At 46.3% G+C, this 70,016-nt stretch overlaps 4 protein-coding genes across 6 annotated transcripts; 3 read left to right on the top strand and 1 right to left on the bottom strand.

Moving 5' to 3' along the window:
- Positions 1–4,921: 4,921 nt before the first annotated feature.
- MIURF (mitochondrial elongation factor 1 upstream open reading frame) lies at positions 4,922–5,135 on the top strand (the record flags this gene model as incomplete). Its single annotated transcript, XM_083858716.1, has 1 exon — positions 4,922–5,135. The coding sequence occupies exon 1, from the start codon at positions 4,923–4,925 to the stop codon at positions 5,133–5,135; it is 213 nt and encodes a 70-aa protein (XP_083714842.1). The 5' UTR covers position 4,922.
- A 67-nt stretch (positions 5,136–5,202) lies between these two features.
- Positions 5,203–15,311, top strand: MIEF1 (mitochondrial elongation factor 1). 2 transcript variants are annotated; one of them, XR_014589769.1, is made up of 6 exons: positions 5,203–5,316; positions 6,583–6,731; positions 6,849–7,029; positions 9,043–9,305; positions 10,391–14,752; positions 14,845–15,311. XR_014589769.1 is itself a non-coding variant. In XM_083858715.1 (5 exons), exons 2-5 carry the CDS (start codon positions 6,588–6,590, stop codon positions 11,195–11,197), a joined length of 1,395 nt encoding a protein of 464 aa, XP_083714841.1. In that variant the 5' UTR covers positions 5,203–5,316; positions 6,583–6,587; the 3' UTR covers positions 11,198–15,311. The 2 variants fall into 2 exon arrangements, 1 of the variants encoding a protein (XP_083714841.1); XM_083858715.1 differs by having other exon boundaries at positions 10,391–15,311.
- Positions 15,312–24,585: 9,274 nt separating this feature from the next.
- Positions 24,586–27,640, top strand: ATF4 (activating transcription factor 4). The gene is made up of 3 exons (XM_083859397.1): positions 24,586–25,075; positions 25,871–26,182; positions 26,703–27,640. Exons 2-3 carry the CDS (start codon positions 25,966–25,968, stop codon positions 27,548–27,550), a joined length of 1,065 nt encoding a protein of 354 aa, XP_083715523.1. The 5' UTR covers positions 24,586–25,075; positions 25,871–25,965; the 3' UTR covers positions 27,551–27,640.
- Positions 27,641–35,517: 7,877 nt separating this feature from the next.
- On the bottom strand, positions 35,518–37,857 carry RPS19BP1 (ribosomal protein S19 binding protein 1; the record flags this gene model as incomplete). 2 transcript variants are annotated; one of them, XM_083860209.1, is made up of 4 exons in its annotated part: positions 35,518–36,175; positions 37,252–37,349; positions 37,572–37,712; positions 37,800–37,848. In XM_083860209.1, the coding sequence occupies 4 exons, from the start codon at positions 37,846–37,848 to the stop codon at positions 36,041–36,043; spliced, it is 423 nt and encodes a 140-aa protein (XP_083716335.1). In that variant the 3' UTR covers positions 35,518–36,040. The 2 variants fall into 2 exon arrangements, with proteins under 2 accessions (XP_083716335.1, XP_083716334.1); XM_083860208.1 differs by having other exon boundaries at positions 37,572–37,857.
- Between the last annotated feature and the right edge of the window lie 32,159 nt (positions 37,858–70,016).

Raw genomic sequence — 70,016 nt, forward strand, 5'->3', positions numbered from 1 at the left:
TGCTGAGTAAAGATCTAAAATGACTTCTCCAGGAACTAAAGTTAAAAATAAAATGTTATCCAAGGAATGCATAAAATAAAAAAAAAACCATAAGCCTGCCTCTCTGCAGCAAACTCTTTCTTGGCATTTTAGCACTGTTCTACAGTCTGGACTTTTTCCAAAGAGAGAGCAACAAATCATTAGTTATAGCTAGCTATCTCTATATTTTTTTCCCCCTCAGACACTTACAAAACCCAGGCATACACACAAAAATAAAAAAATGTAGAAAACATCTACCCACGTCTTTTTGCTTCAGAGTGTTTTTAAAGCATTTGTCTCAAACAGTTACCCAGAAGTCAATGTCAGACCATGGCAAAACCAGATAAATGGGACAGAAATAAATCTAAGGTTCTGTGACTTAATGGGGCAAGGTGTGCAATAGGTACCTTTGCCCTATTGCCGCAGCTATGCCCTTCTCAGGTCGTCTATATGGACGTGAGACCAAACCACACTTGATGCTGGGGTCCAGATAACCCTTACACAAACTGAAGTCCCGTGTTCATGCTGAGAGGGCTACATCCCAGCATATAGCAGGCAAAGGAGCACAAGGAAGCCTGAGGTCAGCATGTGCAGCTCAGCTGAGAAAGGTGGTACCACCAGCTGCAAGCCCTCTGTTCTCTGCTGACGCTTTCCTTGCAGAAAACAGGCTGCTGTAGGGATGCAAGAGTGCAAGGACAACAGCACTCACAAAACCAGAGTCTCTGAATGGCTCTGTAAACCTGCAGCATGCAGCTGGTGCAAGGTGAAAAATGGGATGGAGGAGGCCAGGGAATGGAATCTCACTAGTCAGGGAAAAATGAGAAAAATCCCCAACAAACCCAGCCACAGGGAAACTTGTTTGAAGAAACACGAGTCGTGCTGAGAGTGAAGGTGGGCACAGACCAATTGTAAAAGTACTACAGAAGCAATTTCAATGTGTTAGGTAATAAAACTCAGCCTCATAAGTGACTGCCAGTGCAGCCTCATGGGGACAGCAGCTCTGCTTCACACAGGAGATCACTTGCTGCTGACAGTGTTTTTGCAGCCCCCTGCACTGCAGGGATGGAAGTCTGGAGATCTGAAAAGCCCCGTTTCAGCTGCAGCAAGGCTGGGACCTTTCCCTTCTTCCCCCTGTCAAAAACATACCCTGAGCATGGCTTCCCAGACTGAATATTTACTGTCCCTATTAAAATGTGGGTCTGGGCTCTAAATCAGGAATGCTCCTTGAAAGGTGGCTGTGTACCAATGGTCTCTCCTCCCTCCCCACCTGTCTTCTTCCTACATGCACTCAACATCCAAACTGTTGGGGCTTCAGGGAATGAAGCCACACATGCCACCCTTGGGCCTCCGCCCCTCCTGGTTCGTCACAGCTGGAGAGCAGGAGCTCAAATGCCATTAATCCTTGCGAGTTTTCAAGAAAAGTAAAGAAACAGGGCTGCAATTAAAGACAGAGCTGTTGAATGGGGCTGAGACTGGCAAAAGACCTCCTATGAGGTCCATTTACTAGAACATACAAAGGATATTAAGCTCAAGCTCAGATACCATTGGTGGGTCACTATCCATCTTCGCCCTCGCATTTTAGAACTGGTTTCTGACTCCACTACAAGACCAGCCTTCTGCTTCCAAGCACAGTTTGTTTCCCATCCCTGCAGAGCCCCTCCAAGACACCATTTGCAACTCTGAGACTCACATTCACTTCCCTGCTGCCCAGGGAGGGTTTGCTGACTGGTGACAGGCAGCATAGGGATGTCTCCCTGACTGGCAATGGTCCTGCCCTTACAGAATGGGTGATGGGAAGCCCTGGGCATAGCACTTGGCTCCCAGGAGCAGAGGCTTCAAGCCAGGTTCAGGGGCAGCCATTTGCTGTTTTTAGTGGCCATCAAAGCCTGTGGCAGTGGCTGCATGAGTGGGAGGACTGGCTGCAAGCATGAGAAGACCGGCAGAGGAGTGACAGCTCTGGAGACTAGACTCCCAAGGAGGTGGAGGATGGGGGGATGTCAGTCTTATTCCAGGCAACAGCATGGGTTATTGTGCCCTGTCACACATGGTGCCTTTGATATTTCATGCTCACTTGGTCATTTTGAGAAGCAAAGGTTGTTAGTGTTCTCCAGGAGTGCAGCAAAAGTCTGCTCCCTCCTCTCTGCCTACACCTGGCCCAGTCAGGGCAAGTAAATTCCCTTTTGTATAGGGACACAGGCTGGAATCGCAGGAGGAACCCCATTCCCAGTGAGTCCCTGGGCAAAGAAGCCAGGCAACAGGGTTCTGCAGGCACTGGGGCCCTGGGGCCCTTAGGGCAGTACAAGTCTTTGGGGGTGCTGGGTGGGTCCCACCAGCTGTGTCCAGTGGGTCAGCAGAGTTTGGGAAACCCTGGAGACAGTGGAGATTGTGCTTCACTGTCTCAAGGCAGAGTTCAAATTTACACTCCCCAGCACTCACACGGCAGCTGGAGTGGTGTCATGTGCTGCTCGGCCCTGACACTCGCCCTCCTTTTTGCAAGAGAGAAGGGGGAGGTTGAGGACCATTCCCACACAATGCAGGCATGGGCAGCCCACGAGGGGCAGTGGGCACAGCAACTGAAGTCCCCGCAGGGGCTGGGGCACTTTGGAGACACTGCACAGTGTGGGTGGAGGAGCTCACAACACACACACCCAGCTGCTGGCGAGGGGCCCGGGAGCTGGCAGCGACCCTGGCGGGGAAAGACTAGAAGAGAAACACCAAAACAGACACAACCCAAGGGGGCCAGGCTGGCGAGGGGGCACTTAGAGAGGTGGCAGTCCTTGGCTGCTGTGGCAGGAGGGCAGCAGGGAAGTCCATCACTGCTCGACCTGACCTGGCAGATTCCATTGGTAGTGCACCAAGGGTTTGCCACATGTGGCTGCTCAAGTTTTGTTCCAATCTTGGGAGTTTTGGGAACTGGGCTTATCAGCACACCGGCCCAGGGGTGACAGAACCTGCTTGTGAGAAGGGAAGTATTTCTGAGGATTAACAACTCAAGGGGGTGGCAGGAAGCCAGGAGGAAGGTTCAAAGATCAATTTTCATTCTGGCAGCAGGTTAAAAGTAGGGAATATGAGTGCTGCCTCCGAGGTCTTAGATAGCCCAGTATATGGACTGGTGATCCGGTAACAAAGATGAACAGTATATCAAACCTTTTTAAAAGATGACTCAAAGCTATTGAGGAGATAAAAAAGGACTGAGTAAAATGCAAATATAGCAAATGGGGAACACCACATACTTGCCAAGGATCAACTGGATATGTACAAGGTCAGAAGACAGAAAACGAATTGCACATAAGAATTACAAAGCTCCAGGTGTTCTCTAGCAACCCAAGAAATAATATGGACGTCACGGAAACCCTGGCTCTGAGAGCAGCTGCAGGTTAAGAAAAAGCCACACACATAATATTAGCATGCAGTAGGAAGAAGGAGGGAATAATGTGGAAAATATGATAATGCTGTTATGTAAATCACTAGCACGGCCTCTCTGGGAATACTGTCTGCAGTTCAAGTAAGCCCTTCTCAGAAAGGGCTGATTAGGCGCATAGCAAATTCGCTCACAGAGAGATCAAAATGATTGGGGTTGTTTATCTCAGAAAGGAAATGAACAAGAGGAGATTGGCACAGAGTGAGCCAGTCCAGAGCTTCTGTTTTTCTTCCCGTTCCGTTCTATCACTGTCATAGCTGGTGTCGCTGAGAATTGTGTCAAGTGATGTGGCTCTCCTCTGTCACACACCATTTGCTCCTACTCTCCTCGCCTGGGGAGGTACAGCACATTACGTTTTTATATTAAGGTACGACCTGGGGAGGAGGGGATGGCTAAGGAGAAACGTATATGCCCCAGGGACGCCTCATAGTAGAGAAGGTGAGAATGGAAAAGTGGGATTTGCACCTGGACAGTGGGGCAAAAAGTTCTGGCTTTGGGAGCCTCCTCCCATCAGCTCAGGCAGACCTCTGAGAGGTTGCCAGCTAAGTGCCCTTCTCCGAGACCTTTGGGGCTTGCTGACCAAGCCCTGGACTCTGGGGGTCCTTGGAGATGAAGATAAGGAGCTTAAATTTGATAAGTTAGTTTTAAAAAGCATTCCAGAAGTCAGAAGTACCTTGAGATGCAGCACTGACCCACTGCTCTCTTCCAGGGGAGGGTCAGGTTGGATATTAGGGGGAATTCCTTGCCAGAAAGGGCAATTAGACATTAGGGATGGGCTGCCAGGGAGGTGGTGGAGTCACCGTCCCCGGAGGTGTTTAAGTAAAGACTGGACGTGGCACTCAGTGCCATGATGTGTTTGACAAGGTGTTCAGTCAGAGGCTGGACTCCCTGACCTCAGAAGTCTTCTCCAACTTAAGAGAATCCATGATTCCGTGACCGTGGCGCACGGCAAACACGCTGTCTCCGGGGGCTGGCGGCCCAGCGCTGCAGCACACGGAGCCGCCCGGAGCACACGGAGCCGCCCGGAGCACACGGAGCCCAGCGGGCCCTTCCCGCCGGGAGCATCCCGGGCCGCCGGCTGTGGCGGGCGCGGGCAGCGCTCCTCCCGGCCGCCAGGTGGCGCCGGCGCCGCCGCTGGGGCACGCGCGGCTCCGGGGCTGCCATTGGCGGGCGCGGAGGCGCGGCCCGGAAGCGGAAGCGCGGCTCCACCGGGTGACCCCGGGCGCGCTCCCGGAGCGGCCCCGCGCGCAGCCGGTGAGAGCGGGGCGGTCGCGCTGCTCCCGCGGGGCCGCAGCGGCCTCGCGCCCCGCCCGGCCGGCCGTTACCCCGCGCCGTTGGACGGGCCGCCCCGGCACCGAGCGGGGCCCGCCGCGAAGCGGCAGGCGGCGGCTGGCGGCTCCCTCGGGAGGGGAGAAGCTGACCCGGATCCCGGCCTCGGTCACTCCTCTGCAGGTCGCCCGCCCGCGCCGCGCACTTGTCCCCCATGGCCCCGTGGTCCCGGGAGGCGGTGCTGACTCTGTACCGGGCTCTGCTGCGCCGCGGCCGCGGCCTGCGCTACACCGACCGGGATTTCTACCTCGCCTCTATCCGCCGCGAGTTCCGCCGGAACCAGGGTCTGCAGCGGCTGGAGGACAAGGAAAGGCAGCTGGAGAAGGGGCAGACTTTCCTGCAGAGCAGGCTCGGAGGCCTGGTATAGACATTTCCTGTAGCTCCCACGGGTCCTACTTACCTCCCTCTTCTTTCCAAAATTCCCTCGCCAACCAGAAGAGATGATTAACAGTCACTACCCACCACTTTCTTGAAGAAGTCCTGAAGGTGCTTCCACAGGCACATCAGGAGGACTCTCCTGTTCTCTTCACAAATGCATTAGGTTGCAGGTAGGTCATGTGCAACGATATAGCCATGTTCTTCGTGCTGCTGTTACAATGAGCTTTGCAAAAGTGTGGGGTTTTTTCTTCTTGGGGATGACAAGGGAACGTATCCTTGTTTCATCCGCGCAGGAACGTTCCCCCCGGCTTGACTTCAGAAAAAACAAAGGGTAGTTTTAAACCACCCCAATCAGGCAGGCAGGCAGGCAGGCTCAGAACCTTGGACACTGACTCAGAAAACAGACCTAAAGTCATAGTGCAGGAATTTCTTGGTGTTTTCATGTAGGTTCACTGGGAATTCACCTATAGGTACAGTGATGGTAAAGTGTGGTTTGCAGGATCACAGAATCATTTAGGTTGGAAAAGGCCTCTGAGATTATTAAGTCCTATCTTTGACTAATGACCACCTTGTAACTAGAACTGGCACTGCGTGTCACGTCCAAGTTAAACACCCCTGGGGATGGTGACTCCATGACCTCACTGGGCAGCCCATTCCAATGCCTAATCTCCCAGTCTGTGATGGGGTGATGTCCAGCCTGAGCCTTCCCTGGCACAGCTTGAGGCCATGTTGTCCAAAGATACTCTTTAAATTTAAATGTCAAAGTCAAGTTAAATGGAAGTTTGAGGACGCAGAAGTACACATGTAAGAAAATAATTCATGTCAATGTTTTCACATGATTCATCTGAGAGTCAAACCACCCAGTGTTGAGGGCAGGAATAAACAGGGGTCTGGGATTGAACACCGTTCAGAAATTATTCTGTGAATGGAAGCTCTGAATCTGCTGTCAGTTCTTGAGGAAGATTCTCCTCTGTTCCAGACAGTTGACCAACCCTATATTGCCTTGTCTGTGAACAAAATCACACTTGTTACATTAGAAATTAGAAAATAAATTGGCTCTGCTTTGGTTGAGAAGCATGAATTATAAGAAAAATACCTGAATAGTCATAAAGTTTTGCTTAATATGCAGGATTTTATTACAAAATAATGCAGAAGTAAATTCTACTTTATTTCATTAAATCTATTCAATTATTAGAAACCTCACATCAAATTTGGATGTGTTCCCTCAGGTGTTGAACGTTGCTTGGTCAGTACTGTCCTGGCACTGCTGGGAACAAGCAGCTCTTTGAGGAAACATAATTAGGGAAAGGTGCGGGGTTGTGTGGTCCCTTCTTGTGGCAGAACCCGGGAGTAGCGGGTGTGAGGTGTGGGAGAAGGGAGTGAACCATCAGGGCTGTGCATTTTGGCCCGTGTGCGTAACATTCCCACTCTTGCAGGTAAGATGGCAGGTGCTGGGCCGCGTAAAGGCAAGAAGGATGACAACGGCATTGGCACCGCCATTGACTTTGTGCTGGCCAACGCGCGGCTGGTGCTGGGCGTGGGCGGCGCTGCCATGCTGGGCATCGCCACGCTGGCCGTCAAGCGGGTGAGTGCCATGGCTCCGGGAGCAGGGAAGGGTAGCCAAGACAGCCAGGGTGCTGCCAGTGGCCTGGGTAAAATGCAAGCACTGGGCCCTCGGTGACTTAGACTTTTCTTGGTTTAGATGTACGACCGGGCAATCAGTGCTCCCAGCAGCCCCACTCGCTTGAGCCAGTCAGGAAAGAGAAGCTGGGAAGAGCCAAACTGGCTGGGCTCCTCCTCACGCCTGCTGGCCCAGGACATGAAGACCAGCCTCAGCCGCTCCCTGCAGACCCTCCCCACTGATCCTTCAGCTGCAGACACAGGTAAGAGGCATGGCCATCCTCCTGCATCACAGAGCCATCCAGGCCTATAAACCCTGTGTTTGTTTAAAAGAATGCAAGGAAGGAAGTATCCTTTCTGGCCCGGGATTTTTATGTTTTTCTTTTAAGTAGGTCCACTGGTAACTTTAAGAATCAGAACTGACACTGGAAACTAGTCAGTAATGGTCATCTATTTGCACTCTTCATTCCTCTCATGACTTCATGGTGTTAAGCTTTATTCTCCCCCATTTTTTCTCTTTCGATCTGAATATCTAATCTTTCCTGGTAGAAAGCTATTCCATTCGTTTCAAGCACTCTGTTGCCTTTCTTTGGGTCATTCCAGTTTGCTTGCATCTTTTTAAGGGGGGAGTATTTGAGTTGTGGATGTACTAGCAATTTATAGCAGTATTTCCTGCATTATTGTTTCCATTTTCCGAATAATTTCTGGATTGATGTTTCCCTGGATAGTGCTGCTTATCACTGCGTTTGTCTTCAATAGTCTATAGAAAGTGTCCTGTAGTTTTCTTTCTGGATGGGATAATCAGTAATTTAGAATCCAACCATGTTTTGTTAACATGTGGTTGGTTCTTTGTTCTCAGTGGTTTTATTTTCTATCCTTGGTCACTCATTTACACTTGGAGATTTAAACTAAAAATTAGAATCAAACTATTAACTTGATTTCTAGATTATTTTAAAGGAAGTTATCTTTGGGATGCCATAGGTTTTATGCTGAGGAAACATTAAAAACTAGACAGTTGTGTTAAATAGGGTCTAGATCATTTGATTAGAGTCCTCAAGCACATGGACTGAGTAATAAAAACATTGATGATGGTGTCTTAAATTCTTCAGTTGGAAGTACACTAAAACTCAGTGTGGAAAAAGAATTTTTTCATAAATAGGCAATGACATCTAGTTCCCTATGGTTTTGTGCATTATTTCCTTCACACAAAAAAGCTCAGATCTGTCCAGAAGAATCTAGTGGAACAAAAGACAGCAGCTGCTGAGGCTGGGCTAGATGGGTTTGTGTACAGCTTGGTCAGCCATTCCTCACATGTTGTGTGGCCGAATGCCCATCACCAAACAAATCTGCAACAGCCAATTTCTTTAATGGGGCCACTGACTTGACAATTTCTCCTGCACCCCTTAGGTATCACAGCCCTTCCAAAGTTCTCTTAGATCTGTAATTCCCCTTTAATTCTCATTGTTAACTTCTAAAACTCTTCATCCATGTTAAGAGACATCTGAAACTGATGGGAAGCATTGAATTATTTCTTTGGGAAAGCAGTCAGAAAAAAAGGGGCTCAGAGAATCTGTGCGAGTCAGAATCTGTGCATTGTTTAGTAATGCAGGTGGCAGTGTAAACCTTGTATTGTTGCATTGTGCCTCTGGGTGGGCTCTCTGGTCTTTTTCCAGTGAAAGTTTCAGAGGGGTATCACTGGAGCTATGATGGCCTGAGCTGGGATGGCCCCAAGATCTGTCAGCTCATCATCCCAATAATTCTTCTGATCAGACTCCCAACAACTATTTCATTTCCAGGTGGCACAGTGTTCTCTGATCTCATATGCTAGTCAGCACTGGATTTCACTGTTAATTTGTAATAATCTGTTTCAATGTTAAAACTTGAAGAGATCATGATGGTTGTTCAAAAGTGTTTTATTCACTGGTCTGGCATCACACTGAAAGTTTCTGAACTGGTAACAGCACTAAATTTTTTATGAAATTGAGTTGAGATACTGTCCACATAGCCATTAAAATTACATCTTTGTACGTAATATTAGTCTGGCTAAATTTCAAATCTAGTAACTTGTTTTCATTTGTCTTGATGCTCTAGGTAGTATGTTTTGAAGTTCCTCAGCACCCCGCTTTGGAGTGGTACCTCCGTAAAACCTGCAAAATGTCTGCCAAGGGCATTTTTGAGACCTGGGAGACCGCAGTTCTGTGCTGCAGATTCTGTTCTGTGGAACACTTCACAGCAAAATCAGCTGCAACCTCAACAGTTTTCCTTCTGTCTTGCAGACTATTTTCGACCCACAAAGCTCAAGCCATCTGCCAAGAAGAGTCAGGTGGAGCTGAAGAAGTCCCGCCTTCGCCTGTCCCTGCAGGAGAAGCTGTTTGCATACTACCGACGGCGAGTGGCAATCCCAGCAGATGAGCAGGCTCGAGCCAAGCAGGCAGCTGTGGATATCTGCGCGGAGCTTCGCAGCTTCCTGCGCGCCAAGCTGCCAGACATGCCCCTGCGGGACATGTACCTCAGCGGCAGCCTCTACGATGACCTGCAGGTAATTCCTGGGGGCGCATCACAGCTCCTAACTCAGGAGGCTGACCGTGCAGGGGCGTTTCAGGCTTCCCTGTTGGCACTGCTGGCTCAGCACAGCCCCTGATGATGCCTTTCCCACTGTGGAGCTAGGCGTTGATTTATTTCCACAGTGCTGTTTGAACAGGCATGGCCATGCTGCTCTGTCATTTTCTACAAAGCCTTTGCTTTTTGCTGGTTTATTTCTTCAAAATATCTCAGTCCTTCTTTGCTTCCTCTCTGTCTCTCCTTTTAGCTGTGTTTTTCTTTTTGTTTCTCTGGTAGACATTTGTTTTCTCTCCATCCCTCTATAACCATCCAAATACATTATACTCCTTCAGAACTCCTGTTTATTCATGTAGGTCTTTCCTACCCTTTTTTTTTTTTTTTTTTTTTTAAATGCATGACAGACCTGGATTGGACAGCAGTCCCTGCTGCAATATCTCCCTGATGGCAAGATGCCCATGGCTATAGTGAGTGATTCAGAGGCACACTTCTTTGTTTGAGTCAGAGCTCTGGAATGGAGCACGGAATGTCCAGTGAAACTTAGACCTGGGGTCTTAATCACATTGGTGAAAAGGGATCTTTAATGACCTTTTTCCAAACAATGTGACAGACCAGGTGAGGGCAGTGTACCTAGCTGTAGTGTTGGATTATTAAACCAAGGCAACAGAAGCTTGTCAAGAAACTTAATATTCTGTCTCCTGTTTAAATTGTCATGTGGTGTTGCTGTGCCCGAGGCCAGCTGCATGGCACAACCAAGGAGCAGATGTAGAGCAATATGAGGCAGAATGATTCATCTATATGCAGTCCATGTCAGGTCTCTAAATAGTACGTACCACATAAGCACTAGCTTCAGCTATACCTTGGAATTATTCCACTGATGGTTGGAAATAGTCCTTCAGAATGCCTTTTAATAAAGGGAGGCTGGGAATCGCATGCAGAGAGGAGAGTGAGACAGCTGAATCCTTATTCCAGGTTCCTTTGGACAGAAGGCTATCTAACGGTGGTGAATAAAATGAATGTGGAGAGAGAAAGCTTATTCTTACTGACTTTTCTCTCTTGTGAAAGGTAGTGACAGCTGACCACATCCAGCTTATTGTACCTCTCATGCTGGAGCAGAACCTGTGGTCGTGTATCCCTGGGGAGGACACTATCATGAACATTCCTGGCTTCTACTTGGTGCGTCGAGAAAACCCAGAGTACTTTCCTCGCGGGAGCAGCTACTGGGACCGCTGTGTAGTGGGAGGTTACCTTTCCCCCAAAACTGTAGCGGACACCTTTGAGAAAGTTGTAGCTGGGTCCATCAACTGGCCAGCAATTGGGAGTCTCTTGGACTATGTGATCCGTCCAGCAGCTCCTCCAGCAGATTTGACACTGGAGGTCCAGTATGATGCAGATCGGCATCTTTTTATTGACTTTCTACCATCCCTGACACTGGGGGACATCGTCCTCGTTGCCAAACCTCACCGACTGGCCCAGAATGACAACCTGTGGCGACTGAGCCTGCGACCAGCAGAAACAGCTCGCCTCCGCGCCCTGGACCAGGGCGATTCTGGCTGCCGCTGCTTGTGCCTCAAGATCTTCAAAGCAGTATGCAAGTTAAACCCAACTCTGGGACATCTCACTGCCAGCCAGCTCACCAATGTCATCCTGCACCTCTCCCAGGAAGAGTCCAACTGGTCCCAGGACATGCTGGCTGATCGCTTTTTGCAGGCACTGAAGGGGCTGATCCGCTACTTGGAGGCAGGTGTCCTTCCTAGTGCCCTGAACCCCAAGGTGAACCTGTTTTCAGAGCTCACCCCCGAAGAAGTGGATGAGTTGGGCTATACCCTCTACAGCTCTCTGTCGGAGCCAGAAGTCTTGCTGCAGACGTAATGGGGCCTTACCTAGGGAAGTGTTGATAGGGTTTAGCCAATGCAGACTTTGATTACTGTGAATTATGTCTCCTTCACTTCTCCCTATCTCCTTCTCTGTCTCTCTCTTCATCACTCCCCCCTTTTAGTTCATTAGTAATTCCTGCTGTGGAGTTGGTGCTCCCACTGAATTTTTTGGTGCTACTGGTCCATTTCCACCGTCTTTGCCCCAACAGGTTCCCTTTGGCTAGGGAAGAGAGGCTAAAACTGCATCTCTGAAATCTTCACATAAATTCCACTGAGTTTAAGTGTCTACCAAAAAATAGACCAAACTATGCACTTCTGTAGTACACTTACTGCAGCAAACTCCTTTTGGTCTGAAGAAGGTGGAACTGGGCTGGTAAATCCAGTGATGATTTTAGCAGACTTGCACTGAGGTTGTTTAATTTTCTCCAGCCTGACTTTACCCCATGTTTCTTTTTCTCTGCTGTCCCACACTGTCTCACTTTCCTTTCTTTTATGTCCTTTTGGCCCAGTCATGCAGGGCAGACTGAGTGAGATATTTTCAATAGGGTTTTTTTTGTATTTTTGAGTGGATAATGAACTGCACTGGCAATATTTAGGGCTGTAGAGCTTGAAATTAGTGAATTTCCACAGCTCCTGCTCCCACAGAGCCTTCTCATCCTTTGCAAGCTGAGTTGGGGATTAAGGGCCAAAATTTGTCCAGTCTGCTGCAACACAACCTCCTCTATGGGCAATTCTTGTTGAAGGTGTCACAGGGGATGAAGGAACCTTTGTAGTCTGGCTGTGTGATGCGGCAGAAGGAGCAGAGCTTGCTGTTCCTGCCTAGCCAGATCTGCTGGGAATGGCCTCAGGAGTGGAGAACAAGGCAGCTCTTTAGTTGTCTCCAGCCTAGAGATAGTGAGGGTGATTATAGGGAAGGGATGGGAGACACACAGGGGAATGGGGATTTTTTTTTTTTAATCATCTTTTCCCTAAGAGCTTATGGTTGTTCTGGTTTACTGGAGGTGGTAACAAGACTGCATGCCTCAAAGGGCTTTGGAAAAAGCACACACAAGCCAGATTCTCACCAGCTCTAAAGGCTGTGAAGGTGATAGAATTGAACTGGTGTATCAGCAAGGGTCTATCCCATACACTGGTATTAGGGTACATATACAAAGCTGGCATTTAGGGATCTATTACCTTTGCCATCTGCTCTGTGTGCTTTAGTCTCCTCCCCAGAACTGAGGCTGTCCATCAACTTCCTCATTCCCATGTGCTGACTTTCCAGTTCTCCCATTTTACAAATACTCTTAGAAAGCTGGTTGAGGGCACACCTTCCCATTCCCTCTGTTTGGACCTGTTGGCAGAGCAGTTCTGCCCACTCCTGTCTATGGCTGCTCTCAGGCTGTAGACTCTGCATTAAGCCACCTGCTGTCTTCAAAAAGTGGGAGAGAAGGTGTCCCCCCAAGTCTGGAGCTCTGTGTGTTTCTCAAAAGATCAGCATAACTATTGTTTCAGAAACATATTTGCCTTTTCCTTGCTTTAGCAGCGTTTTTTGCCCTTGCTGTTCAGCCTGCTTAGCCAATGGAGAGGAGTACTGCAGCAGCAGAGTTTGGAGGGAGCAGGAATCCTTTTCTCCTTTTCTCATCCCTTCCTCTCAGGACTTCCCCCATCTTTGACAGAGAAGTTTCAAGGTGAATTTCAGGAGTGGAACCATGGAGGGAAGTCTTTCACCCTGGGTTCTCTTCAGAGGCAGTGCTGGTGAGGTGAGGGAGAAGCATCTTTCTTGGACAATCCGTCCATTTTAGCCAATGTGTCAGCATTCTGTATACAGTGATAACGCAACATTGCATTTTAAATTATTTAATCCTTAGGGTACTGGTATTTTCTAGACTGCCAGATGTGTACTTTGAAGTCTGTGTGTGTATATAAAGTCTATAGTTTATCAAAGGTTAACGGGAATTTGTATGACTTTGTGTTTTGTAAGTTTTGCAGCAGTCAGTGTTGGTCAGCTGTTGATTGCTCTTCACTCTGGTTCCCAGATTTTTCCCCTCTTCCTTCCCTTGCCCCACACTGCCTTTCTGATGTCAGCCTTCCTACCCTAAAAGCAGACAGATGAGACTTGGAGCCTATAGGCTATTGGGGGAAATTCCCCTTGTTTTTAATTACTTGAAGGTCAACAAAAATATTAAAATATCTGGGTTGTCAGAAGTTCCCCCAAAGCTCATTTCTTCAGTGTGATGTCACCCCTCTCTTGGTGCTGACTCCAGTACTGTGGTCTTCACATTTTAATAGCAATGTGGTTGGCAATGATTAAAACTCTAGATAAAAAAAAAAAAAAAAAAAAAAAAAAAAAAAAAAAAAAAAAAAAAAAAAAAAAAGTGAGATATGACTTGAGAACAGTTGTCACATACCTATCTATATATATAATTTTTTACATGTATGCTTTTACTTCTTCCTGGCAACCTAATGAATTAATATTTTATGGCCATTTTTGCTGCTATTGAGCTCAATTTGTGTATCAAATGAAGACTGAAGCTGCCTTTTTGCCTTTTCTGTAGACTCTGCTCCACCTCACTTTTATCAATCATCTCCATCATTTCTTCCCTTCAGTTTTGCCCTCCTCTGAGCTAGCCATGAGCATGTTCTCACGAGGCAAATGATCACTTCCTACAGGCAGCCACCACAGTAGGCAGTATCTGCCCTGGCAGTGGCAGTCTTCACAAAGACCAAAGATGTGATGGGTCACAGGGACACTGCAGCTAGGAATATTTTAAGAGCAGGGTCAGGTATAAGGGGCAATAGAAGCAGGGAAGAAGGTGTAGAGTATGTATGCAAGAAACTTCCAGTAATGCTGCACCCAGCCTGTGGGTCAAACAGAATGTGGTAGTCTTTCTAACTTGCACCTTTCAGTATTAAATGCAGTACATGTGCTGATGTACAGCCTGGAGGGCCATCTTACCTACAGATAGGTTACTTCCTGGTCAAATCTGTAGCACAGAGCAGGAGAACCTAAAGCTGAATGTGAAAAGGGCAGCTCCTGGCCACCTTCCTGGCAGAGCAGCTCAGAGACAGATTGATTGTAAGAGGCCCAGGACATGCACTGGGGTGGTGGCTGCCTCAGCTCCAAGAATGTCCCCATGTGTTCTGCTGTAGCTTAGCTCACACAAGCTTCCCGTGAGATTGTTGTCTTATTCCCTGTAACCACAGGGTGAGGACCAACTTGCTCAGCTGTGGGTTTCACTGCTGCTGAGCTCCACTGCTAATCTTTCAAGTGAGATGAATTTCTTTTCCTGTGTTTAAAAGCAATTATGGAAACAAGAGGCTGCTTTCTGCCCCCCCTGGCAAGCTGCCATCAGGGCCCTCATTCTTAGCATGTGGGCACGAAGTGAGAAGTGAAAAGATGATGCCTCATCTCTCCCAGGCCTGGAGGCTGTGGATTTGCAAAGGGGAAAGTCCAAGTGCATGATCTGTGACGAGTGTGTGGAATTCTGAAATAAAATTACTTCCCACAGTAACCTGGTTGTCTCTGGCATGTTTATAAACAAAGGAACATCTCTCTGCTTTCATCTCTGTGAGTCACCTTAATGCTGATACAGTTCTGCACCACATCAGTACTTGGGGACTGACTTTCCCCTTGGTGATTCACTTGCTTTCCCTTTGCAGCTCTAGGCACTCAGCACTTTGCAGCTTGTCTCAAGGGAGCAATCAGCTCTGCGCAGCAGCATCCTGGCTCCTGGCAGCTTTCACACCAGTCACAAGGTGATGCGTAATTGTGGTGCTGAGCCTCTCATCCTCTCTCCCATAGTCCGCATGCCTGGACAGGCACCTGCTTTTCATGTGGCTTCCCAGACTTCAGAGGCTTCTGTGCCTCTGGAATATTAAAGTTTCCTGTGTGGGCTCCCCCACCCTTGTTCAGTTACACCTTGTTTTTATGTGCCAGGCCTCTCCCCAAATGCAGTCCTCTCTTATCCAGGCATCAGCCTTGAGGCAGCAAGGAAGCTGCTTTGCCAGGAGCCCATGTCTGGTGTGTTGAAGTTCTTTACAGTAAGACCAAGTTTTATGTGCCTGCTTGGGAAAGTGGAGTGGAAATGTTGGATGTCAAATAAAGTGTGAAGCTGTGCTGCTTTTCATGGGTCTCAGGCTTAATTCTTGGAAGACATGCTATGGTGGCAACATTGTCCTGTAAGACTTGTCTTAATGAGGACTCTGTAATTAACTATTTTGGAGGGTATTTTATGATACAAAGGGAGTCTACATCTCTTATTTTTTTTCTTTTTTTCTAACATCCCTTGCCTGCATTGCTTTGGTTTTTTTCCTTTAATCTGTCCTATGGTAGAAACAGATCAGATGAGATCAAGCACATTTCATGCCATACAGAGTGTTACAGGAGCTGCTAAAATAAGCTGCTTTGTGAAATCTGTGACAGGTTTTACCCCCTCAAGTTAAAGCCCCTGGAATGCCTAGAGCCTGTAATACATGGTTGATATATGCAGCAGTTTGCACGTTTGTCCTGGCTTGAAGAGGGAGGAAAGATCAAAAGATAAGTGTCTGTTTAATGTAAAGAAGAAATAATTGAGGGGAGTGATGATAATTATTGCAAGTATGGAAAAGGTGCCACAAAGAAGAGCAGAAGTAGTTCTCCAGGCTGCAAAGACTTAGAATCTCTTTGTTCTTAGCATAAGGAACAAACAGCTTAGGAGGAAAGTGAATTTTGGAAAAAGCAAAATATTTTGCCCACTTTGTTCTATAATCACAGTCCTGTCCTAGATACTAATGTAGATGAGTTTACATTTTACTTATTTATTTTTGCATCTCTTAATTTTAAAAATAAATACATAAATTGTAGCCTATTTTGTATCTAATCTTAAACTAGGGAAGAAAAGATGACTGAACCCCAAATTTGAGATTATCATGCAAAACTGCTGAACTGCATTAATGTTTCTTTTTTTTTTGTTCCCAAATACCTAGTTGCATCCATGGTTTTAAGATTTATTTTAATATTCTTAACTTTAGAAAAGCTGCAGACAGCTGCTGCTTTTAAAATTTAGTCTCATAGGGGAAAAAATAAAACTTAAAAAAAAAAAAAAGCCTCTTCTAAATTTTAGTTTCACAGAGAAAAAGAGGAGCCTGTTCCAAAGGAAGAATTTCTCTTCCAGAAGTGCTCATACCTGCACTATTCAAAGGCTCCAGCATGGCTCACTGAATCTGGGACTGTATCTTGAGATGTGGGGCTTTGCCCACAGATGCAGCAAGCAAGAAATGGGAGATGCTACCTCCTACCAGTGAAACCCAGTATTGGCTTCCAGCCCTGGGAGAACTGCTGTGGTCCAGACAATCAGGGCACTGTTTGAGATATCTGCATTTTATCTTCTTTATCCTTGTCCAGGCTGAGTTACTACCTGCGTTTACGATCTGAGGGATTCAAGAAATATCCTCCCCCTCCCTTTTACGCTTTTCTTTTCTCTCTCCTTTTTTTTTTTTCCTTTTTTTTTTTTTTTTTTTAAGATTCAACACCTTATTCAAATAGCTTTCATTTAACAAATGTGTTCCTTACACAATCAAGGATGAAATTTTTACTAGCATACTTTGGAAGGACAGCATTACTCACAAGTCAAGGACCCAGAAATATGCGGGTGAGCAGGCTATTATTCCTTTCTTTATAGTATGTGATCCTGTGGAATAATCTTGCAAACAATAAGCCAAAAGAGGGTGGTAAGACCAATGGGTAAGGCAAGGATAATCAGAAATCATTCTGTAGATAGGAAACGTTCTTGTCATTTTACAAAAAGCAAAGAGAGTGGGACACTGAGTTTGGTTCAAGGAACTCAAACTTCTCATGATCTTAAGCTTTCATAAGTACTCATGCAGAAGTCAGTTCTGAACAAAATCACATTAAACACACTAAAAGTTGGATTGATTTTTATTTTGCTGCCCTGGTTCAATTTCCCTGGCTCCTGTGGCTAAGTAGCTCTTTGATCTGTCTATTAACACTCAGTGCTAAGGTTCTCAGGGGAAGTATATATATATAAATACTAACCACATTCTTCATGAGAAACCTTCTCAATACAAATAATGGGCAAAAGTTGCTCACTTGTGTTACTTGTTTTGTTTAGGATTTTCTTTTGTCAGGCAACAATTCCCTGGCTTCAGTGCAATTCCACCCTTCCCCTTCCTCTCTCTGTGGTGGAATTGTCACTGTTCAGAAGCACAGGGGTGAGGCTGTCCCATAAGACATCGCACTACAATGATCCTGGTCCTGTACAACCCTCTTGTCTCAGTCTGCACAGCATTGCAAATGACAGGCCCCAGAAACAACAGATACGAGGGCACAGATGGCAAATGATGGACTGTGTTGGCTCTTTACCTCTCCCACAATGGGCATTACTTCAAAACTCATAGGGCCCTGGTGGGCTCCTTACCTCCCTTGAAGGGCAAGAAATAATTGTTTCTGGAAGCTGTATGGCAGAATGACATTTTTGCCTTCAGATTCTTGAATTTATTTAGAACAGGGGACCTTGCAGACAGTAAGTACCACCTCTTATATGGATAATAAGATGTGAATCATATGTAGCTGCTGCTTGTTCGCAGCAGCAGCAAAGCGCTGTCAGAGGCCTTGAGGTGCACTGGAGCCAAGGTAGTACAAGGCACAGCAGTCCTAGAGGCTGCAGAGTTGCTGCTCCCACTGTGCTTGTCAGAGAGCATGCTGGCAGGGGCCCAGCTCCCTGGCACTCATAGGGAGGCTGGTTTCTGCTGAGGCAATGATGTGACCAAGGCACAAACTTTCTCTTTTCCAAATCACTGCCTGTGATTGTGAAACAGTAGAAAGCATCTAGTCTGGTGCCTTGTCTTCAACAAGGAGCAAAGAGCTTATGTTTTGGTGTTTTGGGCTAGAAACCTTTCTCCTCTCCCCACCTCTTTTTTTTTTTTTTTTTTTTTTTTTTCCTATGTAAAACAAAATTATAAATGAAGAATAATGCTTCTTGAGTCCATCACTTTTGCACTGCCAAGGAGGATTTTTGATGTCACCAGGCAGACTAGTGACTCCCAAGCTTTGTGCCCTGGGACAGACTTGCCCTTTTTTGTGACCTTGCCCTGGAGACCTGTATTTCTGATAAGTGTTCAGCATCCAAATGTGTCTTACTAAGACTGCATGGCTGAGGTGAATGGCTCAAATGTTACCCTCCTGAATAGCACCAGCATCACCTCAAACCCAGAGATGTCTCCTTTTGAAGCCAGGACACAGCCTCAACAGTCTCACCCTCTGAGTGGCAGAAGAGCAGGCCAGCTGTACCCCCTGCAAAGAGCTGGGCTGCTGTGGCTGGCTCCTGACAGACCTGGGTTTAGTCTTAAACCAGTTCTCTCAGCAGTCAAGCACAGAAACCTCCTCCCATTAAGAGAACTGCAAACCTCTCTCACCAGGCACCACAGCAATGACAGTAAGAGGGCAGGTGGGTTGAGAAGCCACAGCATCTACTCAATATGGTACTTTGGCTGCAAAATCTTCTTTGGGGAGTAATTATCCAGCCTGTCTATGGCCAGTCCACCTGTAACACATGTGAGGAGGCTCTACTGAAGCCACCTATCAGTCCATGTACAAGTGCAGGGAGCAGAACAGGCAAAGTCTTCTGAAAGAATCTTTCTGACATAATTTGCCAAATCCCCTAACACAGAGACCTTAGGAGGGAAAATGACATTCTTTCAGGAAAAAAACTATAAACTCAATGGTGTCACAATTGTGTCAACATCTGCCAGGATTTTTTCTCTCCTCCTTTGTAAACAAGTATATATTAAAACAGTACAAAGTCTGCTGGTAAATCACTGAGCAGCTGCTGCCTATGGAGAGTGGAAAATTATTACTGAATAATGGCTGCAGCGTTCCTCTCCAGGGATCTGGGCAGTTGCAGCCTCAAGAGCAACTTGTCCTCAAATGAGTTTCAGAGCTTCATCTGAACTACTTGTTGTGTCAGTGTTCTTGCTGAAGCTGCCTGCATCAGAGTCAGAGATCTCACAACACACCCAAAAGATCTGTAGAACTCTGATTTATTTCACTCATAGAGTACACCTGTGCAGAGTCTCTCTTTCTGGCCTCATCAAAACACTGACATGACACAAAGTGAAAAACAAATCCCCCAAAGGAGCACACAGAGCACAGCCTGGTATTATCCTTTCACTGTGTGCTCCCCCCTCACTGAACAGACAGGCTGAAATAAACTAAAATAACCTTTCCACCTGCTTCAGCCAAAGCTGCTGGTTTGGGTGCCAGGTTCAGGAGTGCAGTATAACTGCTGCTGGGCTGGTACAGCAAGGGGCCCTCACGCTGACCAGTCTAAGGGGCACTGAGACACTGGAATAGAGCTCCACTGAAGTTAACTCACTCACTGGCATCTGGGCTGAGATGCTGCAGTCTCATAATCCATACCTACTTGTCAGGCCTCAGCTCTTGCTAACTTCATATTGCAAGAAAATAAGCAATGTACATTGTTACTCTCCTCTTCACCCTTTTGCACAGAAGGGCACAAGACACCTGGCACATGTGACTCCAGCAGATGCTAGTAACCTACAGGTACATATATTTTGATACACACTGAGCACAGTGTCTACAGGGGAGTCACATCAACTATAGGCCCATGAAGAACAATAGTTGACAGGGAAAGTGTTCCCTGTTCTTTTATTGCTTGGATAATTGGAAGGTTTTTGTTGTGTGCTAAAGTGAGCCCACATTTGTTAATGTACATGAAGGATTATTCCTGACCCCCAAATCCTTTAATCATAATAAAACAAGGCTGGACAATGAGACAACTAAAAATATCCCCCAATGGTCTGAACAAAAGTCAGCACCCTGTCCTCTCTCTCCTTCATGCATATTTTTTGCTAAACATAATTTTCAGCCAGTTGTAGCTTTGCTTAGGAAACTCATGCTTGGGCAAGTTACAACTCACCTCCCTCTTACCAGATTTGGACAATGTTTTTACTTGTGGCAGCTGGCCACAGCCTTGCTGATTCTGAGTAACTAAGCCTCTGGAGAAAGGTATTTTGTGAGCTATCAGCATGTGCTGAGCATGCCCAAGTTTGTTCAGTAAAGAAAAATGCAGGTGGACAACCAGGGTTGTTTCCATAACTGTGTGAAATAATTGAACTGTAAGTTGCAAATGCAAATTGCAGATTTAATCCTCTTTTTTATTAGTCTCATTTCTAATGTCAGGGATATTTACATAGCAGGATGGAAACAGGAGACAGTGAGGGGATGAGTAAGTAGTGAATGATCTATTAGAGATTCCATTCAGTGTACTAGTCGAAAACAAATGAGGCAGAGCATATGGATAACTTATTTTGTATGTAATAAAAGATGGATGTTAATACCTTCCAGTCTCATCCTTAATTATGTAGTTTTACTTTTTGATCTAGTTTTAAAATGGAACATCTATAAAGCAATCCCTAAAGAGCTTACAATCAGAATCTGGCAGAAAAGATCTTTCAGATATCTGTTTGTACCACGTGAGGGAAGAAGCAAGCAAGCACTGTGAATTAGTCTGTGACATAGAGGTTTTAGGTAATTCTCCCTCAAAATGTGTCTCTGCTTTGCCTCATTCCTCCCTTGTGTTTTTCTCAGCACCTTGTCCCAGGAGAAATTCCTGCTAGTCTCTGGAAATGCTTTGTTCATTGAAGGGTGAGGTAAGGCTTCCTGAAGGACTCAAGTTATCCCTCACAAGAATCCTCTTGAGGCTTGCGCTCACACTCACCCTTCTCCAAAGCAGAGGGTGCCCCCTCCTCCCCAGCCACCCCAGCAAAGCCCAGGGCCAGCAGAAAGCCTATCTGCTCCTTCTCTGGGGCACTGAGGCTTGTGAGGGCCCAAAGCTGCCTATCCAGTGCCACCATGGCCATCATGCACTTTCCCGATGCAGTGTCAGCCCACCTTCCCTGTGGCTCTGGCTTTCCCAGCACTCTGGAGAAGAGCAGACATCTCAGTCTCTGTTACTTTTGCTGGTTCCTCTCCTGGGCCCAGCGATACCCACTCCTCCCATCACCCTTGCTCCCCTGCTACAGAAGCCAACGAGCTTCCCTGCCACTGACAGTCCCTGAGTGCATCCTATGAAGCCGGTCTAGACTGTGTGAGCGGATGTTACTATGGAAACATTTACGTCCTCTAGTCTTTGGTGTGCTTACTAACAGCATTCAGCATGTTTGTCTCCTGTATTCTTGCTGGTGGAAGAAGAAAATCTCTTTTTCTTTGCAATGTTTTCTTTGAAAAGAAAAAAAGAGGAGAGGAGAGGAGAGGAGAGGAGAGGAGAGGAGAGGAGAGGAGAGGAGAGGAGAGGAGAGGAGAGGAGAGGAGAGGAGAGGAGAGGGAGAAAAAGAAAAGAAAAAAGAAAACCAAAGAGATTATTAGAGCCCATATATTGACCTTTCATCTTAAGGAAGGAGGAAGGTGAATGGAGGAGTATCAGTTTTCTACCTCCTGGTGATTCTGTTTGGCTGGAGCTGGCTCTCTGCAGTGCTGGATTTATCAAGGCACTTCATTGCTTCCCAGCCAGGCCCTTGGCCTCTCTCCTGCAGCAAGCTCTGGAAGAAGAGCTCCTTTCTCCTGCAGCTGGCTCCTCGTTTCTGTGTCAGGATGGATCTTACTTATCCACTCCCTTTGCTGGAGTGCCCAGGATAGGAAAATAACATCCACGGTGATAAAGCTGTTAACATGACATCAGGACCTCACTCACCATGCACACAAATTGGTGTTCCCTCAGAAGCCACATTTTTGTGCTGGAAATTGTGTTTTCTTCAGAGTGGCTCAGTCTCTAAGCCACAAATGTATTACATAATATGGGAAAGAAATTATTTTTTAAACACTTTTGAGATAGTAAAGAGTAGCTAGTAGTCCTGTGGTTAGAAAATACTTATAATTTCTCTTGTACAGAAATTCCCAAAAAATGTTATTTTTGCTTTAAAAGTGTCTTCTACCTTGGTTAAAAAATCTAGCCAGAGTAAAGATATCTCTGACATAATAACTGCAAAAGAAGAAAGATAATTTATGAAGGAATTGGGGTTGGAGGTCATGAAATTATTCAACAACAGTTATTCTGCAGTCCTGCAGCAAACAGGGAAAAATATGCTTTTCTCTAAATGGCTGGCTTCTAGTTACTTGATTTCACTTTCTAGGTTGAAGATTGTTACAGAAAATATGTCTGGAATTCATAATACAGACAAATTTCCACCTCAGTTCACACACAAAAGGGAAAGCAGGCAGCTAGGAAACAGGCAGATCTGGGTTAAGTTCCTCATTGCATACTTTATTTTTGCTTACGTGATTCTTGTGCACGCATTCCCAAAGTCCTTTCAGAGAAATCTATAATTATCTTTTCACTATGAAGGATTGGGTGTATATATATTGCGTGCATTTCTGTTTGTTTAGCTGCTATTATGGTCATACAATCACCTTTTTCACTTAAAGGAGGGAAAGGCAGGAACAGCAGTGGATGTGAGAGCTCTCCCTTAGCCAGTGAGGACTTGGAAGTGCTGTCCACCCATCCACACAGCCAATCACCCACTCAGTTTCTTTAAAAGCTGCCACAGCCTCTCACTTTTCCTTTGAAGCAAGATTTGCCTCTTGCGTAGTGTATTTATCAGAACAGTAATCTCAGACTGCTCAACTGCTACAGTGGTGGTTTTGGGCATTGGAGGACATTTTTCTCTGGCTCCTCTATTTCAACGAGTCATTTCAAATTTTGTGCTTGCAAAGAAAGAAAGAAAGAACCAAAACAGACCAACCAAAATAAAATGGCAACAAACCAACATGTAGGGAAAATTGCCCTTTTAAATTCAGCAGCCAGTGTGCACATTACAGATGTGGAGTGACCATACTGTGCTTTGTAGCTACAGTGCTAAGACCAGACTGCTAAAAGTAGAAACTGGATCACACTCCATCCTTGCAAATCATCAGCCAAGTTGTTTAAGACATTCTAGGCAGTTAGACATGAGCAAACAAGGTGAAGGCTATGGCTTTACACAAATACTACTGAGGCCTTAACTGGAAAATAGAAGGGCCTTTTGCAGAAGTAGCTGAGAGCAAATTGAGCTGCAGGATGATGATGTTTGGACAAGCAAGGTCCCACCACAGCTCTCAGAGCTGATGGTGTTATGAAGCTGGCAAAGTGGAAAATCAACCTTTTGAAGCTGGGTAACTCTGACGCAGGAATGACACAGTATTGAAACTCCCCGCTCATCGGAGCTGTCCAGTGCTTGTGTGACCCGACTGAAAGGATGATGAAGGAACTGAAGCCAGTGGAAAACTGTTGACCCCTGTGAGTTTCCTGCTGTGAGCTGTCTCAGTGGGGCCAGGCCAGCTGGTGGAACTGTTTAGCAGGAACAGGGTGGGGAAAGATGTCTGACTTCTTTCCTAGAAGCAAGTTGATTTGGATCAGATAAAAAGCGAAACCGCACTTTGAAAGCTATTCAAAGTGCCACTGCCCTTTGTAGCCGAGAGGCTCTATAGGTGATCCATTAATGCTCACACCAGTCGAGTGCTGTCTGCATAGAGAACAGAGAAGCAACTGCATCAGCATGAAACTGCATGGCAGGAGAGGACATTCTCATTCCTCAGCTGTGGAATGACCGAGTTCATTTTCAGCCCTTGCACGGGTTGAAGGCACTAGTTAGACCGATACTCTCGGCTGCCCGGCGGAGCAGCTCTGCAGCCGGGCTCCTCAGCAGCCCCTCAGCGTCGGTGCGGCCCCAGGCCCCATAGCCGCTGTGAGGCCGGCAGACTCCAGGCAGACGCCCTCCGACACGCACACAAACACACAGTCCTGGAGAGCCCGTAATCAACGCACTCCATGTGTGGGGGAGGCCGGGAGGGAAGGCAGCGCGTTATCTAAGGAAGCAGGAAACCATGGCGGGCTGCCGCCGCCTCAGGGGCGCCATGCCAGCGCCTCAGCCTGGGCCGCCGCCTATTCCCGCCCGACCTCAGTGGGGCTTTCTGTAGGGAACAAAAGGGGCTGCTGGAAATCAAAGTGGGGAGCACACACTGCTTCGAAAAGGGCATGTCAGCGGAAACGCAGGGCTGCCGTGGGCGAGCACTATTTCTCTAACCGGGTCACAGCATCATGCTTATTTCACCCACCCCATCTGGACGCCATTTCCCTTCCCTTCCCGTCCCTTCCCGTCCCTTCCCCGCCCCACTGTTCTTTCTCCTTCTTTCTCCTTCCTTCTCCTTCCCCTCCCCTTTGGTCTCCTCCGGGCCCTGGCCAATAACAGCTCAGGGGGCACGTGAACGACTCTTCGGTAGCCAATGAGCGCCGCCCTTCCCACGTGGCGAGATGCGTGACGTCTTCCACGAGAGCTTGGCGTCTTTGTTGCGGGTAAAATTTCTCCCCTGAAAGCGCTCCGCGGGGGGAACGTCCTTAGTCCCTCCGGTCACGTGGGACAGTCGCGCCCGAGGCGGGGGCATGAGGCGCGCATGTATACACCATATAGTCCCTCCACGACTGCCCCGTCACGTAGCTGAGGTGTCTTGTCGGCGGCTCCTGTGTTTAACCCGTAGCAGAACGGCAGGAGAGAAGCCCAGAAAGACAGGCTACAGGCCGCTAGGTCCTGGTGACAGGCAGGTGACGCTTGGCGGAAGGATACCTGAGGAGTGCGCCTCCTTTGGTGAAACGGCTCTTATATAACAGCGGAACGCCGGTGCTGCCACCTCATTGTTTCCCGTCCCTGAGAGCCGGAGTTGTGTTCGTGGTCGTATCAGTGTGGCGCGGCACCTCCCACGCGGCGCAGAGACAAGCAGCCCCCTTCCCCTGGCCGCCATGGCTCTTTAAGGCGGCAGGGCCAGCGGCGGCATCGGCCAGTGCAGCAGGCGCAGCACCAGCGGCGGCGGCCTCAGCACATCCCCGGCATCTGCAACCATGGCGTGAGTATCATGTGTGGGGGACAACTGCTCCCTCTCTTGTGTTTTAGTAGGCGCCCTTTTACTCTCTTAAAGTGGGCTTTCGGGGTGGGTTTATGACGCGTGTGGTGTTAGTTGGTATCTCACGGGGGGAGGTACCTAGGTATACCAAAATAATACATAAATTACCTAATTACATCGAAGTGGGTGCGAGGTGGGGAGATCTTAGTATAGCTCAGTATTCCCGGCTGCGGCGAGCATCAGAAATAGCAGGAAATGCCATTTCGAAAGAATTTACTAGGAGCGTTTTGTTTCCTGTCCTTCAAGAAACTTAGCTCTCGAAAAATATGGGATTTGATTATTTAATTTTTTTCTGGATTTTCATCAGGGAGGGTTTCTTTGCTTTCGCAAAGGAAAGTGCTCTTGTACGTAGGGAAAAAGGAGGTATTTTAGGGGTTCGAGGATAAGGACAACGTGGTATAATCGCAGACAGATGAACAGGGGTTGTTACTTATCTGGCACCAGTACTACTAATAAATCGTGTAGGAGTGCAGCGTTAAGTCCGCCCTGGCCTTAAGGCGCCCAGCCCCGTGCGGTGCTGGAGGCGCGCTGGAAACGTGGCAGGACACAAAATGGCGGTGGGGCCGCGAAATGGCGGCGGGTGGGTGGGGCTGGCCCCTGAGGGAGGCGGGGGACGCACAGCGGCACAGAAATTAAGATGTGAGATAATCTGTAAAGTTCTGCCGTAGTTCTTGAGGCGCCACTGCTAGAAAAGGTTACTATGGACCAAATACTAATGAGTGTAAGTTCTGTTCGCAGGTTTTTCATGGCACCGCACAGCAGCATTGCTGTAGTCGACGAAAAAACCTACTTCTCTACATCCTTTGACGTCAAAGCATTAAAAGCTGAGGAAAATGAGCTTCTTGAACAACGAGATGCTGTTGGGGGATTCAATATCCCCCTTCAGCCAGCCGTGTTCGGTGGCTGAGGAAAGTCTGGGACTCATAGATGACTACCTGGAGGTGGCCGAGCCCCTCAGTTCGCATGGGTTCTCCAGCGACAAGGCTAAGGCAGTCTCCTCCAATTGGCTTGCTGTGGACAGTTTAGGCAACACCATAGATAGCAGCCAGGGTAAGGTATTACTTATTTTCATAAAGGACATCAATTACATAATACCACAACATTCCAGTTTAAAATAATTTGCTAAGTTTTCATAAATCTGAAGGCAATCTCACATGCATTTACCTGGGCTTGTAAAGAGTACGTGCTATGCTGCTTACCCTACACACAATTGCTGGCTATAGTAAAGGGCCACTTGTGTTTGCCTTGAAATAATACAGCAGCTGTCAAAGGTAGTCTTTCTTGGCAGAGGTTGAAGAAGAAAGCATGGTTGTATGTTGCAAATGTCTCTGAATTCTTCTGGCCTTTAAATAAGAGGGTTGGAATGTCACAAGAGCTGCCTACATTTTACCCTGCAGTTTTTAGGAGCTCAATGAAAAAGTTTTCTTTTTCTGATGGTTTACTCTTTGTGCTAATACACGAGAGAGGAAAGATACTAAGATGATAAACTTCGTAGATTGTTTTTCAATAAGCTTGATTTGCACTGTGTGATGGTTTACCGAAGTGGTGATTTACATTTTGTATTTTGCAGAGGATGCCTTCTCTGGCATGGAGTGGATGGTGGAGAAGATGGATCTGAAGGAATTTGATTTTGATGCCCTGTTAGGTATGGAACATCTGGAAGCCACCGTCTCACCAGACGAGCTGATGGCCGCGTTGGAAGACTCGTGTGATCTATTTAATGCTACCATCCAGGAATTTCACAACAAAGAACTTCCACTGATAAATAATGTAATCACCCATCTCCCTGAATCCCCAGTTGGAGCAGATCCAATGGCCCCATTGGCATCCCTTTGGTCTTTTCCCCTCTCCCCTGGGTCTCTGATTTCCACTCCAGACCACTCATTTAGTTTAGAACTAGGTAGTGAAGTGGATGTTCTGGAAGGAGAAAGAAAGCAGGAGGGCCCCACTGTTGTGGTGGTGATCACAAAGTCTGAGAAGGAGGAGGAAAACCACTCTGATGATAGTGGAATATGCATGAGCCCAGATTCCTACCTGGGAACCCCCCAGCACAGCCCCACCAATTCCCTTGGATCCCCCAATGGCAGCCAGTTCCCTGCAGATGCCCCATGTGGCTCTCTGCGATCCAAACCATACAATCATCCTGCAGAGAAGGTAGTGTCAGCAAAGGTGAAAGGAGAAAAGAAAATAGATAAGAAGCTGAAAAAGATGGAGCAGAATAAGACTGCTGCCACACGTTACCGGCAGAAGAAGAGGGCAGAACAGGAGGCACTGTCTGGGGAGTGCAGAGAGTTGGAGCAGAAGAACCAGGCCCTGAAAGAGAAAGCAGATTCCCTTAGTAAGGAAATTCAGTACTTAAAAGATCTGATAGAAGAGGTCCGCAAGGCCAAGGGCAAAAGAACTAGAGTCCCTGAATAGCATAGTCAGCAGTGTTGTGTGCATGTATATAAGCTTCCTGCTAGAGCTGTGTATTGCTGTCTAATAAATAATTTTGTAGTAAATGTACAATGATGGTGTGTGATGAGTGGTACCTGTACAACCAGCCTGACAAACCACACTTGGGTGTAAGTACAAGCACAACAAGCTATTGTGTGTGTAGAGTGCAGTGTGTCACTTGTGCTTGTTCTGGGTGGTGGATGCAGTGTAAGTCCAGAGTGCTTTGAACTGGAGTGTGTGTAAAGTCTCAGTTGACTGTCCCCCTCTATAATTTACATGTATTTTACAGTGAGAGTGGATCACACTGAGGTGTCTCAGGGTTTTCAGTGAATTTGTAAGCTCATGGAAGCAATTAAAATTAGAGAATTGATGGAAGACACAAGTCAGTAATACCATGTGGTGGGAGGTGTTTATTTTCAGACTTAGATGTTTTCTCTGAATGGAGGCAAAGGGTCCCAGGACAAAATAACAAAAAGTTCTGAACAGTGGTTTAAGAAAAAGCTTGCTAGTAGCCAAGTCCAGAGCAAGCACCAGTGTTAACTGCACTTGGGTTCCTCATGTGTCTGTGGGTCTCCCAGTGCCCAAACCATGAGCAAGAGTTGTTGCCTGGTCCTGTCAAATGTGTGAACTGGGCCAGATGGATGGGGTTACTGCAGTGCTCTTACTAATGGCTCACATTCCTGAACCAATGTGAAAGTCTTTGCTTCTAAGCCAGTCACTGATGAGTCAAATTTTAAACTGTGAACATAAATTTGACTATTCTACAAAGGCTATAGCTGAGTTGGTCTATAAAACTAGTTCAGCTCTAGTCCTGCCTCAACTGTGCAGGGAAGGTACTGGTGTGCTGGAGCAGCAGCACCTCTGTGTGTGGGAGGGTGTTGGGGTTGCTTAAGGATTTGGGATTTGCCATTTTAAAGTACTTTGTGTGTGCTCAATTCCCCCCCGCCCCCATAGCCCCATTTAACAGTGCTTAATCCCACTGGCATGTGGACATACTCATACTTTCCGAGGAGTTGCTCCTTCTTACTTGCCACTAGTGTAGCTCCTTGAGCTGTTGGGCTCAGGTGCCTGGACATCCCAGCCTGGCTGGCACACACATTCAGTGCAGTGGCATCAGGGCTCCAGTCCATGCTGGAACAGGGAGGGAAAAGGTCCTAAAAGGAACCTTGGAGAATGGTTTCTCCAGTTGCAGCCTGCTGGGGATCCTTGTCTCTGGCATTTGAGCTCCTTAGCCCTCAAGTTGGGGCTGCAGTCCTTCATCCCTGCTCCTTGCTCAAGGCATTACCTGACGTGGGATAACAGCTGTGTGCTGGGGGACCTGGTGTGTGAAAGCTACTTCAGCTGATGGATAGTGCAGGTGGCTGCTGGCAGCGGGAGCTGATTGCTGCCATGGAGGGCTGAGTGGGCCAGGCCCACAGTGGCACCTCTCTGTGCTTACAGCGGTGACTGGGTGGCTGAGTGCTATTTAAGTTACAGGAAGAAGGCTCCCTGTCAGGGCTCATACCACACGGAGGGGGGCGGGGTGGATAACTAAGCCCCTCCCCTTGGTATCATAAGACAATTTGAGTAGTCTCAGACCTCCTGGGTAAGGACACGGGTGACTGTTTACTGTATGAATGGGATACACTGCAAACTGGAGACTGCAAGCGGGGACAAGGGGCTTGGTTGTGGTTTAGGCGATAGAGCAATGTAATAGGTTTCCTTAGAATCAGCTGCATCAGCCATGTTGGGGATGGGTCAAATTTGCAGCTGAAATGACAGGCATTGCACTTGGTCTCAGTTGAGCCACAGAAAACAGTCTATGAGCTGGTGGCTTCCCTGTGTGGGGCAAAACCCTCCTCCTCATACTGATCCCCCTTACCCACCACAGTGCAACCATCTCCTCTTAGAGCAACTTCTGCTTACACCTGGCAGCAGCCAGAGCTGAGGGAGCACCTCCTGTGTTCTGCTGCCCTTACTCAGTTCTTCTGAAGCCTGGAAAAATTGTCAACACATTTATCCCCTCCCCACCCCATGGCAGGGCTGTTGGTGAGCCACTCGTGACTAAAACCAATTTTTCTTGGTGCTCATGCTCTGCAGGTGGACAAGGCAGTGTCTGAGCTGGCCAGTAAGTACATGATTCTGGCATCTACAGCCCTGCAGAGGGTATGCAGGTCCAATTTACCAAATTACACTCCAGGGGAGGAAGATCAGAACTGGAACAGGTTAGAAGGAATGCATGACGCATCCATGCTGCTTTGCTCTCTGCAGCCATGTATGTGCTTTATAGAGCTCCTTTCAGGAGAGTCAGAAACCTGCCCTTAAAGAGCAGCCAGCAGTGTCAGTGCTTGCCAAGGTTCTGAGCTTGTGGCTTTGCAGAGGCAGCCCATATGGCAATCTCATGCAATGCCTGCTGAAATGACGCTGTGTTTCCAAACTTAGCAACTTAGTTAAGATTTCAGAAGGGCTGGAGATCAGGGCTGACTCTTCTCTGCATTTTTATCTAGACTTTTCCTCCAGACTGCATCATGACGCTTGGCTCTGCAGCCCAGTAGCTTGTCCAGCTTGCAGCAGGAGTCAAGGAACACCTGTCACAAATTCCAGTCCACAAGGGTAAAAAAGTCTGACAGCCTCCTGCTTAATAACTGATTTTATATTTTGCAAACCGCATGAGCTCTCTCCCTTTTCTCACAGCCTCACAGAACAAATTTGCTTCAATTGATTCCTTGCAGCTTGCATAGAGCATGATACCATGTCCAGAATTAGATTGTAGTGCATGAAATGCAGGCTTTACCTACCCCTGGAGGAGCTTAGTTCTTCTACATTCTTGGAAACAGCAGAATTTCGCCAATCTGCGTTATATAAAAGCTGATTGAATCTGAAGTTGGCACAGCTGATGGGATTTCTGTCTCAGTTATTTTTCCTCTGAATTAAGGCCAGTGAAGTAGACTTCACATGCACAGCATGCATGACCCTCAGGCTCTGATCCCTCAGCCAATTTTGTGCTTCATGGTAAACAGGAGTCCAATATTCCTCCTCATAACCAAACAACCTCTTACAGTTCACTGCTCGCAAAGCCCCTTCTCACAAGCTTTTTTCTGCTGTTATCACAATATTTATAACTACCTTCCTCTTCACCCTGCCTTTAGAGAGACCCAGGTGCATGCCCTTCTCTTTCAAAAGGAAAAGGGGAAACCATCACTGCTGACAACTTCTTCACATGCCTGTGTGGAGAATCAGATGCACCTTTGCAGTATGCTTACAAAAATACACAGCTGCAGTGTTGGGGAATGAAGAAAGAATGATGATAATCTTTCAAATAGCTTTTGCCCTGGCAGAAAGCCCAGAAATAGCTGCAAGGACAGGCTGTCCTTTGGGAGATGAATGCTCCAGTGCTCTCAAGCTGGACTACATAGAAAGAAAATGTGGCTTATTTTGATGCAAAGTTTCACACGTTCATAACCTTTTTTGGGGGGTGGGAAATCTATACATTTTTGGCCAGAAGAATACCAGTTTTATCTTCCCATAGGCTTAGGCCTTAAAAAAATCCCCAAAACAAACCCATAAAAAACAAACAGGATCTCTATTGTCCTTCCTTTAGGCATAATTTCCATCTTGTCTGTATTAATTTTTTCTCAGTATGGTCCAAGTAGCTGCTAGGGATATCCTACCTGTCCTGCTGTATTCACCGCCTTGCCACTCTTGTTACCCTTCATTTCCAGTGCAAGACCATCTTAGGGTCTTACCATGAGCATCCCTTGCTGGGCCAGAAGTGCTCACCTTTGCTGACTTTCCAGTTGAAATGCTTCAGGCCCTGTGAATTAACAGAAGAATTCAGTCTCCTGACCTAGGCAATACTATTTTGGCTGCTTGGATATCCCAGGTATGCTGCCTTTGCATTATTTTCAGTGCACGCATGCAATGTCATAAGTGAATGAAGTCACCAAATGAAGGAAGTTGGCCGCACCCAGGAGCTCCAGTTTCCCTGTTACAGAGGTGCATGCTCTACAGGTGATGGCCAGCACCCTCTTATTTCTCCTTCAGGTGTTCTCTTCCTCTTTTGCACACACACACCCTTTTAAGGAATGCCAGGAGCAAGTTCCAGGCACAGCAGATGCATCAGTTTAATTTATATAGGGCAGAGAATCTCCTAGTCCTGAAACTCCTCTGCATCTCCATTGCAGTGTGCGGGCAGGTGGAGAAAGAGCCCTGGTCTTTGCCTCCCATTAAAAGAGATAAAACATCTTGCTGGTATGCAAAGGTGCAGCTCAGGACAGACCAGCTTGGCTATGTTACTGCTTAGCCCTGCCAACATCTTACTCCTTCAGAAAAAGTTGTGTGTAACCCTTAGACAGCTGCAAACTTCATGCTTTTTGTGTCCCCTGCCCCCACCAGTTAGTGGTTGTCTCTGTTAATCCTCTTTAACATAACTACAGGTATACATGCAAACCTTTAATCCCTTTCCAATCTACCACATTTTGAGCTGTAAGCAGACAGTAGGCAGTCTGCCTTCTTTCACACTCCTCATTTCAACTTGAATTGATAGGTCTTTGTGTCTCAAAATGAGAAACTTCCTTTTGCTGTAACTTCTCTGAGTTATTCAGGGCCCTGCTGCTGTGCACCCTTTTTACAATAACCAGTCCCCTTCCTGAGGCGTTCAGGAGCCTGTAAGTTCTGTAGATGCTGATGCTATGTTGATCATCAGCAAGACTGAAATGTAAGGCAATCATGGAAAAAAACCCCAGAGGGTAAGATTGGCTAAGGTTTTTAGGACCCTCCCCTAGACCTTGATTTTCCCCTACAGCTTTTTCAGTGTTTTCAATATAATTTGCATGAGCAAGTTCATTGCAGCCAGGCTTATTACTGCTAAGTCATTTCACAGGCAAGAAGGTGGTGTCCTGAACAAACATGTTTTCTTGGTTTACTTTTGCAGTCCTCCCCTCTCTGACACACACATAGTGCCGGTAGTAGCTGTTGTTGCTTTCTGGGGTAAGAAAGTGGAGACTTGCTGATACAGCAGAGGCTGTATAGGCTTACATTAGTTTGTACCCATTGGAACAAATTTCCTTTTTTTGCTTTCCATTCACATAACAAGAAGGGAGCAATAGGCCACTAAGAAGCTTGATGAATCTCATTCACACTAAGCTAGCTCAAGGCTGAGCATCTGGGAACTATTCTAAACAGTTTCCCTGGAAAAGTTTTACCATTCTAATAACACTCCAGAGGTTTTATTTGCATTCATATTAAAGCTGCTGCTACTGCCGCCCATTCTGACTCCCTGCTGCATGTGGGTGGAGATGCCCTGTAAGATGGCACCCTCACCATTCCTTAGCTCAGCTGCCTCTATTTTCTGCTGCAGGATGCTCAGCTGGTGTCGCAGAGCTGGGAAGAGAGCCAGCAGCCTGATGAGCTCAGCGAGCACGCGGTGTTGGCCCAGCAGCATTGGGACACATCCCTGTGCTGCCACTTGCAGATGCGCAGGAAAGAAATGCTGTCCAGCAGGTCTAAAGGTTGTTGTGGCCTGCAGCCTGTCAACTTCTAGCATGGGAAACAGGTTGGAGGCCAACTAGGAAAAGCAGCTACAGCAGCTGCTGCTTCCCTAACCCCTTCTTGTCTCTTCCATTGGGCAGAGAAGTCTGGCTGCAAAGAACAGAGACCACAGAATCATAGAATGTTTTGGGTTGGAAGAGACCTTAGAGATCATCTCATTCCAACCCTCCTGCCAGAGACACCTTCCTCTAGAGCAGGTTGCTCAAAGCCCCATCCTGCCTGTCCTCAGACACTTACAGGGATGGGGCAGCTTGCTCTAAGGTAGCCACCTGCTGGGGTCCCAGCTGGCATCCTCTGGGCATGGCTAGAAAGACAGCTGGGAGTATGAGAAGGGAGTATGAGAAGGTGCTTGGCTTTAGCTTAACACCAGACACATGCAATGGCTGGTACCTGTTCTTCCCTCTCCTTGAAGACATTGCCCTCACAGGGCACCATCTGTCCTTATCTGCCCAGTATTCAGGTGGCATTGCTCTTCTTTCCTAGGAGCTCATACCCTGACAGAGGGGGAAAGTCAAGGCTACATGTTAGATCTTTGCCCTTGCAGATGGCATATCTAGAGCCACCATTCACTTCTGCTTCTTCTTCATCCCTCCCACAAAATAGAGTTTAATTTATTTAAGGTTACTGTTGATTATACAATCAAGTTTGGTTTCAAATGGCAAAATTCAGTTTGTCAGGTAGCTTTCTCCTCCTTGACAACATAATGCCTCAAGAAGTATGTTGATAACTTGTGTTTGCCTAAATAGTCTTTCCAGACAGTAATGAGAGCTGCCACCCAATTTTGAAACTCCACTAATCTGGGTGTTATTATCCATGTGGAGAACTGCTCTGGGCCTCACTTTAAAGTTCCTCATTAACTTTGAAAGAAGAGCTTTCCTGTTGCTTACATTTGCAAACAAATAGGCTGGGTTTTGTACAAAGAGAGTGAACCACATTACCCTCCTGCCCTTTCTGGAACAAGGAAGGATGCTTTTGCTTCCCTTAGCCTGTGGGAGAAGGGCCCAGGAACTGAACAACCACAGAAATAAGGGTGCGTAGGAGGAATGGGTCGAGGAGGAGCAGGAGAGGACATGAAGGACTTCTGCAGGGTCATGGGAAATGCCAGATACTGAAGATGAAGGCTTAAAATAAAGTAACACCCCAGAAATCTACCTCTTTCAGTCCAGTTGTGGCAGAGCCAGCTTTTTCACACAGTTAATTATTCTCATGACAGCTCCACACAGCTTGTCTTAGGTCAGCTCACATGCACTGCAGCAGAGGCACACAGTTCATAAGTTTTAGGGAGACATGTACTAAATACACATTTTGCTCACCTATTTTTTCAAACAATAGTGCTTGCATTCTTTTAATACGCTTTTTAAACAATTTTTTACTTTTTGAAAGCAAGAACAAACAAAAAAAAGGGAACTGTTCTTTGAACTGTTCTATATTTACCACTTTTGGCTGCAGATAGTTGAACCTGATCCTATTACAAGAAATCCCCTCTCACGTGCTATTACCCAATTTCCACTATGCACACTTCAGTATGTTCACTATTTATTTCCCCTCTCTGGATCTCATATATCCAAGTGACCTTTCCTCCTATGCAGACAAGAGGAAAAGAACTCAACAGAGGAGGCACAGATTTAAGAGGACAGCACCAGGAGCTATTATCAGAGGGCAGGGAAAGGGTAAGTGAATTCCTGCCTGTGCTGGCATCAAGCAGCTGCTGCTCAGGTCAGACAGGCCCCTTATAATCAACTCCTGAGCTTAACCAAAGTTTGGCATTAGTCCTTCTCCTTACCTTTTTTTTTTTTTTTTTTTTTTTTTCCAAGGGAACACATTTTCTATTTTCTTAAGTAAGGGGCAGGAAAAAGCAGTGGCAGACCTCCACTAAAGAACATTTAGAGTGGTTTAGTGAGGAAGTTTCTGGAACAACACTCCCACCTGCTGGGCCTTCTGTTTGTTGCAGCTGGGAACTTAGCGGTAGTCTGTCTAAGAGAAAACAACTTCCCTTCAACCCAGCACCACAAGCTCAGGTTCCGATTTTAATTTGATGCCAAGACTAACATTTGTGTCACAAGCCCTCCTGGCTACAGGACCTGGCAACACTCAGCAGTGGTGCCCTGCTGGCATGGCTAAATATTGGTGGGACATTCTGCTATAAACATTCAAAGGACAATTTTCTCCATGTGAGAGCTCTTCCTTGGAAAGAACAAAGATTGTGAGTAGCCAAAACAGAGGAGTCACCTCCATTCCAACCTGCACTCTTTGAAGTCCTAAGCATGTAAGAGAGATGATTTAATATATGCATTAACATGAATTGGAGAGGCCCTACACACAACTGAGTCATCCTAAAGAGAGGAATGCTTGGATCATGGCAGTGACACAGTTCGTCTTCATCACCTGTCATAGTAATCACTACTACAAAGGCATAGAGATAGGATCTGCAATAATTATTTAATAAAATGACAAATAAAAAGATTTTGCAATGACTGACAGACCTGACAGGGGCTGTAATAAGAACCCAAACTGCAGGGTTACTCAAGTTTAACAGTCTTTCAAAGCATCCTTCCCTTCTTAATGCTGGTCCAAAACATTTCTCCATTCAGATACAGTACTTTTGATGCTCCCTGCCAAATAACACTGGTAGCAGGAGCCTTATATTCTGAGGAAGGGGAAAAAGATTTTTATTTGGCTTGGTCCACCCTTCTACATCAAGAATGCAAGACATGCTGGCTGCAGGAAGATAATTATAAGGAAAACACACCTCAGAGCCAAGAGCACCTCTGTGGCTTTAGCTGGCCAGTAACAAGATCTGCCCAGATGCAGAGCTGCTCAGCAAGTCCAACACAGAGGCACTTGCTGGCAGAGGCACATTCCCCATGTGCCATCTCAAACATGCCAAGGAAATGCCCAGGCCTGTGAGCCAGACTGGAGCTGCAAAAATTCCTGTCACAAAGTTTATGGGATCCCAAAATATTCCCTCTCAAATTTACGGAAATCTTCCTCAGTAAACACAGTGCCTGTGGGCTTCTTCTTTTCTGTCTTCTCTGGAGGCTGATCTTTAGACTTCCTGCCTCTGTTCTGAGCAAGAACCTTCAGACAATACAGAAATGGAAAAAAACAACAGTCATTATTATCCAGACCAAGCAACAAAACAGTGATTTTCAAGCTCACCTGCAGCATCCCTGCTGTTCTACAAGAACCCTGCTATCTTCCAGAGTGTTTCCAAAGAAAAGTGAGAGGCAAACCACTGATGTTAACCAAAGCAGGTCACTGGGACAGCAGCAGACACCAACTTGTTATTTGGAGTCAAATGTTTGTCACAGAGATAAGAACATTGATTTCATTGCAGAACTTTCTGAAACTATGACTTTCTTTTTTATCCCCTCTCTCCATGACACAAACCCAAAAACCAACACGCTAGTGGAATCTCCTCTGCATTTTCTAATACACTGTCACCTCCTGTCACAATCTCCAGCCTGAGAAACACTGGCCTACACCAGTTTGTTTATGTAAGTTAACAGCCTGTATCTCATAAAAACATCCCAAGATTCTAGCAGTGCCAGCTAGTCTTTTCTTCAAATCCTGGCATAAGACTACCTTTTGGGGAAGACTATTCAAGAAATTCTCAAGTTATGAGAAACACCATTTAAGAGGCTGAGTAATTCCTATTACATGAGCCAGCAGCACATCTGGTTCCTTGTTCATCAGCCTCCAGCTACAGAGAAGGCCAGTTTGATCGACAGTAAAAAGGTCTGAACCAGGGCATCTCTGCCAGCTGAAACTATGAAATATCTTTGGTAATTAAGAAAAGCCAACAGTTGTCAGGATATTTTGAGGAACCCGATGTAGTGAATGGCATTCCTGCCTATGGCAGGATAGTTGGAACTGAATGATCTTTTAAGGTCCCTTCCCACCCAAACCATTCTATGATTCTATGATTTTGACTAGTATCAGAGAGCATCATAGGGAGCAACATATCAACAACAGTTTAAAGCTTAGTAAGTAATTTTGCCAGGGCACAGAGAAATTCCTCAAGGCCATCTGTAGGCAGAAACTTAACTTGACTCTCTTGTGCAAGGTACAAATCTGGAAGATCAGGGATGATTCCCATTCACCTGTGTTCCTCAGTGGAAACAGACATCCCCAAACAGAAATTACAGTCTTACTTTTTCTGTGATGGCTTTGTCTGCAACAAGTCGTCCCTTTAACATGTACTGCAGGTTTTCTCTCAAGTGATTCACAGGCTTTTTCTTATGGTACTCCTCTGGGGCAAAGCAGAAAGGAACAAAACGCATCAGGTGCTCATCCAGGCAGCTCACAAGGAGAGTCATAGGAGGATCAGCAAAACCCCGGGAGAAGGACAGCGCTACAGCTCAGGGATAGGGGTGCGCGCGCAAATGACGGGATGGATACAGCGACCAGCAGCGTGGCTGCGGGCCGCCACAGGGATCCCCGGTGCGAGGGCTGTGGAGGGGTCGGGACTCACCTATTGCGGACTTCACGACTCTGCCCTTGACCGTGGCCTTGTTCCTGCCAGGCTCCGGTGCCCTCTTTCTCCGCCTCGCCGCGCCCGCCGCCCTGGGGCCGGCCCGGCCTCGCTGGAGTCCCGGCGGCACCTTCGCCCGGCCTGCAAAGGGAAGAGGGACGGAGTCAGTGCAGCCGTGCCGGGAAGCCCCATTGTGCCCGCCCGGACACCCCGGTCCCGCGGGCTCACTCGGCGGCTCCAGCAGCTCCAGGCCGCGGCGCAGCAGCGCTGCCGACATGGCGGCGTGGCGCTCCCGCCCGCCCGGCCCGGCCCCACAGCGCCCCCCGCGGCCCGGCGGGCACCCGTCAGGACACCGTGCCTCTGCCGCGGTCGCCGGCCGCCGACACACGGCAGGGGCCGTGAGCTAAAACAGAGGAATTGTCACCTCAAAACGAGGCAGAACTTCGCCGCGTTTAAGGTGCCAAAGCGCTGGAACAGGCTGCCCAGGCAGGTCCTGGAGTCTCCGTCTCTGGAGATATTCAAAATCATGTGGACGTGTTCCTGTGTCATCTGCTCCAGGTGACCCTGATTTGGCAGAGACAGGGGCTAGATGATGTGAATATCAAGATTATCTCAGATCGGGATGTTCTTTGACGCAAGATCTTTGAATATTTTGTAGTGGGTTGAGCACTGGCCAAACACCAATGCCTCTACTAAAATTATTTACTCAACAAACAAAGTGCCCACAAGCATAAAGAATGAATAATATGAAACAATAAAACCTCTCGTTCTGGAGTGAGATGGCAAATTGAGAAAGTCCCTGCCGTGGGTGCAGCTCAGCTCCCTCAGTCCCTTACCAATCCCTCCGTAGGTCCAGGCCCCGGAGGGCTACAGGTGCCAGCTCTCAGTGCTCCTCTGGGCTTTTTCAGTCCCAAGGAAAAAAAAATTAAAAAACAGTCCAGGAAACTTCTCTGCCTAGCTAGCTAACTAAAACAAAAAAAAGATTTCTGTCCCGCTGCTGTCCGTGTGTCAGATGAACACCCAGCCGGAGAGGGAATGCAGAGGAGTGAGCGCTGTTTTCTCTCAATGCTAATCAGCAAGAAAAAAGACTTAATCGGTGGAACAGGCAGCAGCCAGCATCCTTTGGTCAAGGACATCCAGGAACTAACAAACTTTAAGGAGGTAGTAAGCCGAGATGTTCTGTGTCAATAGAATGGATAGCAGTTAGTATTCCTTACTCAGTGATATCCTGGAAGTAACAACATTTAAGCATGTAGTAAATCAAGATGTTGATGTATATCTGTGTGTACATTGCTAACTTGGCAAAATACTCAAGTTCCATGTATGTTCTCTATAATGCTAAAAGTCACGCCTAAAGGTCAAAAAGACCCCTGCTGAGGTGAAGGCACTTCCCCTGAGCCTGCACAGAAATTAACTGGGGTTATGTAATTACTCCTACTAACTCATCACAACACAGGGGCTGTAATTGGAAAGTTACAAACCCTGAACTTCTACCTATAGACAATGGTGTGGAAAGTCCCGTGGGTGTGCTTGGTTTGGGGAGTGTCCCTGAGCACCCGGGCTCACACAACTCTGAAATAAATAATCAAGTCTCTCCTAAGTGTGTAATTATTGGCTTGTGGCACACCAGGTAATGAATCTGATTTTGTGGAAAACACAATGGGTCCTGCCATCACAGGGGTCATCACAAGCCAAGAGGAAAGGGGATGTTGTGATGTTTTCTCTCAGCAAGGCCCCAAAGTCCAGATTTAACTCTGCTAGACTCATCAGGCAGAGAGGTTGAATCTGCCATAAATTGCATCTATTATTCTGGGTTACTTTAGTCTATTTGTTTAAAACTTTCTTCTCCAGTTTTCATCCCTCTAGAGACTTCATGCTAATGTCTGCTAAATTTAGCTATCATTTGAATAAAGCTTATTCAATTATAACCTTGTGCTGCCAGTAACAAGCTGACACTGGAGGAGGAAAGACATTTATTCGCACTCAGACACGTCCTGCAGGAAGAAAGGGATACAAATGGCTCTCATTGTTTCTCGTAGTAATGATCTTTAACAGAGACCAATACCAGTTTCACTTCTGTGTATTAAAACAGTCATTCCTTGGAAATTGTTTTCCAGCCCCTGCAGATGTCACCTCAATGCCTGTCTTTTATTGTTCCTTCTTTTCTGAATCCCTCCCTGGATGGGTACCAGCATCCTGTGTCAGTTTCCGCTAATGCTGCTCATACATTTTTCTGGACAGACTTATGAGGTGCCTATTCCTGGCTTCAGAGCTGGGGAACATTAACCATTTACGTCCAGTTCAGCATGTCACTTCTCACTCTTAGTTTTCCCTTTAATGAGCTATTTTAAAAAATTGATTTGGAGGGACGGTCACTGGATATGTAACACAGAACACTTCTCTATTTTCTTGTTTTCTGTTAGTAGCTGGTGGAAAATTGAACCTGCTCAGCTCTTATTCCCTGCCAGATTTGTCCTTCCAGTTGTGTAAAGGCTCACAAAGTTACAAAGAGGTTATTGTAGTTTTGTGAAGAAGCTGAATAAGCCATGAGTTAACGGCCTATTGCTGAAATTGAAGAAAGCAATAAAGAATATTATAGTCAGCAGAAAAGTTGTGACTGCTTGTATACTCATATTATCTTCATCTTGGTCAGAGTATATAAATGACAGCTGCCAATGCTATGAGGAGGGTATTTTCAAAAACACTTAATCAGTCAAACACTTATTTTCAGCTCCTAAAATACAATTTACTGGTTGTGTGTAAGCTGCTCATAATTTCATATTGCACAGTGTATTCAAGTCAGCTTATTCTCCCAATTAAATACTATATTTGTATCATTTATTAGGAACACCCAATACATTGTTACACATGCTTTTTGTCAGAACAGCGCAACCTCATAAATGCCTTATGCAGGCATCCGATGCAAAAACATCTTCTGTTACCAATGCTGCAAAACACGTTTAACAAATTAGTGTGATAGAAGCTGCACTGATTTGTATGTCCAAGGGACACATATCCCCTTTTCTGCCTTAAAAGTAAACCACTACCATCTCATTTCAAATTGTGTTGTGCCAATTAATAATGCTCTTAGTTATGTAGGTGTCTCAGAAAATCTGACTCCCTGCTTATTAAATACCTTCAGTAGCAAGGACACATAATACAGGCAACTCCTCCTTTGACCAACAAGGCTGCGTGCAGACCTGCTGTGATTTTAGTCAGCAATTACCTGCAGAATAAAATTTAATGAGCACACAAGGGTCACTTTGCTGAAGAGGGAAGGCAAGGCACTTTCTTTAACTGCATGCACAGTCTCCTGCCTCAGAGTCTGGCTCTTGAAACTGGTTAGTTCACCAAGAAGTTAAATGAATGTACACTTCACGGTTTGACGTGTTCCCCAGGTTTGGATCTGTTGCCGAAGATCATGGTCTAACCTAGGCTGTGGGTTTTTTAACACTGTGAAATCATGTACCTATTATTAATACATTATATTTCTTTGTCTCCTTTCAACAGGATCTGGCAGCTTTTCTCAGGTCATGATCATTGCTGTTTATCCTGACTGCATTCTGGTGGCAGCTCTGCTTGGTCTTACCAGACATGATGATTACAGCATTTGTTCTGTTTCTGCTGGGTTGCTGTAGTGCAACCAACACCTGCCACACTCCTGCAGACAGACATGCAGAGTCTTCCTTCTCTCTGACCTTAATAGAGAATTATGATCACATATTTTCCCTGCACTGCTAAATAAGATAAATTTGTTGGCTTATATTAGGAATGTAAAATCATCTCTTAATATGAACTGGATTTTGCCTGTGTAGTATATGTTACTTCTACTATAGCTGTAGAATGTAGGCATTTGGATTACATAATGTCTTCTCCATGTTGTAAAGTGTAAAATATCCTCTGCTGACCTTAGATTAAGTCAACTACCTGCTTCTGATAAATCTGTTTTCTGCTGAGCACAGCATATGAAATGCTGTATTTCTCTTTACAGCAGCTTTCATGGCTTTATCAGTCTCTCAGTGGTGATATGCTCCTTGTGTCATCATGATATATACATTTAACTATGCCTTTTTTTTTACTCAGTCACTGTTGAAAGCAGCTGAGCAGACCCTACAAATAGCTTTGTCCAGGCTAGTATGTACTATTAAAAACTTTAATGTTATGAGACTTTGTCTATGTCAGTAAAAACAAACAAATGAACAGACAAACAACCCCCAAACCAAAACAAAAAAAAACCAAACCAACCCTCCCCAGTATTTTATTGTACTGTTTAAAAACTTCTATTCAAATTAAAATTTCATCCAAGATGAATAAAATTAAAATTTCATCACTTTGCAATCCTTCAAAAAGTAGTTCAGTTAGCTCTTTGAAGCATTTTGGCAACAGAATGAATGCCAAATGGTCTTCATTTAAATGTATAACATCCAAATAAATCACTGTCTCAGAGCCAGAATAATCTAGATGGCAAAAACCACAGGTGCTGCATTTCCAATTGAGAAAGCCTTTCTTTTTGAGGTTTAAGCTGCCTTTGCTTTTCCTAGTGCACTGCACTAGTCTGTGGCTGGACAGATAAGTTTGGCCATATCAGATCTCCAAACTCAACCAGGCCTAAAAATAAAACAAGTCCCTAAGTAAACAATAATGGGATGAATTTTGACACAGACACCTCAACCAATCCCTACCAACCCTAAATGCAGATATATCATTGGCCAGGGAGGTGAGTGGGGTTAAAGCTCAGACCAATCTGCTGTCTAGATCCAGGAGTTTTGAACTCCCTATGTAAGAAAGATCCAAACAATAAAATGTGCTGTTTGTTGAAAACTCTTAGCGAGTTCATGTCATATCTGTCTCCAACCAACGACTCCTAATGTAATACTTCCTGATGCTAATGTTCACATTTTACAGCTTTCTTTAAACTTCTTGCCTCAGTGGGTAGCTGGCTTTTCAATTACTAAATAACCCAGCCTATAGATGAGTTGGAGTTTTAAGTAACTTCCAAATGTGACTATTACCAGTTCATTTTCTGCTTGCTTTCTTATGGCATTGAAAAATGGTCATTTTTCCTGCTTGAATATGCAGATAAAATTCCTGGTTCATCTTGGAACAACTATTATTTCCCTATTATTCTGGGCTTTGGAAGGCATCTGGCTTAGCTTGTTCCACCTTATTATTCTGTATTACATGCTAACAAAGAGATGCCTGATATTCATGTCTAATCATACTGCTGTCTGTGGCAATTCATAGTAGCTGTCTCTTTGCTCTTACTTTATATTCTACCTTATGTAGGACTCTCAGTCTGAAGGAATATTGTGAAGGATGTGAGAAAACAGAAGTTAAGGGCAGCATTAGAAGTAAAATATAACAGTCACAAACATTTGTTTAGTTTAGGGCATTTTAAAAAACCCCAAGTCATGATTTTGGGAAATGGGATCCTGATGTCTGAACTCTTGGTATGGTCCATACACATGTCTGTATTGTCTCTTCCAAAATGAATCAGATTGATTTTCAAGCTGATTTATAGCAGATTTTTCCCTCAGCATGTTTCTTCACATGTGGATTGTGGAATGTGCTTTGCTTTAAACAGCTGTCCAATTTTGCCACTTTCCATATTCTCTATTTTCTCTTGAACAGCAATACCCAATGCCGCTGTTATTAATATTTAGCTCTGTTTGCCAACCTGAAGCAGTTTGTGCTATGGTCACCATGCCTACAAAGATCCAGGGGTCACCGCCTGCCCTGTACCTCTAGTGCCTAGGAACCTTTGTCCTTTAACAGTGTGACATGTCTTTGAAAAGAAATTTAACTTTCCAGCCTACTGAACTGGAACAAGGGCTGGGCTTTTATTCGTACATTTCCATGCATAAGTATCTACTTAATTTAGGCTGACCGAAAGTATTTTATTCTGTTTTTGTTTGTTTGTTAGTTTTTTGGTTTTAGTTTTTTTAATCCAGCACAGACATCTACCTCTTCCATTCACTTTTCAGTGACCTGTTCCAATTCACCAAGAATCTGGCTCTGCCTTTCACAGGTTCTGTGGATAATGTTGGAGCAGGTTAAGATTAAATCAGCTTCCCGCTGTACAAAATGCTGTAGCAAGAAATGAATTGTGCCCCTAAACAAGACTTCCTATACAGAGGAGATAAGGAAGCACAAAGATTAAGCAACTCTCAACATCCTTGTCCTCTACCTGTTGGGGTTTTTTTTAACTCCAAATGGGAAGAGAACAAGCATCAGTAGCTCTGCTGGTACTGTAAGAGCACACTTTATAGATAGAGGAAATATTTTTAGGTACAAAAAATATTGTATTTGGAAAAAAAAACCCAAACAAGCCCCTCTTCAGGGCTTAGAATACCAGAAGAAAGCACTTTGCTGGTAATAATTTGCATATAATAATTTGCATATAATAATTTGCATATAATACAGAGTTGGTGTCACAAGGTTTTTGTGGCCAGAAAAATGGGTTTTAGCATCCAGACTCACAAAAATGCCTGAAAGTCCAGTGCCCTCATACTTTCTATTTTTCCCTGAAGGGAAAATTCTCTTCAGAAAGGCATCTGCTGGTCTTGCACACCTCCTAGAGTGGAGCAGGCAAAACAGTTCTGCAGCTGGAGGGGAACGATTTCTCTCTCTGTTTCCCACTGCTATCCTTAACTGTCAGAAGGTTGAAGGAGTAGAAGGATCCCAGGCCTCAGAGTGATTGACTTTTCCCTGTTTTTTCTGTGGGTCATGGACATGGTTTCTGGATCTTCCTCCTACCTTCCCCTTCTATTTCATTCCTGCAGCACTGGCTCTGGGAGAAAGTGGCAGACCTCACTGTCACTATTTCCCTCAATGTGAAAGACCAAAACCTATCCTGTTGTAGTTGCTTTTCTTTTTCTCTGAGAACCTAGAAGAAGATGATAAAGATCCTTTGCAGCAGAGATGGGCCTGAGTGAACAAAATATAGGGGAGCTGTTGACCAGGAACTGCTAAATGCTGGAGAAGAGGTGTAACAGATGGCAGACACAGGCAGGAGCAAAGGCAGGGCTTGGAGAGAGTACAAGTTTGCTTTGTAGATTTTCAGGCTGAATGCAGAGCATTGTAGAAAGGTGAGTAAATTGTGGGAAACACTTATTGCACATGTACACTTTGGGAACTACTGAAAACTTGAGAGATTTAGGCCCCTATTTTGTTTATTGGGGATCTGACTTGCTAATTTTTGTGGTTTTGTGTCACTGGCACTGCTGGATCAGAAGTTTAGAGCTGTTTCATGGAAGTCTTTACGGACTCTTCCAGGGCATCTTCCTGTGTTATTTTGGAACTTACAGTTAGTGTGGGCTTGATGAGACTTACATTAGCATATGAGCCTCCAAGTTTACCAGGACCTTTGTTTTCCTTTTAAATCAGCTTCAAGCCACTGGACTGTTACTTGCTGACTTTAGTTTTTTTGTTTTCTTGCCTCTATTTTTTTCCTTTTGTGCTTCTAGAATTGATCTTTCCTTTTTAAATTGCAGACTGACCTCCCTGGTTGACACTTGGCCTTCTTTTGTTTCACTTTTGGCTTTCCATTTACTCTTTATTTCTTCCTTACATTGTTTTTTCCCCTGTTTTGTGGCTTTCTTTTGTGTTTTAGTCAGAAATATAGGTCTTCCATGCCAGAATCTGAGAAATTCGGCCCCCAAAATTTCCCCACTGAATACAGAGGAAATGGACAGAAACTGAAATGAGGAATTTGGGGCAAAGTTCAGTATATAGCATTCTTTAACTAGAGGGATTTGTAAAAAGGCAGTAGTGATTCTCTATTCTGTCTTTGATGAAAAATAAAGCCTTGTTTCTTCCAAGAGGGATGTATTTCATCCCACTTACAGTGGAATTAATGATTTCTCATGTAAAGAGCTTGGAAATACACAGAGAAGAGGTTGCATTAGAGCTGAGAGCTTATGTGTCGTCATACTGCATGGATGTGAAATTGGGAAATGTCAGTGGTTGCTGAACATGACTGCTTTCAAAGCAGTGACAACGAGGCGGAAGGCTCTGTGTTTTCTTCCCAACCTCTCTGCTCCTTAAAATGTTTACAAGCCCCAGAGCTGGCTCAGAATGCAGCAAAGTTTAGCTAGTTATGCTTGTCATCAATTATTAAGTGTTTCGAGACAGACAGGAGGTGGGCCGGGGCAATGACGGATTTTGCTGCCTTAGGCAGGCCTTGTTAGAGGATGTCTGTGCTGCTTGGTGCAGAGCAGAGCCAGGGGAGCTGGGGCAGCATTGCCTGCTGCTGCTGCAGCTCCTGCCTGCTCTGTCTGTCCTCTGCTGGCACTGCCCAATCTTCCCGTGCCTGCAGCTGCATCGTGCATGTCCCTGCTTCAGTTGCTAAAGGTGGAACATCTCTCCTCCTGTTACCCAGTACCTTCAGATTTGAAGGGCTGGATGTTTATAGCCGCAACACATGCTGTGGTTTTGTAATTTCTGGGATTTTTTTTTTTTTTTTTTTTTTTTTTTTTCAGAATTGCTCAGAACTGCACAGAATAACTTGTGAGGCTTCTCAGATCAAGGGAAGATGTTCTGTCCAATGGCTGTCATGCTTCATTTGTCAGTGTAGTGTCAGGTCTCTCTCTCTGCACTCTGCTTTTGTATTTTTTTCTCTCTCCTTTTTTTCCCCTTTTCTTCCCTTGCTCTCTCTCTCTCTCTAATAGCTGTATTTTGTCTTTCCTTGTCTTATTCCCTGCTTCTTTGACTGCAGTCTCTTTTACTGCTTTTTCTTATCTAAACAGGATCCACAATTTCTGAGGCTGTTGGAGGGTTGACAGTTCAACCTGACTTTTTACTATTTATTCTTGACTCCCAGCAGTTGAGTCTCTCCTCTCCTCTCCTCTCCTCTCCTCTCCTCTCCTCTCCTCTCCTCTCCTCTCCTCTCCTCTCCTCTCCTCTCCTCTCCTCTCCTCTCCTCTCCTCTCCTCTCCTCTCCTCTCCTCTCCTCTCCTCTCCTCTCCTCTCCTCTCCTCTCCTCTCCTCTCCTCTCCTCTCCTCTCCTCTCCTCTCCTCTCCTCTCCTCTCCTCTCCTCTCCTCTCCTCTCCTCTCCTCTCCTCTCCTCTCCTCTCCTCTCCTCTCCTAGTGCCTGATGCCACTAGGGCTCTTCTCACTAGATGTCACTGTGAGGCTGAGTTTCGCCTGCCACGAGCACCGCAGCCAGGAGAGACGGGTGTTGACTTGGGTGATGAGTTTTAGGAAGACCCTGCCAGAAGCAGGGGTAGGGTATGGAAGAGGTTTTCAGGACAAATGTCGAGTTGCTCTAGGTTTTACCCATCCCTGAGAAGTTTTGGAAACAGAACCAGCAAGATGCACAGGGGATTTGGGGTGCAAATCCATACCGCTGCCTTTCAGCACCCATCCTGTCTGACAGTCATCACAGCATTAGGGTGACTTTGGTCTGAGTTGTGCTCATCTCCTGTTGGTCACCATACCGGTTTGGCAGCAAGTCTCTTGCTAATTAGTGCTCAGCCTTGGATAGTTATTTACTATCCCATCTGCCATTACCCATTATGTAGCCCTGGCCCCAGCACACCTTTGTACTCTAAGTGGCCATGGTGCTGCCTCTCTGACAGGGCTGCTGTGGAGAGGACCCCTGGGAGGCACCGTGGTAGCCACCAAAGAGGGTGGGGGTGAGAGGTGGAGGGAGGCTTGCCAGGGGCTGGTCTCATCACTTGCTAAGGAAGCCAAGTGACAGGAGGCAAGCCAGTCATGGGCCCCTGTTGCTGAAGATGTGGGACATGAGTGCAAGGCGGGCCTTTTATCTCTTGATCTTGACTACCAGCACTGAATTCCTCTAAATCAAAAGACGATCTCTTTCCTTTCTTATATTCCTTACTCTGCTCTTTGTTCCTAAAACTTTGTAAATTGGGACCTAGGATCATGTCTCCAACCTTTGAGAAGTCCCTACTGTGCAGAACCTGTAAACTGTGTCCTTAGGGAGAGTAGCTAACTAATAAATGTCTCACAAACCGCTGTATCAGTGGCACAGGTAGTATTTAGGAGAGTTAGATTGTTTTACTTTTAAGTTAATCAGCTGCAATTCAAACCAAAAGAACAAGGGTTATATGGAAAGCCATCAGCTCTGGGGAAGCATTTTGGTCTGGCTTGTTGTGTGTAGCTGTACAGCCTCATCTCTCTGGGTACACCATGATTTATGTTGGGATGAGAGCACACCCCATATACGAGTTAGCATTCATGTGAGTTTCTACCTGGGTGTACTGACACAAATGGAGACAGTGCCATGGCAGGTACAGTGTGTGAGCTCTTCAGCTGGTTTTGTATAGCCAGCTCACTGCATACTGTTCCAATGGCTGTAGGTGTGTGTTTGTGTGCAGTCTGGCTACGTGCATCAGTGCTAGAGAGGATGTGAAAACAACTGGTTCCAAACCACCAAGACGTGCAGCCTTTGTGGCTGGCCAAATTGGTGGGGAGCCCCAGAGACTACTCCACTGGGCTCAACTTGCCCTGCTCTTCCAGCTGTGTGCTGCACCGGAGGCTGAATCTAGCTTCACTTGTTCACGTGCCAAGGCACATTAACAGTCACTTTATCACAGTGCAGCCCAATTAATATTTGATTCTGGAAAAGGAAGGAGGCCAGAAAGATTAAATGGGGTTGCTAGCTGGGATGGTAGGAGTGATGACAGGCAGACATGCTCTTTTTTGTACAGCCTAGAGGAGTAGGACTAAAAGACTTTCTTGGAGGAGGAATCAGGATTTCACCAGACTACTGTGTGGGATGATGGAGGGGGAGCAGTGAGTTGCTTGAACCCTCTGGGCCCTAATCATACAGATCTAATAGAGGGAACATGACTGGTTAGCCAGTGTTGATAGAAGGTGCAGGACTTGAAATAGACCCCTTGGAAAGCTCTCTGCAGGAAAAAAGTGACAGATCCAGGCCACAGAGTTCTGAGGAGCAACTTCTGTGTTATTTACTTGATACATTGGCAGATAGCAACTCAGTGTCAGTGGTGCACTGTCAGTGCTGCTCAGCAGGACACGTGGCTTTGCTTTCGCAGCGCAGGCAGGTGAGATGAGGCAGACGGACTCTCCCTCAAGGCAGAGGTGACTCCTTGTGCCATCCCCTTGTTCACAGAGCTGCCTGAAGTCCCCTGAAGGCTGGGTGGCCCAGCAGGATTCAGCCAGGCCAGAAGAGGGTGGTCCAGGATGCTGCTACTTTAAGACTCTCCCAGGTGCGACTGTCCCTACCCATTTCACTTCCCAATTGAAAAGCCAAAAGAAATTTCCAGGCAGTTTGCAGGTTTTTTGATTCACTTGTTTGCATTTCTTCTGTTCTCTCCTTTTCTTTTTTCATTTTTTTTTTCTTCTTCTTTCTCTCTTCTGTCTGTATTCACTCCTGCCAGCTGCTTGCTTGGAATTTAGTTTGTTTCAAGGGCAAGAGAAATTAATTTTCTGATTTCATATTTGGTGCAGAATAGCTTCTCCCCCTCCACCATTCCCTTTCTCTGCCTTTTGCTGAAATAAAAAAAGATGTCTTGGCAACATTTCCTTTTTAAAATCTCCTTCAGCCCTCTTGTAGCTATTTGGCCTCTTGGCTGACAGTGTGGGATAGGTGCTAACAAAGTGCTCCTTTCCTGATCCAAGAGCTGGAGAATACACTCTTGGGCATATTGCAGAAAACCAAGTGAAAGCACACCTCACGACCAATTTAGCTAAAAACAAAAGGAAAATAAATATTAGGACAGTTGGAAAGGGAGAGATTTTTCATCATCCCTGGGATATCTCAGGGACTGAGACATCTCAGGGATATCTCAGAGACTACTGAGCCCCTTGGAGCTGTCAGCATACAGAGAGTATCTCAGGGTCCAGTGTTGGGACAGCAGATACGGGCTGACCCTTCCTGGACATGGGAAAACAGTATGGGAGGACAGAAGCTAGGAGATGATAGAGTCAGTTTGCAGCAAACATCTGGTAACTCTAATATTTTATTCTGGAATTTATCTGGAATTTACCCAATTTATCTGTGGGGTTTTGTGGTGGATTTAAAACTTCCCAGCTAGGCATGAAGGAACTGAAAGCAACTTCCCAGCTCCCACAGCCCAGTGATATATAGGCTCTGTGTGTATGTATGTGCAATACTTGTTGGTAGAGCATATTTGTCAGATGTGGTATTTGTGAGATGTGTTTATGTTGCCTTTATCGAGGAAGAATAGTTTATTTCAGCATTCTAATTATGTTCCATTAAAATGCAAATTTGGGTTTACGCATTGAAATTGTCAGTACATTGCCATGGCAACAGGAGCTTCAGGGAGGGGAATAGGTGGGACTGTGCATCTCACTCAAAATCCCTCTCAAATATCTCCACGTAATTGAAATACTGCACCCTTCCCCAGAAACCATGGCACTTTCCCCCTAGATAATTTGAGGCATCACTGAAGTTCTTCACGGAGTTGTTCTAACAGGGCAAATGTGTGTGGGTGACCAGGTAACTTCCACCAAAGTGGAAGAGCTATTTCACAGCTCTATCAGAAGGAAGTGAATCCTTCTCATTTGACCCCCCCCCTTCCCCGCCATGTGATGTTTCTTTTGAGGCATCTCACAGAAGAGAAGGAAGAGGAGATCCCTAATGACTTCACAATTGTCCACCTGGAAGCCCTTAGATGCTGCCACAGTTATTGGAAGGTTTAAATGCTGTCTATGTTTTTAAACCGACTTACCTCCAGTTAAGCACCCATTCAAGCTGTCCTTCAGCACTGAGTTCCCCACAGCAATCATCCTTGGATGAGTAGAGTCTTCTCCATGATGCTGTCTTGGGGCCCTGCTCCTTTCTCTGTTTGTTTTTATGTCAAGATGGTGTGAATCCATATCTTCCTTCTCCCTTTACCAAGTACAGATGGAACTCCTGAATCTTGTCTCCCTCTTGTTTAAGAATCAAGTGAAGGCTTTAAGGACACTGTGTGGAAGTAAATGCTGAGAGAGATTGAGACGTGCATTTTACAGAGGAAAAATGTGCCTCTCTGTTTTGGCTGTTGACTGAAACTTTTGATGATAAATAAAGCATGGTGAGTTAATTCCTAAACCACAATGACAGCTGGGCAGAAAAGACAAGACTAGGTCTGTTTTCTGGCTCCCCATCCCTGATAAGAGTTTTACAAAATCATGTGATATCTCATCCTGGTTTTGTCAGGGGAGTTTTTTTCCTGTGCACTGGGAATCTGATTTGCTGATAGTAAAATCTAGATACAGTCTTACGAACCTGGTGATCCAAACAGTTTCTATTGAATGTAATTGACTTGGATAGGCTGAGGCTGGTTATCATCCATTTATCAGTAAAATAAGGAGGAAACATTCAGAGCAGGGTTTAGTTCAGCCTAGGGAGATCCCAAGCAAGGAGAGGTAGACTCAGGTACTGACTCTCCACTACAAGACAGAAAGTGGCAAACTGGAGTGGGTTCAGTCGAGGGCCAGGAAGATGATGAAAGAGTTGTAGCACATAATGTGTAAGGAAATGCTGAGAGTACTGGCTTTGTTTAGCCTGGAGGAAAGCAATTTAGGGGGATGTCTGACTGATGAGACAATGGGGGATGTGTGTAGAGGAGACTGAACTCTTCCCAGAGATGTGCATCAAGGGCAATAGGCAGCAGAGACAAGTTGCAGCTTGCAAAATTTCAACTCTGTATGAAGGAAAACTGTAAACATGAGGGTAAATCTGATGTGAGATGGTGACTGAGAGGTGTTTTAGAGTCTCCTTTCTTTGAGATACTCAAAACTCAAGCAGACAAGGTGCTGAGCTACCTGCTGTGGCCTTGAAGTTAGCCCTGCTTTGAACAGGGATTTGGACTGGAGGTTTCCTGAGATACCTTTCGACACCAGTTGTTCTGTGGGCTCCCACTGGAGGCAGGTTCTGTGATGCACAGTGAAATGGGGAGCCCACACTGTTTTATCTTCTAGGATGAATCACAAGCAGAAAGAATCTGTTGGCTTTTTTTACTGGAAAAAGCATAACCCTACTATGGACCATCAGCTTCTGCACTGGGGGAGTTGTCTGTGCAGTGAGCACAAAAGTGATGGGGATGGGGTCTGGGCAAAGGTCTGGGTGTCAGGAGGACAAGGAATATATCACTTGCTGCTTCCACACTAGGCAAGCCATTAGCTTGAGGAGATTGGCTTTCCCAAGAAAAGGGAATGAGGGATAGGAATAAAATAGTCCATTTTACATCTCAGGCTCTCTCAAGGAGCAGATTAAAAACATATGATAGAGAATGTCCTTCCCTTCCAAGTGGAGAAGATGGTAGAAGGGAATAAAAAAAAGTGATATTTGAGTTTCTGCATCTGAAGTGACAAGGAAAGGCATGAAAGTGGCTGGTACCTGAAAGCAGAGCAATGAATAATTGGTTTTGATGTGAAAGAAACCATTTCACCATGTTCAATAATATCATCATTATGCTGATCAGCTTCACAAGCAAGGAAGATACTGAGAATGAGAGAGAAAATATTGTGAGGGATGTAGAGGAACACACATTCAAAATAAGTGTGTTTTGGAGAAGCTTTGCCAACAAGTGATTACAGAGGGAAAGACAGAAGGTGAGACAGAGATCAGAAGAAAAAGTGGAGAAGAGAAATGACAGGGCAGAGGAGAGTGGGAGAAAATTTCTATAATTTCTGTAAATTTCTGCATCTTGTTTCTTCACACACACAAGTATCCTCCCCCTCCTCAGCTGCACTGAGTACTTCCCCTGACACCATACTGGTGGAATTCTGTTTCCTCTGATGATGAGCTGAGGGCCTTCAGCCCAGAACCTCTGCTCCATATCCCTGCTTGCTATTCCTGTCTCCCACCCTCCTCTCCACCTCCCCAGCCAAGCACTCTGCTTTAGAACGGAGTGTTGGTGCCACATCTCCTTTTGACAGGCACACCAAGGTGCAACAGAAGCTTCCTCTCTTACTGGGCTGAGGTTTTACTGACTAGGAAGATTTAACTCTGTGTCAGCTGATGTGAAGTAGCTTTCCAAGATAAGGAGTAAATGCCTACTTTGCTAATATTAGCAAGAGGTGGTTTTTGCCTCACTGATTTGGGGAAGAGCAGACATACTCACTGGCCCCATGTAGTTCCTTGTCGCCCCACACTTCTGTAGTGATTCATGTGACACTCTCTGAAAACACCCAGTGAGCCTTGTTCTTGCTGTACAGATTGGCACTGCAAAATATCATATATAAATATCATATTTAACCTTGCCTGTCCCCAAATGAGGTCTTCTAGTGGCAACCAGGGCAGAGATGCTGAGATCTCTAGCAGAGGTGCCAGAGCCATGTGATGCTTTCCCTCACCATGTGCTCTGCCCCTTCACCTGCAAACCCAGGTTGCTTGTGCACCCGCACCCATCCAGACTGATGGGGATGGCAACACTGCACCCTCACACAGCCATTCCCTTGTCCTCCCTTCCCTCAGCCTGCCAGAAACAGATCGCCATGGGCTGCTTTCCTCTCACACCCCTGGCTTTTCTAACATATCCTCAGGGAAAGTGTAAGACTGGCTGCAGCAATGAGATTGTGATCTTTCTCTTTCCTTTTTTATTTTTTAAAAAATTGTCAGTGGAGTTTCCCTTGCCATTTTCAGCAGATCTAAAAAAAACCCCTTCATCGAATATTCAGCATCTTCCTGGAGCTCGGCGGTAGCCAGCGGGGGCTGTGGGTATGCAGGGGATGACTCACAAGTCCTGTCTTGTTCTTGGGCCCCAAGACTCCTCTGCTTCCCTCCCTTTCTCTCAGGCAGCAGTTTGTGCTGATTGGCCTGTGACTGCCAACTCTGACAGGACTCTAGTCACAGCAGTGCTGGAAACAGTTGGGAGGAGGGAGGAAAGAGGCACTGCTTGCAGGCTGTGGGGATGGGATGCCAAGGGAAGTTTTTACTGGAGTATGGGGATTATTGAAGGAGGGTGCCTGGAGGCTTTACACATAATGCTGGGAGTGGGATAAGGAAGAAATCTCGTTGGCAGATGTGTAATTCAAGACACCCTGTTTCTTGAAAAAACTTCCTGTACAGATCCCCCTTAGCTACCCCAGGCAACTCCTCCATCCTCTCCCACCACTCTTGGATCAAGCTCATTCCTAATAGAACCTGTGCCAACGCTGGCTCATTTTCACACCCTGTCGCTTGGTCATTGACTAAATTAAATTTTAATTACTTTTTTCTTATTAAAAAACTGGTGAAAACAGCAGCTTTTAATTGGAAGCAGCTACTTGGCCTGTTACAGCAGTGAAAGCTGTGCAGGTGGTTTGATGAGGAGGAGGCAGGGGGAAGTGCTGAGTCATAGGTGAAACCTTTATGTGGACATGTGAGAGGGCATAGGAGTGGCTGGGTGTCTCACCAGGAGATGTAGCATGACCTGCTCTGCTTCTTCCCAAGAAAGGAGGCTAAAAATAGCGTCTGGTGGCTCCTCACTTTGGGGTTGTCCACCAGCTGCCAGCCCTGGGAAGGGGAGCCATGCTGTAGGGTGAAACTGGTCTTCTTCAAGAGATCCTCTATTGGTCCCTTATAGGTGAACACGAACAGCTGTTTTTGATACCCTTGTCCTGAGGGACTGCTGAGAGTGTGGCTTGCTTGTCAAGAGATCTGGCACAGCCTGATCTTACCTCTCTGGGAATATGTCTTTTATGGCCCCTCAGCAAGCTGGCAAGCTGAGGAAAGTCAGTGAATGTCTTCACTTGTGCACCTGCTGGGACTGGGGAAAGAAGTGTGCCTGTCTGAAGGCACACATTGCTTAACTGCTCCCCTGCCCCTCAGATAAGCAGAACAGGAGCCATGCAGGAAGCAAAGCTGTCCTGGATCCTCTGGAGACTCCAGGAGTCATGACAGGTGTATTGGTTTGGATCTCTGGTTTCTGCTGTTGCTCAGTTTTTTTCTTTTCCCTCTAAGCTCCTCACTGCTCATCTCTGAGAAATGTGACCTCAGACTTCATAACTGTGTCATCTGTGTGGGTCAGGAGCACCTGGGGCCCCTTTTCTGTTGGCGACATCTCCTGGGTACACATTGACAGGTAATCAGGATTCATTGTCTCTCAAAGAAACCAGGAAAATAGGCTTGTGTTTGAATCTCAGGTGCAGAGAGGGTCTGCCTGTCACAGCCAATTCAGCTGCGGCTCTGCCTGTCAGTATTGTTCTATTTCATGGGCTCCTGCTCATGTTGTTCTCTTTTTGTTTTGCTTGCTTTCCCTCTCACTCCTCTCTTTATCTCTCCCTCACCTGCCTAAGCTGCCTCCCAGCAGAGACTGGCTATTAAACCAACTGCACTGAGGTTGCGAGATGCTTACAGGCATTAGAAACAAATGACAGTGAGCACTCACCTCTGGTGCAGCACCAGAAATCTCCAGGAGCATCATCTGCCAGGGAGCATATGTGTTCTGGGAAAGTTGATGAGCTGCCCCTTGCATCCCACAAGCCAAGGTTTGAGTCTGTACTGCTTGAGCTGGCAACATATGGGCATGCAAATTTCTGCCATGGTCCATGGGACCAACAGCTGCTGTGTGTCAGGGCATGTTATATACAGACTGGTGGCAATGGAGGAGTTGCTTGGCTCCCTCATGCATCTGTACAAGAACCAGGGTAAACATTGTGTGAGCAGCTCTGGGTTTCCCTCACCAGTGACCAAAATGTAAATGAAGATGCACTTGTGGTATCTGCTGGCATTATGGGAGCACTGATTGGAAGGGCAGTGGTATAGAGGAAGCATTACAGGTATGTCTGTGTCTGTCAAAGTGACAAAACCATGAAGGAGGGAAGGTTTGGAAACATTGGAATTCGGATAGCTTACAGTAGCCCTCTTTGAAGGATGAGAGTGAGGTTTTGTGTAGTCACTTTTTCCCTTTGAGAAGTTTATTTTCCTTTCATGATGGCAATTTCTCAGGTGTCTAGACTGTGAAGGGTGTGTGGTGGAATCCTTCAGTGCAATGATGACGGTGGGGACAATATGGGTGAGAAGGGTGAAAGTCTGGGCACTGAGCAAATAAGGACATTATCCTGGAGGAAGAGGATGGAGGAAAGAAGCAGATCACCAGACAAACAGACTCAAATAGATTTTGTGAGTTATTTTTATCTAGGAAATTAAATGCCTTTCCCAGATAGGCACCAATGATTTGGCCATGGCTGTGTTTAGAAACTGTGTTGAGGTGGCCATGGTTGCCATGGCTTCTCAGCACAGCAGTGCAGGGTGCTGATACTGAGAGAGCTAGGGAGAACGACATGGCTATAATGCACAGCCATCCATGCTGGTGGCAGGCAAGGTGCCCACAGGCCTTTGCAGGGGACAGAATCAGCTGAGGTGGGATCATTCTTCGTGCACCAAAGGGTCAGTGCCTGCTGGGAGTCTGTCTCACTTTAAGACTGTTTCCATCACAGTGGTTCCCCCTCATTGTAACTTGTTTGACTTCCAGGGATTTGCCCAGGAGTGGGTTAAACTTATTCATTAATAACCAGACTGATAAAAATCACTGGAAAAGGTAAATGAAATGCTGCTCTGACACATCTGATGCAGAGGGGGAGGCAAATTCTACAGACTAGACAGTCATTGTCTCCCAGGGGTTTTCAGATATCACATCCTCGATGGAAGCAAATAGGACATGCCAAGCTTCTTGAGAGCATATGGTAATGTAGCATGGAGGGAAGATACAGCGGACAGATTGGGACCAACACTGCTTTTTGATTTTATTTTGGGAGAGAATTTCACAGGACGGAGGCAGCTACTGTTTTAATCCTTGAGCTGAAGAATAAAGTGCAAGGGGCAGAGACAAGATCAGCTACAGGGCTTCTGGGGGGACACTCTGTGGGTGATGAGCTGTGCAAGAGAAGAATGAATCAGCCCTGCAGGATGGAGTGATAGACCCAGGCTTGGAAAGATCAGCACTGCCCAGTATCTGAACACTCAAACTTTTCCTTAGCATGAGCAGCACCTCCAGAGACTTATTTCCCTGTGGCACAGCCTACAGTATTAAACAAATTAAAAAATGGTTAGGGAAGTATTTCAGCTACCTCTTGCTGTTGTCAAGGCAGCTTTGTTGCAGGTAGTGGTAAGGACAGGCAGCAGAGTCTGACTGGCTGCTGCTGGTCAGAAAATCCCAGTGGGAGATCACACAGAAGGGAGGGGTGAGCCAGGGTTTGGAGCAGAGGGTCCTGCTATAAGCTCCTGAATCTTCATTCTAATGCTCACCTTTGTCAGTGGCAACCAGGCAAACTGCAGCAGATCCCTCCTTTTCTCCTGTGCACCTACTCTGTGCAGAAATGTAAAAGATGTCAAAGAGGGGAAGATGTGAGAAAACTGCCTTGGAAAAATAACTCTGCTGTAATATACGGAAAATTGAGTCTTATTTTGCTGAAACAGACTCAGTTTAGAAGGAAGAACATTAAGGAACACTTCAGGGAAATCTTTAATCTGGTTGCAGCATCCAAGAGAAACAGTGTAGGAGAAAAAGACCTGAGGGAAATGAAGATATGGAGATGCATTAGCAGATAAATAGCATGTAGCAGTCTCTGGGCACTTCCCCATAACTGTGCTCTGGAAGGACCATCTGGGTTTCCTTTCAGCAACTCCAGCTCTCCAGTAGAGGAAGAGAGGGATGTGCAACTTAGCTCTCCCTGTCCTCTGCTCAGCAGAAGCTCTCCCTCGACCTGGTGTCTAATTCTAACATCCAGAGCTTGTTCCTTTAAGCATTTACACCTCCAATCGGGCCTGCAATCCCACTGCCATGTGGAGCCATAAACAGGGTAAACACTAATTATTATGGTAAATAGCTTGGCCTTGTGTTTTCTGGTTACAGTATCATAGTAATTATTTCCGGCTCCCTGCCTGTGTACTCCTGCTGCTTGATTTTGTGCTCTGTACATCCTTGCCAGCCTGATTATTGCTGGACGCATTAAAATTGGCAATTGCCCTCTCCTGTCTCCCATCCATGTCTTGGGGAGGGGACTGGCCTAAACCAGTTTCACTGAGGTGATCAGGGATGATTGAGGGGCAATGGGTGACATCACTCAGCTCTCTGTCTTCTGGAGGATGTACCTTAATGTGCAGGATGTGGGATCATGCTGAGATGACATAGCACAGCATTTTCAGGGAACCCACTGCTGGTCATCAGGGCTTTGTAAAATATGGGGACAGCAATGGCCACCTGGACAGCTCCTACCCATGACTCCCATTGCTGAAGTTTTTTCTCTCTCCATTTTGGCTGCCTTGCTTCAGCAAACATCTTTGTCTCTTACAGAGAGTGTGACTTCAGCCTGGATTTTGACCCAAGAGGGACAGCTGTGCACATGCACACAAGTGTACATGAGATGGCTGAAGGTCCTGCCCACTAGGGAGTGACAGATCAAAGATTCCTCATTTTGGTCTCTTGGCAAGCATCCCGAGCTTAGCTTCTCTCCAATGCAGTGTAGTTGCCTTGGCATTTACATATGTGGGCTGCAGCCAGTGGAGAACATATGGGTTTAGGGGCCTGTGACCTGACCACTTGTGTGGAGCCTGCTCCAGCTTGTGAGCCAGGACTCCGGTTTCTTTCTAAATTCCTCAGAGTTAAAAATGTCTCTGTACTCTTGCTCTGTACTCTGTGCTCTTGTCTTTGTTCTTCTCCAATATTCCTAACTCATTTTGTCCTTCTGAATGTTCCTCCTTAGTCACCCTCCTGCACACTACAGTAGGTAGACATCTGTCTCTGATTTTATTTGCACCTAGCCCTTTCTGAAGGGTACACAAATCTGAAGGACTGGAGGCAGCTTCTGGAGCTGGCGTAATTGCACATTCACTCCCTCTTTTCCAGTGGCCAGGATATTAATATGAGCAATTTGTTAGAACCCTCTCCCAGGTCCTGTTTTATTCATGATTTCACCTGTGAAATGTCACTAAAGTGGTTGTGTGTTCCCAGTCATAGATGAACTCTCCCCTCTTTCCCCTGTGGAGGCACACTGCCTTATTACCCCTGTGGGCCTGGTGGGTTGGATTTTTCAGCACTGTAGGGCTCATTGGCAGATGCGTTGGCTGGTCCTCATGTACACAGGCATATGCCTTAGCTGACCCAGTTTTTTATTTTGCTGGAGATATATGAGTGTTATTATTCACAAAGTGTTGCAAACACATGCTGAGCTCTGTGAGACTCTTAGGAAGACAAAATAAATGGGTATTGCTCAGGAAGAAATGGCCAGGGGAGAAACAGCTGCTGTTTCTTCACAAAAAGCACCACAATAGCAACACTTGATCGTGGTGGTGGCCACAGGCCATTTGGGATTAGACACCCATAGAAGACAGGCCTGGATGTGTCCTCAGGGTGTCAGTGACTTCATATTCATCCCAGGATGATCAATGCATGCATTATTCCCAAGAGGTTTGGGCCGGCCTGGTTTCAAAGCCCTGAAGTGCAGAATGATTCTCAGGCAGTCTAAGCATTGCATGTCTTGCCCTCCTTACCACTAAATGTCCTGTACTGCAATGTAAGCCCATTGTTGCTTCTGTCCACTGTGGACACTAAGAACTGAGAAGTCTTTTCCTTTTTTAGCAAACCTGTATGGATTTGAAGATGGTTATCACCCCTCTCCTCAATCTTCTGTAGTCTAAACAGCTTCATTTTGTTCAGTACCTTTCTGGCAGATCATGCTTTCTGCATCTCTGCTCATGGTGGCATGATTCTCCCAGCTATTTGGAGGAGTGCTGTGCTGTCCTCCCCCCTCACCCTCAAGCTGATGGAAGAAAACCTGTCCATCACCCGTGGAACTGTACGTCCTTATGGAGAGGCATGCTTCACTCCTCAAATACAACTTTGCATGTAATTTTCTGAGACAATCAAAGTCATTCATCATATTTGCCTCAAGAGATTTGGATTGAAGTGCATTGCTGTTTGCTAAGGCGATTAATTCTAGCTAAGTCTTGGCTTAGGTGTGAGCCAAAAAGGTGTCTATAGGAAAACTGATTTTATGTGTGTGTGTTTCTCCTTTTGAAAGTGTCTGTAGTGTTGATCTAAGGGGCAGAGAACCTTTCAAATGCATTCTGTGTAGCTCCCATGCTGTTTGGAAAACTATCTTAGCAGTGGAAACCCACTCTACTGCTTGGGGAGTTTTGCAGTCAGCAAACAGATGAGGTGGCTGCCTCTGAAATCAACCTTTAGCCAACATACCTGCATGGTCATGATTTTGTTTCCTCCATCCAAGGTGCAAAACAGCACATGGAAATGATATAGCAAGATTCTGCCAATCTCACTCTTCCACAGTTTTATATCTCCACAGTTTTTTACTCCCCCAGTTTGTTCTATAGGCTAGCAGAAGCTACTTCTCCTCTGATGTCTCATTTGCTTCAAGCACATCTCTTTACCTTCATCCTCTTTCTGCCCACTTACAGAATCATAGAATTATAGAATGATTTGGGTTGGAAGGGCCTTAAAGATCATCTAGTTCTCTGGGAAGGGAGATTTTCCACAAGCCCAGGTTGCTGAGAAATCCATCCAGCCTGGCCTTGGACACTCACAGGGATGTGGGGTGTTCACAGCTTCTCTGAGCAACCTGTTTCAGTACTTCACCACCTCACAGTAAAGAATTTCTTCCTAATATCTAATTTAAATCTATCCTCTTTATGTTTAAAGCCATTACCCCTCGTCCTATCACTATGGTCCATGATAAAGAGTCCCTCCTCATGTTTTTGCAGTACCTCTTCAAGTACTAGAAGGTTCATGTAAGTTCTCTCTGGAGCCTTTGGCTGTAGGCTGAACACCTCCAACTCTCTCAGCCTTTCCTCACAGGAGACTGCTTCAGCCCTTGGATCATCTTTGTGGCTCTCCTCTGGACCTGCTTGAGTGGGTCTGTGGGGGGCCTCAGACCCAAATACAAATTTTCCAGTAGTTATGGCTGTAGGCTCTGCCTTCCTGCCATGGCTGAAATCTTCTCATCACCCTTGGTCTCATCTCCTTGATGCTGTAGTTCCCAGGTTTGAAAATTATTTCCTCCCTGCTTGCTTTTCTTCCTGCTGCTTTCTTCCTTGGGATTTCACCCCAGTGGCTTTGAGAGCCCTAGCTGGCACTTGTATTTTGGTAGCCACCTGCCTGCACCTCTCCACCACTTCTGCTCCTGAATGTTACCTGTCCTCTTTCCCCTCTCTCTCATCCTGCTTCTCATGCCTTCCCTCCCTCGTTTCCCTCACTGCTGAAAGTTCAGCTCATATGCAATGACGCATGCAGAAGCAGTAAGCGTGTGCTCAGGTCATATAATAAGCACTTGGCTCCTACAGGCTGTGTTTCAGCCTTGGGCTCCAACACACTTCAGCAAAATGATTGAGATATCACCCTCTGCACAGAGGGGGAAGGTGACTCACACAGAGATGCCCAGCCTGCCTGTGCCTAAGCTGGGAGGAAAATGCAGGTAGCCTGTGCCCTGCCTGATGCTTCACCTTGGGTATGCAGCCCTGCCGGTCTCTGGGTGCATTTGCCTGAGGCATCCTGCCCCCAGTGATGTCTGTGCATATGAAGATGCCCCTGTGTGTGCACAGGCTGACCTTGTTCTGGCTCTGAGTGCTTGTGCACACATGTAGGGGCATATGCGAGTGCTGGAGGGCATTTCTAGGCATAGACAGGCCTCCTGACCCTGGCAGCTTTCACAGCATCCAAACTCTCTGCCTTGCTACTTCTCAGAGCCTCAGCCTGGGAAGTGGAATGAGGAGGGTCATCAGGAACTGATCACAGCAAGGAGGCTGGAAGGGAGTGGAAGACAGTGTCTGTGCCTTCTATGTCAAGAGTTTTCCAGCTAACACTGGCTCTATCCCACCTCAGGGCTGGCTCCTGGGAGCTCTGTATTGGGCTTGTAGTGCCACAGTTAGCTAGCTTGATAGACAGGCCAATTAGTAGCCATGGGTCTTAGATGAGCAGCTTTCTTCCTAGATTTGTGTGGCAGCCTTTTTGCTAGGGAGGATGGTGTTGTGCTCTCTTGATTTACAGATGAGAGTAAGGATTTTTGAAATGCTCATGGCCAGTTTGGGGCCCTCACCCTACGGCCCAGTTGACATCAAGGTATCTCCTCTTTGAAATGGTGTCTCTGGAGTACTGACAGAGACAAGAAGCCACAAATTTTTTCTGTCCTCAGGCAGGTAAAGTATTTTGTGGGTGTCTTCTTTGTGTATCATGGGGAGTTGTTTCACATGGAACTCTTACTCTTCATCTCACAGTTTAAAGTGCTGGAGTACTTTTCTTCCTGTCCAACCCACTAGCACCTACCTGCTCTGCACATTGCTAGGTCTGACCTCATGTCTCAGCAGGCTTTGGAGTAGGAGAAGGCTTTTCCTCTCAAAGTCAGTGCAGCAGAGAGGGCAGGATAGGGTGACAAGAGGCATGCTTGTGCTGCAAGCAGGAAATAAACCCTGCTGTTCTTGCCCAGGCCTCCTGAGCAGCCCTTGGGCGTATATAAGGCACATTACAGTGCCATGCAGACACTCCCTGGGTTCCAGCACTGGAGCAGCTGTATCAGCAGGACAAACGGGTTTGGCTGACCATGGTGGCTGTGTGCATGTCCTTCAGCTCTGGCTGTCCTCTGCAGCCCTGGTTCTCCTTGCTCCATCATCAGCCAGTGTAGAACTCTTCCTTCCATTTTTGGTGTGCTCCAAGCACTCCCTTCCCACCCCATTGTGGAGGGCTGGCAGGTGGATCGGTGAGCCCAGGGAGAGGTGTGCCCGTGCTGATGGCTCGGTCAGTGGTGGGAAGCCATGGGAAGAGGGAGGAGCCTTGCATTAAATCCTCAGCCTGACGTGAAGTGATGGAGCAGAAAAAGTGAGGCAGGATGGGAGTGATGGGGGAGCTAGGGGAGGGGGGTGAGAGACTGGGCTCTAGCCTGGGAGCAGAACAGCAAACTGGCTTATTATTAACCATAACCCCTATCTCCTCCTTGCATCTGATAAGCTGTTCTCTCATTTTTTTTAAAATTTGTACTCTTTTTCATTTTTTTCTCCCTCAGGCACTTCTGTAACTTAAATTTAGCCTCCAATGTTTATATCTTTATGTCTCTTCTATTTCCTTTCTTATTTAGAAAATATCCTCAAGAGGACTATGGGACTTGGGAAGAGTTAGAAGTACAGGGTATGCCACATTGGATCAGCTAATCTACTCCAAGAATCTTAACTTCTGCCCATAACCTCCCTTCACAGAAAAGTTAAACTGCCCATCCCAGTGAAAAATAGCTGAGTGATGGAAAGTTTGGCAGGAAGCACCTTCCTCACCCTCCCCAGGGCAGTCAGATTGAATGTCAGATTCAGTTTCCATTTGATGATATTTGGTATCCAGGGAATCTCCCACCTGGCTGCTGGTAGAGGATGACCCACTCTCTGGGTGCTGAGCTGGGACTGGGCAGACCTAGATTTACATCTGCTCTGCAGGGTGATTTTGAATGGATCATCTTCTTTTTCTGGACCTCAGTTTCCTTGTCCCTAAGATGAGAACTAACTAAGTGCTTATGTAACATTTCTCCAGCTGAAAAATGCTGGAGGAGATGCCTTGTTTTGTATCCAACAACAAAAGAGAAAGTATATCAGCAATCTTGAAAAATTCCTTACTGGTAGCATCAAGTACCTGGAAGGGCATATTCAAGTACCTGGAAGGGCATATTCCCACTGATAAGGGAGAAAACAGTATGCACCATGATTCAGATAGAGCTGGAAAGATATAATGTTGGGGAGATAATCATCCCAATGGGAAAGGTTCCTCTAGGCTTATGTCCTGGGGGGTTGATCTTGTTTCTTTCTGCTCCAGAGCCGTTGGATGAAATAAATTTTCACTTATGTTAGAGAGTAGGTGAGTCTCAAACCTTTCATGTTGTGCCAGTTTATGCTTTTGATTCAGCAAAAGGCATTTTTGCAGCTACCTCTCCACTGCAGTGGTGAGTCCTACAATAAAAAAACACATTTTCCTTTTCATTCCAATATTGTTTTGTTCCTTTAGTCCATAGCTTCTCTGCCAGAGGGTACAGTATGATGGAAAAAAGGTTGAATCCGTCAGTGTTTTAGGTGTCCTTTATCATCTGTTCTGGGAGTTATCTACTGTCATCCCTGGGCTTTTGTTGCTCTCAGGAAAAGCTATGTCTCAGTCAAGGTCATGCCTTTCCTGAGCTGTAGCAAACGTGAAAGGGTCTCACTTTTTGTTGCTCTTAAACCATTATAGACTTCAAACTCAATACTTTTCCACTTCTGCCCTTGGTCCCAGGACTTCTTGGCCCGGGCTACATTGTACAAACCCATCATGAGGTGCCACCACAAGATTGCCTTTCTTTTTATTTAGCCTTTCTAAATCTTCCTCCTTTACTCTTATTGGCCTCAGCAATCCTCTTGGTTTTTGACTCATTGCTGCTTCCTGCCACTCAGCTGAGTGCAGATGTTTATCCTGGCTCCAAACCCAGGTGAGAGAAAGCAGCTGTGCAGAACATGGCACAGAGCCTCAAAGAGTTAAGGCCAAAGGGATGGATGGGTGATGAGAAGGACTATCTGTTGTTTGAGGTGCAAGTTTTCTCTTTTTTTTTTTTTTTTTTTTTTTTTTTTTTTTTTTTTTTTTTTTTTTTTTGGTTTGGTTTTTGTTTTTGTTTTTGTAAAGGAACAGTGAACATTCCTGAGAGGAGACTGCAGTCTATGCTGGTGGGCTGCACTAGCTTTTTCTCTGCTTCTTGGAGTAGCTGCTGATCAGAGGATGCCTCTTGCCTATTCTGGCCTCCCTCTGGCTGTGTGAAGGCAGACAGAGGCTGCCTGACAGAGCCAAGGAGCACAACTGAGCCAAGAGGGTATTGGATCTTTTGGATGCTGTTGACCTCAGCCTAAACAGAGCCTGTCCTTCTGCAACAGGCATTTTACAAACACACTTGTTAGGTTGCTTATGCTCTCCAAATGATGTACTGGTGCTTCTTGCATAGAGAATATGCAGAGTCTTCATGTTGTCCTTTGGATAATCAGTGGGGTGAAGCAGGTCATAATGGCTCAGCTTTGATACTTGCTGGGAGATCAACCCTAATATTTTGAGTAAAGATGAGAAGGTTTGGAGCAAGATGATAAATAGGTACTATATGAGACTGTCCCTTAGAGACTGACGTACCACAATCTAGGTCCCAACCCAAAGGATGCCTTGGGGAACTTGAGATCCAGGTTTCACCACTGGGTCCCACAGACTTACATCTAGAGAAGAGTCATAGAGGGCTTTTCAACAAAATGCTCCTCTTCCCAGCAGCTGCTTAGCAAATTGCAAAGGTGATACTCTTTTCCTTGACTGAGCTGTTGTGTTACATTGAATTTTATCCCTTGGAGACCTCTCCGTCAAATATACACTCTCTCATTATGTTTTTCTTCTCCACTCTTTTCATAAAACCACCTTTTTGTAAATGGTCTTTGTTTCTTATCTAGAAACTTGTCTGCCACCATAGTTCAGAGCTGCCCTTTGAGGGTGGAGATTCCTTTTTCTCTTGCACACTCTTTGTTTCTCTTCTCTTCTCTTCTCTTCTCTTCTCTTCTCTTCTCTTCTCTTCTCTTCTCTTCTCAAGAGATTAATTTATACTTTCCCTCTTGCCTCTTTCTGAGCTATTCTTTTTTTACAATTCCCTTCTTTGCTGTTTCAGATGAGGAGGGATGAGGTGAGGGGATATTCCAACTTGAAGATGTTACAGATCTACAGTGACCTCCTGTGCAGCTGATGTTTTGTGCAGCTGATTGTTTGCAGCCCATGTCTGAAACATGATGATTGGCAAATGGGAGAGTGACCATGGCACCATCATGCCATAAATGTGCAAGGAATGAGTGCAGGTGTGAGGGACGATGCTGGGAGTGCCAACCATGCTCTGGCAAGTGGAGGTCTCACAGAGCTGCCTTTTGCTGATGACAAAAATCTGTTTTCTGGTCTCAGAAGTGGACAATGGCTGGCAGTGGCTGTCAGCCCTTCTGCACGGAGCACCTGATGGTGTGACAGCTAGGGCCTAAGGCATGATGGCAAAGTGACATCATGCCCCAGGGCGGTGGGCTAGAGAAGATAGCACCTTGCCAGACCTGGGACATATGTGTGGGGTCAGGAGTGGAGCTCCATGCTGGAGCAATGAGTCAAGGGATCTCTGAGAGGGAACTAGTGCTCATCCTGAGAGCTGTGTAGCTATCAGGACTAGGGGATCAGGAGGCATCATGGGATCTGACTGCCAGCACCGTAGCTAGGAGCGCTGGGCCAGGTCTGAAATTGGCAGATCTGTGTGAGAAGCTGTACTTAAGAGCCACAACACTGAATCATTTCCCAGAAATCCCTTGTCAGTCTAACCATAAATACCAGAGTGTAAGGTGGGGACACGTGTTTCTTCAATTTCCTACAACAAAGCAAGCATAAAGGGGATTAGGAAGGCAATGCTGGGGGGAAAGAGAGATTTAGTAGGGAAGGGAACATTAAGATTTAGACGGATAAAATGCAAATTGAAGTTGTTGGGCCAGAACAGAAGAACTTCTCAGTCTATATATTTAGCTCAGTGAGCTATATAAACAGAAAGCTACAGCCAGCTCAGCCACTTCTCCCCCAGTGGAGTGAGTCATCAGCCCTTGGATCCAAAGCTAGGTTCACGTCAGAGCTTACACACTCTCTCTTGTTTTATTTTTTTCTTTCTATTTTGAAAGCTGTGGGAAAAGCTGGGCACTGTCTCCTGGAAGCAGGAAACATAAACCCACAACAGCAACAGATGCAGGACCTGATGACCTACCTGGGAGCACTGTGACAAATATTGCTTTCTGTCTGACTGCTTCTCTTCCTTGCTGCTTGCCTGGGGATGAGCTTAGACAACATGCAGCCATGGCTAATCTGGGCTGAGGGGACCCAGCTCAAAGGGGTTTTGTGCACTGTGCAGATGAGCTGGAGGATGGAATGGGGTTCACAGCTATTGCTGTGGCCACAGCAACAGGATTCTCTGTGTTTGGCTCCCATGTGCCATGCAGGGGAGCAGAATCTGTGGTCAGGGCTGTCAAAGAAGGGCTGGGGCTGGGTCAGCCTGGCAGGAGGCAAGATGATACCTGTGAGACTTGGCTAGAAGGTGCCTTTAAATCCAGTGTAGGTTGCTGCTTGGTGGGCTCAGCCCACAGCCAACTGCAAATCTGCAGAGGAGAGAGATGAATCTCACTGAGCTATCTCTGCAGTCTCTGCTTTGATATGGCTCCCCCTTTCCTGCTTTTTCCCTCTCCCCATGTCCACCTTCTTAAGCAGTTGCAGTGAATCACATACTTTCCTTACTAACTCACCAGCCAGTGCTGCTGGCTCAGGTAGTGACAGGAACAAGGTAGACTTTCCTGTTCCTCTGAAAAATCACAGAGAGGACAGAGAAGGACTCTTGTAAATGCTGTGGATGCAATGGTAGGACCAGCTTCTGCCGTACTCATGTCTGATGTGATATTCCCCTTAGTAACTTCCAAGTGAGCCCACCGGCATCACTCAGGGCAGATGACAAAACTCTGAATGTGCACTGGGGGTGGAAGATGGAGGCCTGTTACTTCTGTGAGCTGCAGGACAAGAAGACCATCTTCAGTCCCTTTCCCTTGTGGATGGTGGAGAGGAGAGCCTTGCTCAGGGAGGGCAACAGCTTCCCTGCCCAAGGCTTGTAATTGCCTCCCTGGAGGGATGCCTGTGGTGTATCTACCAGCAAGCCCATAGAAATCCTACCCAGAGTGTATAGATGAGGAAGGGATGTGAGGATGAGTGGGCTCTGCTCTGGAGCATGAGCTGCCCTGGGCTTGCTCTTTTCACCAGCTCCAAAATCTGTGACGTGTTGAATGACTCTATTTCTCCACCCAGCCCCTTTCCCCCTCCCTTCCTCCCAGGCATGCTGCATACTTTTATCAGTTTGGAGGGTTTGCCTGAGTGAGAGTTCAAATGTCTCTTTATCCCTGTGCTGTGGGTGTGCTAGGTGAACAGACATGATCTTGGGATGAAGACATGAGAGATGACCCACAGATTGCCTTGGGCTTGTGTTTAGGTGCCTCTGGCCTGTGCCCCTGTCCTCCTGTGCCCCTCCGCATGTACTCTTTATCTCCCTTTACCATTTTGTTTCTTTTGCCACTCCTTACTGCCCTGTTTCTCCACCCTGTCTCACCCTCTCCCTTTCTCTCCTGCTTTCCTCCTCCTCATTCGCTTTTTCTCATTTGATATTCAGGCATGAATAAATTCAATTGCATTTTCCCCTGTTCCCCCTGAAGGGGCTTGTTGGTGAATTACAGGCATCTGAAATCCTATAATTCTCAGGTTTATCATTTCAGGGACAGAATTGAAGACCTTCTATTTCTTGGGAAGGAATAATAGATGATTTTTATGAGGAGAGGGAGTGGTGAGTGTCTTGTGGCTGGTGAGGAAGAAGCCAAGGAGAATAACCTTGGCAGCACAGGGTGGACATACTAGCAGAGGGGACCAAAAGGTCAGCCAGCCTCTCCTCTGTTTTCAGGAATGGGGAAGGCATGTGTAGGAAGGTGTGTATAGGTGGAATGCAGGTGCCTATGATTGCTGCATGTTTGCTGTGTGGTGCTAGTGGGGCCCTTAGGGAGGAGTAAATCTCTTAGGGGGCTGCCCAGAATCGGTTGAGGAAAGAGTACCCTGACACCTGAGTAGTTAGAAAGATTGTCTAGAGGTCTTTTGGGGCATCTGCCTCAGCCAACTTTTGGGACACTTACACAGTTTTGGTATAACAGCAAACTCTACTGTGGGTCTGTGGTTGTGCCCAGCACTACATTCCCATCACACTGAGAGGCTGAGGTTGGTATGTTTCAAAATCCTTCACTTTCAAGGGCTTCCTGTAATGGATGGGCTCCCTGCTCCTGATGGGAGCCTTCCAGTTCATGCAGGACAATGAACCCACTGTAACCACAACCATCTTTGGGGCCAAAAGCACAGCTCCCATACAAACAGGTTCTGACCCTGGGCAGGGAGAAGTCTCACCACCACAGAAAATTGTTATCCTGGAATAAAATCTCTTTCCAGCTTATGGAAGATGCATGGGTACACCATGGAACTGTAGCCCTGGTCAGAAACTATAAAAAAGACAGGCTGGACTTGTCTAGCTGTCAGGAAGAGCTGCTTTTCATGAAAGCTCTTAATCAGGTAACTTTTAATGCTCACAACATTCCTGTTGTTTATAACACCACTCTCTTTTCTCTTTTAGCACTTCTGGAGCAGTCTGAGGATCCTCTAAGGGATGAGTTTACCTTTCAGGAGAGGTATCAAGATTAGACACTTTAAAAAACACAAAAGTGTTGCCTTAAAAGTGAACGGCAGCCATTGTCTTTGTTCAAAAGACTTTTAAAGGCCTCATGAGAGACAGTGATGGTGCCAGCCACGTTGCTCAAGCTCCAAGGAGCCTGGCTTATGTGATATAAGTGGCTAGAGGCACCATGACTTCTGCCTCAAGTCCCTGGAACAGCAAAGCCAAGCCAAATGGAGATGAATTGCAGAGGAGAGGATATTTACAGGATGTTTTTCACCCTAGATGGTGAACACGTGAGCTACCTTGAGGTAAAACCAGAGTGGTCCTGACTTTACCAGAAGGTGGGCTTGCTCCATTGCCTTCCTGTGGGGAGTTAACATTCAAGGGCCTGTTTCTCGGTATGATGGAAGTGTTTGGTTTCCCAGCCATTTTTAATTTAGATGTGTTTATTACCTTGGCCATGCACTGCAAAGTCTGTGACAGCTGGATTGGACATCATCTTGTTGAGGAAGGTTTGGAGAGGCTTTGTGGAACCCTGCAAGTAGGCAGAGGAGCTTTTGGGCTGAGTATGTTGTATCATATCCTAGCTGGCAACTGGGCATCCTTTTAGATTCTTATTTGCAATATATGCCCATGGTAGAAGGAAGGACGCCTCCATGTCTCGTAACATGTGGAATTTTATTGGTCTGAGCAGGAAAAATCCATGAAAAGCCTTGAGGACTCTGATGGCTTCCTGTAGTGTCTCTTTCCCAGAGCTGACTCGGGATCCCCAGTAGGAAAACTGAAGACTGATGCTTCAAAAATGAGTGGTATGTGGCTGCTCAGACATAGAATAGGGGCAGTGGGGGTAGATGGCTGTGCTGACCCTCCATTGGATGAAGCCTGGGGAGGCCCTACTCTGTTCTAGCCACTGGAAGCTGGGATTCCTCCATGTTATCATCTCTCTCATTTCCCCCAGCTTCAAAAAATGCCATGGAAAACTAATTTGCACAGAGAGTTGTTCCCACCCCCTGAGTTCCAGTAACAGATCTGGGAGTAAGATGGGGTGGAGAGGAGGGATTGCTTTTGAGGGAAGGACTTTTTGGGGAGGGTTGTTAGTTTGTTTTTTTAACTCTTCCCAAATGATAATTCTCCAAGCTGCTTGATCTGTGACCTGCAGAGGAACACATCCTTAAAAGTTCAAGGAAAGGCAAGCATGCTGAAGCCAGAAAGGAAAGGATCAGTGGGCTGAAAGCAGGGGCAAACCAGCTGTCCTGAGACACCACCGTGGATGCAGGTGTGTGATGGTG

Source organism: Zosterops lateralis, assembly GCF_965231275.1.
Source record: "Zosterops lateralis genome assembly, chromosome: 4".
NCBI classification, from domain to species: Eukaryota; Metazoa; Chordata; class Aves; order Passeriformes; family Zosteropidae; genus Zosterops; species Zosterops lateralis.

Excerpts from the sequence above, each read along its gene's own strand:
- MIEF1 (XM_083858715.1), top strand. The coding sequence starts at position 6,588 with ATGGCAGGTGCTGGGCCGCGTAAAGGCAAGAAGGATGACAACGGCATT. Across the intron at positions 6,732-6,848 it reads CCACGCTGGCCGTCAAGCGG|ATGTACGACCGGGCAATCAG; the intron begins GTGAGTGCCATG and ends TTCTTGGTTTAG. Across the intron at positions 9,306-10,390 it reads GCCTCTACGATGACCTGCAG|GTAGTGACAGCTGACCACAT; the intron begins GTAATTCCTGGG and ends CTCTTGTGAAAG.
- ATF4 (XM_083859397.1), top strand. The coding sequence starts at position 25,966 with ATGAGCTTCTTGAACAACGAGATGCTGTTGGGGGATTCAATATCCCCC. Across the intron at positions 26,183-26,702 it reads CACCATAGATAGCAGCCAGG|AGGATGCCTTCTCTGGCATG; the intron begins GTAAGGTATTAC and ends TGTATTTTGCAG.